We start from the raw sequence: 62,683 nt of genomic DNA, 5'->3' as shown, positions 1-62,683 counted from the left end.
GCGGGTAATGTAAAAACAGCTTTAATGACGGCAAAGTAATTTCATTATCAAACACACAATTAACAACTGACATCGCACGATCACGTGATTAGCATCGCATAAGCAATGGTTTCATTATACGAAATAGTGACAACGAGACGAAGGAGTTCCGAATAGCATCTGTAGAAGCAGACAAGTTTTAAGCCAGAGTCAACAGAGTGAGGGGTTTAATAAATCTAAGGGTTATTTTTAGATGCCAATGCACCAAAAAGGTATATTTACCCTCTTATGTTAACTTGTGTTAAAAAATTGGCCCATTCTGCTGGTAAAATTGAAAAAAGATCAAATAAAAAGGTTTCACTCACAAAATTTGCAGGAAACGTTCAATCTAAATGTATATATCCTGTCCAACAAGCGTAAATAGAGAAATAAGAATTCCTAAAGAATTTCAAAGCTTAAAACGATAAAATTGAAAATGTTGCAGGCTCGGTGTGAATGAAACTGTTCATGGACGGTACTGTAACGTGCAATCTACCGTACACGCCCCCCCCCCAGCACCGGCTTAAGCAGAATTCAACATTTAAACATGAAATGGTAAAATTTTAAATTTAAGAAACATCCACAGATGTGTTCATACAGCAGTTATCATGGAACCTTCAATGTGACATTTCCGTGTCATTCCATGAAAAGCGTCGTATGGTCCCCAAGTAATAGAAAGCGTGTGCCCTAAACGAGAAAACAATGGGTGCAACTAAATAAAATGGAATTTGAAAGGGGATCAGAGGTTATAAAGCCTGCATATCACAGATAAGACGTAACAAGACAAAGATAAAAAGCAGGCAACATGTCCTAAGGATAATTCAACATTATTCAAGAAGGAATATTGATACTACCTAACTAGATAATGTCAAAAAATTAAAACTAAAACTACCACAATCACAACAATAATGTCGTGCTAAACGATCTGTAAGGATCGGAAAAATAACATATCTGATTGAATGAACTGGGCGACATTTAACAGCCTCCACACGGCACAAACAACGCTGATGTGGCGATAAAATAGAGAAAATAAGAATCCCTAAAGAAAGCCCAAAACCACCAAATTGAAGCAATCAGGCCATCATGTAAGATTATTGTCCTGTATGCACTGCCATTACGTTAGGTCATCGAATGTCGCAAACTCCGCGCACTGGTTACGCTACGGCCAGTAACCACTGCCTTCACACATATCACGTGATGACGGTCTTATCACATATGTTGCCTCAATGTTTGCACCACCACGACTGATATTTTGAATTGAATTTTGGCAATTATACGAACCACCTGTAGTTAACCTGCAACAACTGGAACAAGCTCTGCACCAAGAATGCAAAAATTTACCTCAAAATCGCATTAGACGCCTTACTGATATGAGAAGAAGGGTTGAGGCTTTCATCCGGGCACGTGGCCACTAAACAAGTTATTAAAATTTTGGCTAAATAATGTCATTTTAGTTTGCGTAATCGTCTACAGATACCAAAAATATCCACCACTTAATGTTTTGTTCACGCTCCATAACACCTTACTTATAAACTCTTTTTTTTTGGTAAAAAGCAACACATTTGCTTATGCTTCAATACTTTGGTAAAGAATAAACTGAACTCAAAAATTAACTGGTTTATGATTACTAAAGTTGTATCGCTACTTATCAAATTACTATTTCTTAGCTCAGTTAAGAAGTCATGACATTGCTTTTAGTCACAACCAATTTTAAGTTGCTTGTGTATGCTTAACTTATTTCCCAGGTGTATATATGGTATGTGTTTTGTTCAAATAAGATTAGAAAGAGAGAAAATAAAATAAAAGTAAACTTGACATAATGACCGAAAGATATTTTAACTTATTAAGTTGTCCTTACATTCTTTTCTTATTATTCTTGATAAAGATATTGCTCTGAAAATAATATAAATCTAAAAAAACAACAACAACAAAAAACGAATATTTAGTTGGCGTTTTGCCAGTGATACCAACTGCGACTGCTAAGTTCGTTTAACTTTCTGTTAGAATTATACTGAAGTTTTTGTCAGGTTTGTCAATATGGGAAACAATTGTATAAAATGTTGTATAAAGATTATTAAGTTAGTGTTCTTAAAATTTTGGATATTTTCAGTTATTTGCATTTGAATAAAGCTATACATTAAAGTGTATAATAATAATAATAATAATAATAATAATAATAATAATAAAAATGATAGTAATAATAATATTGTTAGTTATCTGTAAATAATAAAAGCATGAAAAAACGTAAATTCTGGGTAATCAGCAGGTTCCGGCTACTTATTAAATGTTTTTTTAAAATACGGTTTCTGTTCAACTCATTTTGTTAATACTCTAAATAATCTTTTTATAAACTATTTGATTTAGGTTACTTTCCGGAACAGTGGACAGAAGGCTTTATAGTACAACTTCATAAAAAAGGTGACATTAATGTCCCAAGTAACTATAAGTTCTTTTGGTATATTATTTACAAAAAATTTAAATGATAGATTAAATACTTGGGTAGAAAAATATCACGTTTACATTGAACCTCAGTTCGGTTTTAGACAACAAATGGGAACCATGGATAACATTTTTGTTTTGCACGGCCTTATTACGTATATGTTGAATAACAATGAGAAACCATATGCTGCGTTTTTTTTTATTTTACTAAGGCTTTTGACTATTTAGTTAGAAGAGATATTATATGGTTAAAATTAATTAAATATGGTGCAAGAGGTAAAATGCTAGACGTTATTAAATCAATGTACGAAAGTGTAAGATCAAGAATAAAATATCAAAATGTTTTGAGTGAAGAATTTTCATGTGTGTTAGCCGCCCCACAAGGAGAGTCTTTATCACCTTTTTTGTTCGCGATTTATCTTAATGACATAGAAGAATATTTTATTATGAATAAATTTGAAGGAGTTAAGTTAGGTTTCTTAAAGTTGTTTTTACTTTTATATGCAGATTACATCGTTATTCTCTCTGAAACAGAAGAAGGCTTACATAAAGGTTTATTGTTATTGGAGAATAATTGTGATAATTGGAGATTAACTGTAAATATTAAGAAAACTAAAATAATGATTTTCAGAAAAGGCAGACTAAGACATAACATTCCATTCGTATATAAAGGAGAAAATTTAGAAATTGCCGAAAATTTACTTATTTATGAGTAGTCTTTACAACTGGTGGATCTTTTAATACTTCTTTTGAAACCTTGACTGGTCAGGTTTTGAAGGCATTATATAAATTACAACTAGATTTGATTAAATTCCCATGTATAACTGTGAAACATAAACTAGGTCTTTTTGATAAATTGATCTCACCAATTTTGAACTATGCTTCAGAGGTAAGCGGTATATATGACTGTTGTAAATTAGAAAAAGTGCATTTGTAAAACAATGTTGGGCGCCAGACTACAAACTCAGAACAATTTCATTTATAGAGAATTAGGTAGAACAAATTTGAAATGCAGAATAATTGTAAGTGTAACAAAATACTGGCTTCTTAAAATTATACAGCTTGAAGATATAAAATATGTTAAAATGTTTTATGATTTATTGTACAGAGAGTTACAGGTAAGACCTAACAAAAAAACATGGGTTAGAAGTGTTAAAAATTTATTACAGTCGCTTGGTTTTAATGATGTATGGTTATCTCACGGTGTAGGCAATGTAGATGTATTTATTAGTTTAGTAAAACAAAGAGTAAATGATGTTTTTATCCAAAATTGGTTTTCAGAAATAAATAACGCAACTGAAGCTCGTACATATGTAATATTTGCAGATTTTAAATTTCAAAAGTATCTAAACTGTATTAATATTGAAAAATTTAGAATTGCTCTGTCCCGGCTAAGAGTTTCTTCACATAGACTCGAGATTGAAACCGGCAGGTGGAATAAACCTAGTGCTATACCTTTTGATGATAGGAAATGTAAAACTTGTTTTATTTTGGAAGATGTATTTCACTTTATTTTAGAATGTTCTCTATTTAATGAATTACGAAACAAATATATAAAAAAACACTTTTGAAAAAGACCAAATATACCTTAATTTGTAACATTGATGAATTCAGAAAATGAAATAGAAATTAGAAACTTATCAATGTATATATTTAAAGCTTTCGATGTTCGAAACACTATTCTTTACAGTTAATCAAAAGTTTGTCCCAAACGCTGTATCACTGTTTCTTACATACACTTATTTTCGTTTTGCTTTGTGATTTACTTCCTTATTAATAGGATGGTATCTGTTCTAGTATTTATTTACCAGTATATGAATTGAGACATGTCGATAGTATATTCTATTTATAGTAAACGTTTTCTGAATGCTACAAATACTGTGTAACTTAATGACATAATTATGTTTTATAAAGTTGTGATATTGACCATTTGATTGTATTGTATGCTTTGTTATATGTACTGTGTATGCATGGGCATATTGCTCAAATGTACTTTGAAATAAACTCTTGAACTCTTGTGTTGTAACATAGAATATAATCATACATGATATCGTTATGTTGTACATACATATATGATTGATATATATTTACAGTACGATCGAGCTCGACGGAAAACCCATGTTGGTGTTGGTTTGACAAAATATATTGGTGTATCATCATCATCACCATACTTGGTAATGTTGGTGGTTTGACGCTTATATCTTATATAGCTGCACTTGTTATTTATTGCAAACAGAATTTATCAAATAAACTACTCAAAGGTAGGTGAATTTTTTCCACTTTTCAACTACACTATATGTAGCAGCGTTAAATGTTGCACCGAAGCTAAATGTCGCACTATACATTTTATGTCGCAAGACTAACGCAAAATGTCCGAAAGAACACTGGATTTTGCAGTCGTCGAGCGGTTAATATATATCGCCCTTTTTACGCAAAATATCGCACGAAAAATCAGGACCGTTATATGTCCATTGTTTTCGCTAAATTTTGCATGTCATGGGAAAGTAAACACTTAACATCTTTATTTTAAAAGATTCAAGTGCATGTTGAAAATGTGTCCCAAGAAAGATTTAAAGGCATCGAATACTTTTTTGAGTGTAATTTTCACACAAATATTGCATTTTGAAGTGCGCGGAAATTATCATATTTTCTAAATATATCAGGGAAACCCTTAATGTTTGTAATCAGTGTCGAAATAAATATCAGACATTGAAAATGCTATTGATTAGTATTTGGAAATGATTAAATCTTTTTGGTACATGATTCTCAATGAGCAGCAAAATTACGCTCAAAGAATAACTTAAAAGTTGCTTGACTTTTTTGTCTATCGACGAAATACATACTTGATAGTATTCTTTTTTCCTATTTCCTTGGCTAAAACATCTGTTGTGAAAAAAAGCTCGATTAATAATATCGTTAGTAAGTTTTATCCTGCTTTTGTTGATGTAGTTTCTTTTAAATAAAGTTAAACTTTGTTTGTTTTTCGTAGATAATATAATAATGTTGTGTCATTTCATGCTTTTGGTAATGAAATATATATATATATATTAAAATTACATCACCGTTAATATATATTAAAATTACATCACCGTTTCAGGAACTCCAAAAGTTGCGTAATTTGTAGAAATTATAGAATTTTTGATTTTCTAGTGATTTTAGTGAGTGTAGAATTTACAGTTATAAAAGAGGTGATTTAAACAAATATTTAGTGGGGACATGGAACAGTTTAATTTTATGTCTGGAGACGATATACAAATGATAATTCATATAGAAACATCAATGGGTTCATAATATATTTTCTTAACAGTTTTTTACTCTTGCTTTAAAGGGACTTCGCTTAGGTTTTTGACATGACGAGACCGGGAAGATCTTTTCGAGATGAATGTTCCATTTGATGACGGTCTTTGCCAATACATTGTGGGCAAAATTTCATATCATTCGCTCATTCCGTTTTTATAGAATAGTTATTCTAGTTGTGAAAATTAAATCAAAATTTAAAACGGTTCCAATACTTTTCTTTCAAATAAGGCTTAAATAACATCAGATATTGTATTCAATAGTATATTTCTTGAATACTTTTTGCATATCTTTCTGTTTCAAAGTGTCCAAGTTGACCTTAGTAAAAACGTTACCGTTAGGGTCATTATGATATTTAGCGTTTATTATACGACACTTCGCGTCAAGTTTGCGACTTTAAACGTCAGTCGGGGATGCGACATTTAACTTTGTACACTGAAAAAATCATTCATTTTTATGCATGAAATAGATTTCCATTCAATATCTTTTATTTACGAACACCTATATTTCTCATTAGATCAATGTTATTTTTTTTACATTTATCAAAATCACATTTTTCGCAACATTTATAAGATTCCTCAATATTATAATTCACCTGATTATTGAAATACAACATCATTAAATAATTGTATTTTAAAAGAAAGTTATACCGCTATCATTTATCATTTTAATATATTGAATTACGTTTAGAAAAATAGTGAGTTCTATAACTATTTAGTACAAAGCTCTATACATTTCTCTCAGTAACAGTTAAACTTTCAGTGTTAGCACAATGTAATCCCCAACATGCATCATCGTTGTATCTCTTCTTATTAATTTAACATCTGGTTTTATTTTTGCCAATCAAAAAGCTCCATATAAGGTCATCTAGCATCGTTCAACTTTCAAATCCAAAATATTGAAATCTAATCTTTATTATAATAACTGTTACAATAATATGAGGAGTTGTATTCCAACTACTTGTTCTCTTTATCAGAGTGTACAGATATCATAGCGAATCTTTACTGTACAATGAACTAATACATTTAAGACAAAATTGTAATGGTGTGAATAAAAGATGCATTCATTGTAAATAATACTAATTCAATTGGACTCGTTATTACCCACAGTATCTAAGTTAGACTCCGCGCTTCATTCAATATAGGCAACACGCTGCTGTGTAATCATCCAATAAAATTCAGTATTGTACTAAACAATGTATAATAACTTTATAACGCAAGCATCATTATAATTTGCACAAATAAGATGACTGAATTTTACATATTTTGTGTTGCAGACTTGAGCTATAAGAACTGGAGATTGTTCATACCATTGTTTGGACTTTACCTTATCATCATGTACTACAGATTAGATAAAGGTTAGTTCATAATAACACTTTTGACTTCCTTTAGATACAAACACTACAAGTCAAATAGTGTTATACATGATTACCCAGGAAATTATCTTATCAATGAAAAAAAATTCTTAAACACAAATTATGATTTTACCTTTAAAAAGGTTGTAAGTTATATACAAAAGTACGGAGCCACTAAGGTGACATATTCGACACTTTTTTCCCGGCATTTAATTCGTTTTCACGAAACAATAATTCGAAATAACGAAATATTATTTCGTTATTACAAAATATTAAGTCGTAATTACGAAATATAAATTCGTTTTTACGAAATATTAGTTCGTTTTTAAGAAATTTGAATTCGTTTTAACGAAATATTAACTCGTAATTACGAAATATTAATTCGATTTGACGAACTATTAACTAGTTTTTACGAAATACTATTTCGTAATTACGAAATATTAATTCGTAAAAACGAAATGTTATTTCGTAATTACGAAATAATTATTCGTTTGTACGAAATATTAATTCGTTTTTACAAAATGATGATTTGTTTTAAAAAATATTAATTCGTAATAACGACATATTAATTCGTTTCTACGAAATCTTATTTATGGTCATTGTAAGTTTGACAAAAAAGCCTACTAATCTCACAAAGGGGTCATTTACAAGCCTGGACCAACCTTACGATAATAAGCCGAATGGTTCTCAAGTTATTATATGTAAGTGATTAGGGTTTTTGTCATTCTCAATCCGAAATATACCTTTTTCCCCAATTGTCAAATAACGGAGACCCGTAGGTGACTTTTTCCCCAATTTTTCCCCGGAACTTAATTCCTTTTTACGAAATAATAATTCGCAATTACGAAATAATAATTCGTAATTACGAAATAATAGTTTGTAATTACGAAATATTAATTCGTTATTACGAAATATTTATTCGTTTTTACGAAATATTCTTTTGTTTTTACGAAATATTATTTCGTTATTACGAAATATAAATTCGTAATTACGAAATATAATTTCGTTTTTTCCAAATGTTATTTATAATAACGAAATATAATTTCTATATATAATATAATTTCGTAATTACTAAATATCAATTCGTGGAAACGAAATGTTATTTCGTAATTACGAAATAATAATTCTTATTATAAATACAAAAAACGAATTTAATTTTTCTAGCGTTTCAAAAAGTTTTGGCAATATTTATAAAAAAAGAGCTCGAAACTAAGTTCCTGACTAAATGTAAGTCATGTAAATGTAATATTAATAGTTTTTTTTTTCTCCGCAAGTTTTTAAACTTAACGCTTGTATGTAATCAAAGCGCAGAAGGCGCTGAATTTGCCTTGGTCTCAGAATGTCAGAAGGGTGAAGGTTGTGAGATTATAAACCAATTCGTTTTTGAATAGTGCCAATGCTTTCCAGCGTTTTAATTGTAGTAAATTGGTTATAAGGCTAATTGCAACACTGATATTCAATTCAATGTTTATTTGACTTAAAAAAATTGAAAAAAATGAGTTGCCTTAACTGGGATTTGAACTCCAGACCTCTAGGTTTCTAAGCGAGCGCGCAAACCCCGGTCACGGTGGAGTTATATATACCACCATATTATTCTAAATTAGGGTTTGAAACGACGCTAACTGTTGTTTAACACAGATGTAAATAATCATGGAGCTTACTATAAGCATGTATATCTATAAAGAATAAAACAATATTAGAAATCTTCTACCGATCGGGAACTACTTTGCTTGAAAATTAATGCGCCTGTCATTTGACCATCTTTACGCAGTGATCTCCCCTGAATGTTTCGGCGTTTGTGTACATATAAAAGGAAGTAACCTCTTCAGAAAAGCGGACTACTTTAGGCATTTTAAATTAACAACTTCAGAGTCTGAAATTTAGCTACCATTATTTGGTTGTTTGGCCTGACGACCCAAACAAATAAAAAAATAAAATAATCGCCTGTCAATAACGTTGCCGCAACAGCCGTGATAGTACACGCACTTGGAAAATTTTGTTTAAATGGGGATCCTGTGCTTAAAATCCAAACACAGACATTTTTTTCTGTTTCGTTTTATCGATATTATTGAGTTTTGAAATAAAATATTATGTTTTGTATGATCAAGATTCAAGATAAAAGGCGTATATTCTCAGCGTTATTATAAGGCTTCACTCAATGTTTCATTATTTCGGATGTTTATATACGAATTCATATTGTCCTGGGATGATAATTTGGTCTTAACGTTACTTAGGAAAGTTTATTAAATGCTAAGTCTGCATGTATGCCAAGATTGGAAGTATTAACAAGTATATATATTTAAATTCTAATAATTTTAAGGTGTATCATTGTTGTTGCTCAGTTGGTAAATCAACGTCACTGTAACTTTTAATGATTTGCACTCGTCGGTTCAAAGTTCTGCCATTTTATTATGATGGTTGATGTTTGTTGTAATTGTTTTTCCCTTTTTATTTTTCTTTTATATGATCATTTGAATTTATGTTGTTCTTCTAAATTCCTATTACTTTTTTTCTTATTTTATTTCATTTTTGTTCTCTGCTTTATAAAGAAAACAACTACATTTCAAGTTATTTATTTTTTATATTTTATATCAAACAGTTTTAAACACAGTATGGTTATGGAATATTAATACTTGGAATATATGGATCAATTGCATTAACATTGCATTACATTATATTTTATACATTTCAAATAAATTGATACAAAACTGGTCAAATAAGACATTTAAGAAAACAAGAAATAAAACACCCAAATCTAATAGTTTCTAACATGATTCGAACATGTTTATCAGAAATACAACACTTACACGGACGCTCTGCCTAAAAAATAAAAAGGCATAAAAAATATTAAGTTTTATGTTGCGATTTAATAATTACTAGGCTTTAGTCTGATTTACCTATTTTTCGCATTGTTATTAATCTTTGTTATGTAAACAAAGGCTGAAGTTATCATCCTTGGACAGTAGATCCCTGACCTGTCTAATTCTAATTATCTGATTGGTGGATATAATAAGAATATCAGTCAACAAAAGATTGCATGTCAATATTTTTTGTTCTATTGTAATTCAAATAAAAGGTCAGAGTAGAGATCTATAAATAATATTTAGATCTCATTAATTTCATTTAAATTTTATTTGCTAATTAAACAGACAGTTGTAATGCAAAAATGAGTTCTATATAGATCCGCGATCTCTGTCACTTATGTACTGGTAATTACTGAAATGTACTGAAATTAAAACACTGGTATTTTATCCTGAAAGACTTTACATTCAGTTATTTGCTTTCAAGAATGTAAATACACTGGACATACATGTATTTATTTGTATGCATTTATATATAACTGACCCATTAATGCATTTCTCCGCAGATGGTAACGCGTTAAAGGACATCATTCTACACTTGTGTTTGTCTAATTGTTTATCAAACAGACAGTTATACGACAATGAGATGAATTTCTCGAGGTCTTTAATTTTGCCGCTTATGTACTTGTATAATTAATACACTGGTATTTTATCCTTGTATATATTACATACATGCATCTGGTCCAATGTACATTCACTGTGGATGATTTCTTCATTACATATTTCGCATACTTGTATATTTCTTTTTCTCTTAAATATCTGTGAACATCACTGTAGCAGTTATAAAATTTATAGCAATCTTGCATATTTGTAAATATTTGTTAAAAACAAATTATCAATCATTCTTACATCTGCTTTCATCTATTACGTAATAGTGAGATGTTTCGTTTTGGGGGAGGCTTTGCCTCCCCAATGTTAAGACCGTTCATCAAATCTTACTGCCGCGGTAATCAGGTAAAAAAGTAGTACCTTGATATTTTAATTATTTTATAGCTGACTCATCACTTATCATCGTTCTTTTCAAGTTAAAACATGTTTTTATTCTTAACCATCATACTTGCTATTTGTAATGTTTATAAATACCAGAGAAACGTTTGGTTTAGACGTTTTCTAAATTTTAAAACCGCTTCTTACGTTTACTGCGGTGGTAAAACGGTCAGGCGTCGGTCATAAATAGTTCTGATATTTTAACCCTAATACTTTTAACAACTATATCGAGTAAATAAAAAACAAAACACATTATTGTAAAGTACTGAATAAAGGTTTAATCTATTTGGCAAAAAACTGTAAGTTATATTATTATTTTTGAAACAAATTACCAATTACTACGCAGCGACCAACTTTTCATGACGGGTCATTAACTAGGACGTCGTCGTTTTGATTATTGTAATATCTCTAATTCATCAATGTGATTTTGTTGTTATAAACCATTAATAGTGCCTAAAACGTCCTTTTTAAAAAGACCAATAATGATAAACTGTCGCTTACATCACAGACATAGATCATGTATATAGACTGACTAATTAGTACATCCTACGGAAAACGCACACAAAGCGGCTTTATAATTTAGCTGTTAGTAAATATTATTAAGAATTAACTGATGGTGATGAAAAGATAGTTTGAAAACATTACATTTTATAGCCATTTTGGCAGAAAAACAGTTCTTAACTTCAAAAACCGGTAAGGACCTTCCTACAAATTTCAGCACAAAAATACATTTACATTAGCAAAAACAAACAAGACTTATAATTTCATCTCACATAGTGTATCAATCAATGTCAACATAAAATGTCTGGCAATTGATAGATCCCTACTCTGACCTTTTGTTTAAATTACAATAAATTTAAACCTGTGCTCTTTTGTTTGGTGAAAATCTTAATGTATCCACTAATCTGATAATTAGACTAAGACAGGTCAGGGAACTATAAAACAACAACATTCATTTAGCAATAAAGCATTACAATGCTTTTAGCCATATTATGCAATTGACCTACAACCAGTTCTTTAGTTAACTATGTTCCTTTTGATCCCAATAGAAATATTTAGATATTTGGAGTAAAAAACAACATGACCAAAGTACCTAGTAGTCGTTAACCCGGTTGTGATCTCATTAAACTAATTATAGTTTCGAATAAATGAATGACCCTGTACTGTGTATTTAGAAAGATAATACAACTCTAGGTCAAAGCATCATAATTTAATAGTTCATGCATAATAAAATTCAAATTTGAGATACAGCTAAATAAAAGAAAAAAATAAAGAATAAGATGCTTTATAAAAAGCAATAAAGTAAAACGCATGTATATACGAATGACTTACAGTTGATCATCGGAAAAAAAACTAACTGTATGAATTCAGCGGGCATGACTTCAATCGCGGCTTTAAAGTCGTGCTTAAATTGAATTATTCATCAACATATTTTATGAAACCCCCAATTTGAAAACGACGTTTGCCGCTGAAGTGATTAATGTTCACAATAATTTGAATAAATAAAATCAAAAACTTATATATTTGTGTTCTAAAAATAATCGTCGGCATAAGAGGAATTTCGTATTCATTTTACAACACTTGAAATATTGTTACAGAAAATGTGTTGTTTTTTTCTCCACATGGCTTATTTTTCTACAAAACCTTCTTATACAATTTATAGAAATGAATGTTCTCATCCATTTGTTGGAAATAGTAAGACGTACATGATCGATAGGGATAACCCAATGTAATTACCCCAAACCCTGTTAACAACGGATTTTCCGCAGTACATATTTCAAGCTAGTGAGGTTTAAATAAACTGGTCGAGTGTTGATCAATTTTCACTTAGATTGATTCAATTTTGAGTACGCTTTGCAGATATGTATTTTTTTTACAAATACATAGCTTTAATAAATATTTGAAGCCGTCAAAGTCAGCGACGAGTAATGAAATGGGAATAATCTTCTTTTAAAATAGATCTATGAATAATAGTTTTATGATTTCATTCAAGGTTTGCTTCGAGAGAAGACAACTCAAATTTCTGTCCGAAGAGCATAAATATAAATACTCGGTCATATAACAGAATCTTTATTGATCTCCATTATGTTATAAGTAAATATGATTTATTTTTATGTTCAATAGAAATGTTGCATAACATGCAGTTGTTATTATCTTACAATGATAAATCACTTGAAGTAGAAGTATTTATGCATGATGAACAGTCTTAAGGAACAGTCAGTTGCAAAATGGTATTGTGATCTTGTAATGAACAGCCGTCATACTTGCTGGCATGTCTTTTAACAGTTTAGGTCTTTAAAATTTGTATGTCCGGAATGTAGTAATGACAAGTTCTGGATTGTTAACAAAATGATAAGTCCACCATATTAACCTTATGATGGATAAACACAACAGTAAGGATAAATGACGCAATGGACAGATCTTCTTATTTTGGTAATATTTGAAATTGCAGCACATTTTAAGCAACAAGGCAAGAAACTGTAAGTCTGACATATGCCGTCATAGCCTCCTAATCAGTACATTAAATGCTTTGACTAGGAACAGAAATCTTTTTGTAGAATAAAGACTTCGCCTTCTTTACTTCTTACTCCTAACAATTTGATTGCTTCTGAATAATCCTGTATATTGCTTGTCTCTCCGTTAATATTTGGAGGCTAACTCCAGTTATTTCAATTCAGTTGTGATGAAAGGTCTGACTTAAATATATTCCGCTAATTCTAGAACATTCTACAAAAAATCTTCTTTTCCCAAAACGTAGCCATTATTTTCAATTGGAATGTCTTCGGCTCTTGTTTGTTATAACCACGGAGAAATGACGGATTAAAAATAGTTCTACCACGGGATTTCGGATGTTAACAGAAACAGAGAATATAATCTTCGATGATGTGAAACGAATGTGTATATTTGGCAACCAAACGAAAATAGGTCTATTTACTCATTATTGTGTTACAAATAAATTTTGTCAAAAAACAAAAAAACAAACGAGAACACAAATAACGCTGACGAGCCCTAATTTCATGCGCATGAAGATATAGAAAGACACATAAAAAATATTCGGTATTCTCTGTTATTGATGTCAAATAATCTTATATATATTTTAGCATAATAATTAAATATTTATATAACCGCTAACATTTCATAGTTTGTCGATTGTACTTGTTTTCCAAAATTATTTTTAGAACATTAATACAATTGTTTCCATCGGTTTTACAATTTTAATAATTTTGATTAAGTATCGGAAAAGGATTCTTATTTAAAAAAAAAATCTAATGAAATTGTAATTGATTCAATTGCTTGAGTATTCCTCTTTAAATCTAAAATGCATTCGACCTAATGCCACATGCATAATCTAAAAATATACACAAGGATAAAACAAATTGAAGCACAAATGTGAGTACGAATAATAGTACATTGAAACATTCTTATAACGAATTTCTCGGGACCTAGCAAATTACTTCGTTATATCCGAAATCCGTTGTATCCATACAACATGTACAACGAAATTTTGTTATAAGTACTTTAATATAACGTATTTTTCGCTATAGAAGAAGATCCAATAATTTAAAAGAAAATTGGCTTTATTGAAATTGTATAAAGTAGATAATAAAAAAATAAAAATAATGATATGATTTTAATCAATGATGGTGATAATCTCAATCAATATATGGTATTACAAAAAAAATTACGTCAATACGAACTGACTAGTATATCAACATATAATTTACGATGTTAAATTTAGGTTAGTTTTTCCTAAAGAAGTCACTAATCTTGGGTTGTTTCGATGGTAAAATTCCAGCAATGGCGATCTCAACATTGTGCAGATTGTGAATTGCGATATCTTTTTTCTTTAAACCTTTTTGAACTTCACTTAAAATTTCAAATTTTGTCTCCAAAGTAATAGCTTTTCGTTTTAAACCTCTATCCATTTTTAATCAAATAATTATGATAAAAAGTGTTATACACATGTACACGTAGGTCTAAAAATAAATCAGCTCAAGTCACATTTCATGGAAATGTTTATACTTTTAACAATTCATTTCATTTTATTGGCAAATCGACAAATAAATATTACCTTTGGCCATTATCATGACAAATATGACTAAAAGTTAAATAGTTACAAACATTATATCATACAATATATAACAAAAAAGAGTACAAGTATAAAACTAAGAAGCAGTTACATCTTCAAGAGACTGTTGCCTCAACTTAAATGCATTATGAACATAGTGAGCACATTTAAGAATAAGCTTTTTGTTATTAGTGGACAATACAGTCGAAATTTTTGTATAGTAGGCCATGAAATATTTCCTAAATATTTGGTTCTTATAACAGTATAAACTGGACAACATAAAAGGAAGTGTTATTCAGATTCAATATAGTTATATATACATAGTTTACAGTTGCGATCATTTCTATCAATGTTCAAAAATCTCCCAGTTTCTATATTTAAGTTATGCGAGCCTAGTCTGAAACAAGCAAACTCTTTGTTAATACATCAAGATATTTTTAATATTAACAAAACAAAGTTTTAAATTTTCTGTAATAATCAAGCTTGGGCATATTATGTATAGAAGTATTCCAGTTCTGTATATATTAGTCACGCAGACGCTGCTTTAACATTGGCATATAATTAGAATTTAAGTTAAAGTTAAGCCAAATATCACTACAACCTAAGCTGTCTAGCAAGCGTTTTATACTGATTGCCCAATTACAATCAACATTTCTATTACACTGGTCTACAAACATGTTGTTCATTGGTGAGTCCTGTTTTGTCATAATTTGTAACCAGAATTTAAGAGTTCTTTCATTAGAAATAACAGAAAGAGGAAATCTTCCTAACTCACCAAACACAGCAACATTCGGTGTTTGCTTACGTACACCAAGTATATACTTGCAATATTTAACATGAATTTTGTCTATTTCTTTGCAATCGTAAATACCCCAAACCTCTGCATTATATAACAAAATTGGTAGCACCATAAAATCAAAAGGTGACATTTTAGTTTTTATATCTAAATGTACTCTACTGAATAACCCTAACAAACAATAATTATTGTATGCTTTCAAAGCTTGTTGAGACAGCGTAATAGCAGCAGTTTTCATATTACCAGTGTATGTAAAATTTACACCGAAATAGCAAAAATGGTCAACAACTTCAAGCAGTTCACCATTTATAAACCATTGAAAATGATGTCTTTGTTTACGTTTTTCAAATATACATATTTTTGATTTAACAATCGAATTATTATAACCACTGTTGTACAGCGTCCACCGGATATAGCCCCTAAAAACACCAAAACGAAAGTAGAAAGCTGCACACCGAGTACAGCCAAGGTGATGTTTTGACTTATTTCTTCATCATAACTTCATAGATTTTTCCAAACTAAAAAATTTTGTGAAGCTAAATGATTCTAGTTTTAGAGCAATATTTGTTTTTGTTTGAAAATTGAATACTTTTTGTTCACTTGGCGATAAAATGTAGCGTATTTGTTGACATGTGAGAACGATGTTGATATTTACCACTAACTCAAGCCAAAAACGCATTTGTTGTGTCAAAATTCGCTGTTTAACACAAACTATAGTCATCCCTCTACTTATATTTGAGTTTTCACCCTTCAATTCGAGCTGCTTTTAACAAAATTTGCAAAAAAACGGCATTGCCTTGTGTACAGAGTCTAGCAAAGAAAACAAATTCAAGTGAACGGGGTGTAGTAGTTTAATGTACAGGGTTTAGTTGATTTGAACGGTGTCTAGCAGTCACATATTTTTTAAAGTATAGTCTTTTATATTATTTTTAATTGGAAATAATCTCATTTCAGACTAAACATGGATAAATTAGAGGACGATACAGAGTTATTTGGTAAATGATTTAATTATTAACTTTTTACTATAATTGAGTCTAAAATATAACTACATTTAATTCTCATTGTCAGATCATCACAACCATAAGATGAATAGTGTCTGTCGGTATTTATAAGACATGTTGAGGAGTCTTCTGAACAACTCGCTGAATGGAAATGGTCCGAATTGGGATTTATATATACATTTTGTACATGTTGTATACATGTATAACTAACATATACATAAGACATGAAGTCGATAATTGATCAGACATTTAAAAGATTATGCACGAGTGTCATTTTCTAAAAAACGGCATTTGCACTGTCTATAAAACAGTTTTAGCCGCCTTGTATAAGCTATAAGTCGACTTAGAACTGAGATACCGTTTCTCTGCTACAATTTGTTGTATAGTACATAGTCTTTAGCTGACCACTGTCTTAAAATGAATAAATCACAGCTGGTAGAATCTGTACTAACTCTGCAAATTAAATGTTTTACCTTCTTGAGATATGTCCAATACATGTCAGCATTTCTGGAAGAGAAGAAAGATCAGATGTACAGAATTCATTTTCATTGAGATTGCCAAATTTTATGATTTTCTTGATTGGACTATCCTTTGGTACATTGTTCCTTATAGAAATGTGAATTTTCTTATTTTTGTCATCAATAGCTTTTTTTCGACATTGTTCTGTACATAACTCTGCGGTCACTTTGTAGTTAATGATTTTACCAAAGCTCATTAACATATTTTTATTTTTCAATGAAGTCTTAAGACCAGTTAACTAATAAACCAATATAACAAGTTAAGATCAAGTTTAGTTCACAATGCACAACTCGACCATGGTTTGATATTGTTAAAGACAAATTATAGAATGTTCTACCAGTATGGATTGAAATTGTGGTCTTTTGAGTTTTACATTATTCCTATTAACTTACAGTCACGCATAAAACGTGGTCTAGCAGGACGGAAACTGTCTACTGCAATTGATATACACGCTGCGTAACATGTTTATAATTTAATTAATTAAAACATTTTTATTATCCTTTATAAAATTAAAATCATTCACTTCATAATCCTTGCTCCCGACATTGATCGTTTTCTTCATCAGCGTACGTGTATATGTTCCGGTACTGAATTCATTTTGCAGAAAATGACATTCGTTTACCTACTACACCCCGTACACTCGCTAACACTTTTCCATCAACACTCCGTACATATCCGTGCTAGACTATGTACACAAGGCAATGCCGTTTTTCGCAAATTTTGTCAAAATCAGCTCGAGTTGAAGGGTGAAAACTCAAATACAAGTAATGGGATAACTACAATTTGTATTAACGGCGGAATTTGATGCAGCAAATGCGATTCGGGCTTGATTTAGTGGTAAATATCAACATCGTTCAAAAATGTCAACAAATTCGCTACAATTTATCACCAATATATCAAAAAGCATTCAATTTGCAGACAAAAGCAAATATTGCTGTAAAACTAGAAACATTTAGCTTCAGAATATTGTTGAGTTTGGAAAAATCGATGAAGTTATGATGAAGAAATAAGTTAAAACATTACCTTGGGTGTACTCGTTGTGCAGCTTTCTACTTTCGTTTTCGGCGTTTTAGGGGCTATATCCGGTGGACGCTGTACAACAGTGATAACGCCTTTTTAATATCTTTTACAACTTGTCACGAGAAAACTTGTGAAAACATATCAAGCCCTCTTTTCAACGCATGATCAATAGAGATGTTATAACCAACACCTGTAGGCAATCACTTGTCCTCTCTTTGTTGTACTGTCAAAAAACGATTTCGCTATAACCGTGCTGAATTACGTTAACATATGTATCACGGGACCTAAGAATCCTTACGTTATAACAGTTGTTTCGCTGTATCCAAAGCATGTTAGGAGGCATATAAATAAAGAAGGGTTAAAGTCGTGGGAATTGATTTCCTTTCGTTATAACCATTTTTCGTTTTATTAATATATAAAATAATGTTTACTAAAACAGATAACAGAAAACATATGCGTTTATGAAAAAAAAAAGATTTGACTCCTGGAATCTTTGGTTACTTAACTCGAAAGATTCAGAACCTTTTGATAGTCCAAGTATTTTAACATCCGATGCTAGATTCTTGGGTACAGTATTTTGTTTTAGGTCGGAATATCTCTTCTATGTCATAGAATGGAGACATTTGCTTCTACATAAAATATCACAATACATTAAATAGTAGCATATAGTTTTCTGGACTCATCCTACTGCGAGTCCTGCATATACAACTTTGAATTAATAAATCGTATATTATTGGCAACATTGTAAAACAATTACTTTGCCAATTCGATATTGCATACTAGAATTAAAACAAAGTGATATATGTATATCTATGTTCATAAGACAGATATTTTAAAACATTTTCTACTAACTAGCAACATGTTTGATATAATATTGATTTCAAACGAATAACGTCACTACCTTTTAACTAAAGTTAACGTCATTTTGGGCCCGTATACAAAAAAAATGCAAAAAACTTTATTGTTGTTGTTATTTATTTATTTATTTCCAATTATAATCTTTTTTATTTCTTCATAAATACTTCATAATAGCAGGTGCCAAGCGGATGGCAGCTGAGTTAAGTTGATCAGTGCTGTTATATATTTCTTATCCTTCTGGATTAATGATTTCACAATGTATATGTTAAAGACTGCTACAGGCGGTGTAAGTGGGCGTTAGGGATGTTGCACACAATCTCTCAAAAAAACAGACTTAGATTTTAACTCAGTCTGAATTTTAATACTTAAGTAATATTGTTGTTTAAAATCTCTTTTCCAGACTTTTAATAGCAAAAATAACATTGTCCGCCATCTTTCTACAGATTTGCATAGAAAACATTCCAAAAACAACCGTTGGTTTTTGCATATCCTTTGGCTGTTTAATTATTTATTTATAACTAAAGATCATCAAAATGTTTTTCAATAAATCTCTGAAGGTGATACAGACCCACCAGACCCACCAAAAGACTTGACAGATGCAGAAAATGGCATCACAGATACTAATATTACAGTTCAATGGACAGAGGGATTTGACGGTGGTTGTAAACAAACATTTTATGTTAACGTCTACGGAAATGAGCAGGAGGTCAATTCTACCTGTAAACGTGGAAACATTTGGTCATATACGTGCAAAGATTTGACACCTGGTAAATGGTATAATATAGAGATAAAAGCAAGGAATAGAAAAGGATGGTCAGCGTCATGCCATGCTAAATATAGAACAACAGGTAAGCATGGCCAGTTAAACTCGTTTTGTTTGTTCGTACTATTGTAACGGAGGCCTTTAAATTAATAATTTTCAAATTTGATCATAATACATAGATATTGTTCATGAATAGTTGGTGTATGTTTTGCTAGTTGCAAGATATATTGTACAACTGAACTTTTTTTTTCAAAGTGTCTACACACATTCGCCTTCAAGAACATAAATGTTTACATATACGAGTGATTATCCGGAAAATAATTTGTATCAAAACGTAAACGAATTGATTGTTTTTATTATAAGTACATTAAATAAAAACTTTGGTTTTGATTTGTTTAATTATTTTCCGAAGTATGCAATACAAGAACAGAACAAAACATAATTCTTTACTCAGTCTTAAATATAGACATCGACGAGTTTACCACAAGTAAAAGTGTTATGATTCTTCTACCGGCAGTGCATTTCCAATAATTAATGTTTCTTTAAACGATTTTGACATATTTATAATTTCAGTTACTGCATTATATGTAAACTGTAGGATTATTATAGTAATATTATTAACCAAAGCACTGAGTGTTGTATGCGGTAAACCCCAGAATTGTAAAGCATAGATAGTCAGACTATTCTCCCACTTACCAGTTCCTTCCTTGACATTGCTATTTTGGGGAAGACCTGTTTGCGGATGTGCAGACTAGTTCTCTCCATTTTTATTGTTTTCCATAAATTAATATTGATTTGAACAATTCAAGAAATAATCATTTGACACAATGGAATAACAAATATCTGACCCATTACATGCACAAAAATTGCTTAACTAGCTAGACTAACCAGAACAAAATCTACATACTAATTACACATAGATGATATTCGTATTTGTTTATTGTCTCTCTTTCTTTCTTCCTTATGATAATTAATAACATTGTATTTGACAATATTGCAACTAGAAATAATTGACATATATTTATTATACCCCCACAAACGAAGTTTAGGGGGGGTATATAGGAGTCAGCTTGTCGGTCGGTCGGTCGGTCGGTCCGTCCGTCCGTCGGTCGGTCCACATCATGGTTTCCGGACGATAACTAGAGTTTGGAATGAGGTATTGTAATCAAACTTGGTATATAGCAACCTTATGTGGAAACTCCGGTTGGTATTGCATTTGGACCCCCTGGGGTCAAGGTCAAGGTCACCGTTATTAAAAATAGAAAAATGGTTTCCGGACAATAACTAGAGTTAGGAATGAGATATTGTTATCAAACTTTGCGTATAGCAAGCTTATATGAAGACCTGGGTTGGTATTGCATTTAGGCCCCCTGGGGTCAAGGTCAAGGTCATGGTTACTAAAAATAGAAAAATGGTTTCCGGACAATAACTTGAGTTAGGAATGAGATATTGTAATCAAACTTGGTGTATAGCAAGCTTATATGAAGACCTGGGTTGTTATTGTATTTGGACCCCCTGGGGTCAAGGTCAAGGTCACTGTTACTAAAAATAGAAAAATGGTTTCCGGACAATAACTAGAGTTAGGAATGAGATATTGTTATCAAACTTGGTGTATAGCAAGCTTATATGAAGACCTGGGTTGGTATTGCATTTGGACCCCCTTGGGTCAAGGTCAAGGTCACCGTTACTAAAAATAGAAAAATGGTTTCCGGACAATAACTAGAGTTAGGAATGAGATATTGTTATCAAACTTGGTGTATTATAAGCAAGCTTATATGAAGACCTGGGTTGGTATTGCATTTGGACCCCCTGGGGTCAAGGTCAAGGTCACCATTCCTTAAAATAGAAAAATGGTTTCCGGACAATAACTAGAGTTAGGAATGAGATATTGTAATCAAACTTTGTGAAAAGCAAGCTTATTTGGAGACCCCAGTTGGGATTACAATTAATTGAAATATTTCTTTGTACACAGTTGATAGTTTGTGTTGAAATTTTTCTTCAGACTACTTATTTTTCAAAAAGTTGCTGGTGGGGGTATTAATCACCTTCAGTGATAGGTCTAGTTTGTATAAGTTAACCCTAAAGCAAAATGAATAAACACTTGTACTTTTTACGACCTAATCTCACGAAATTGCGAAAACACGATTGTTCACAATCTCCATGCAGTGATCTCCCCTTAATTCGTCGGCGTAGACTGTATTGATAAAGGGAAATAACCGCTGCGAGTAGTTTGGATTGTTCACGGAATTCAGCGAAGTAACATCGGGCGTAATTATGCAAGCATATGTTAATATTTTCAAAAACAAATTTTCACACAATCTCATTCGAGTAATCAAAATCACATAAAATAACATTATGATATAATGGCAAAGCACATGAAAAATCTTCGAATCATTGGTAATTTGTTGTTATATTTTGAGAACTTTTTTGTACTGCGCAGCAGAAAATCAGAGTTAGTAATTTGGCTGTTTTCGCTCAAAATTTGACAAGTCTCTCCAGAAGTTGTTATAACTAAATCTGCTTACCGCAATAAATAATATTTTAATACATTGTAGCAAAATTAACAAACGCAAATCAAATTGATTTCATCTTCAGTATAACATGATTGATAACACAAACAGCACTTTTGCTCTCTTCGGGTATTATTTCTAGCGTGTCTACCAGTTTGAATTCTGAGTGAATAACAACTTAATTTAAGCAAAATGAAAAAAAAAACAACAGAAGTTGATTCCTTGTCGAAAGGTCAAATGATTGTTATGTTGTTTTTTTTGAAATTGTTATAAATACTGCCTCATTATGAATAAAAATATATTAGAAGCTATTATCTCATAATATTTGACAGCACTTATTACTATCTGCAACGGCGTCGTTTTAAACTGCTATCAAAATAATATTATTCGTATTAACAATATTTAACAAATCTAATTTATGTTCTAGCATATCTATTAACGTACAATTGATATCCGCCTAATTTGGCATAAACGCTAGCATTACTTAATATAAATTTTAAAATTACAAGTTGAAATCAAATCAGGGAATCTCATTGGAAGTTCTAAAAAGGAAACAAATGTAAAAGAAATTTCTCATCTTTCTAAAAAATAAGGGGGAGTTCTAAATAAAAAAATAAAGGCTAGGTTTTGTTTTAAAACAAAATTTAAACGGAAGTTCTAAAATATTTTGTACAAGATACTTCTTTACTTGTCTTGGTATTTTGCTCAAATATTTAAAGGCCAAATATGCCTCAAGAATGCTTTCATTTATTTTTAAATATCATTTAAAGTTTCCGAATAATATTCAAATAAGCTAACCTATCTTTTGCCTATATTGCTATTGGCATTTAGTCCTAGTGATTAATTATTATTGTGAAACTTAAAAATATTAATTTGATAAGACTTTGCTATTATTATGATAAAACAGTTTTGTATTCATCCCTACTTTCTTTGGGTGTTAACCATATATAAAAGCTAAAAATATATAAAATGCAATTATTTAAACTTTCTAAAACTAATGCTTTGTCCTTTCGAAAAAGAAACATATTATTTCTTAGTCCTAATGTGTTTTTAAGATCTATTTAACCAACTTACTTCCACAAAACATTTTACACTGTATTTAGTTCTCATTACATTTTCTAGTGAACAGCTTATTTTACATAAATACTTACTGAGCTTTACTTTACAAAATATATTTTCTCAAAATTAACTAGACCAACAATAAGATTTTTGATCCTATAAGTTTACTTTGAAAAGACACCAATATCAATATGGTAATAATTTATTTTTTATGATTATAAAACGCTATATGAAATTATCGTGTCATTGTTAAACAAGCATTGCTAACTTTTCGATATGTATCGAAAACTTAGAAATAACATATCCAAGGTAGTCAGTTTTACTTCGGCCGTGTACTTTTTATGACTTTTATGGCGTTTTTCCTCGTTAGACTTTGAATTTCCCTTTTTAGAAACATCATTCAATATACGTTATTCAAAGGAGTCAAACAAATGTTATAATAGTTTTGGTTTCAGATCGAATTCATTACATTTACACAACAATATGTTCATTGCTTTACAAGCTTTACCAATCAAATGTGATTGATTTACAACAAAATCACTAATATAGTTAATGACAGTGCAAAGATACTTAATGTCGTTCACAACTTCAATAACTTGCTCAGAGAAGGTCCAATATTCATTTTGTAATAACCCTTTTTCCTGAATACTACAATTTTTGTTGTCGCTATATTCAAGTATTAATTATTACAATACGGATTTAATTATCAAAATGATTTTATACTTCACTTGGTGTTTTATCTATTATTGTCATATCATAGGCGAACAGTAGAAGAATAAGTAGCGCAAGATAATCAGCATTTCTATCAATTCATTTTTTAAGGCAGACCGGACCCACCAACTAAATTCAGAATGATGCTGAACATTTCGTTTTTAACTGTAAACGTTTTGGTGTTCAAAGACTCCAACTTTTCACTTCCACTCGCCCTTTTCATCCATTAAGTACAAGTACTCTCCTTTATGGAAAAGAAAATTTATCAGTCGATGAAAACTCTTTTTTATTTCATGAAGTTCAAAAATATATAAAAAATTCACATAGATTTAGATAATAAGAAATAAGTACATGTAAAAATAACAATCGTTGTTCCAATATTAATTCTTTTAATTCCCCTTATAAATGACATATTTTGACAGCCATACAAACCATCACATACTGCAAGTGCAGGAAAATTACTTTTATTTTTTTTATTTAAAAATTGATAAGCAAATGTTTTTTTTTGTGTGTTTTTTTTTCTCTTAATTTTGATGTCGAAATCTATTTGCTACTTTGTTTTTGTTTCCGCCTTAATATTTGTAATTGCTCATGTGTATAGTGTTTTAACATGTTTTCGTTTCTATATCTTATAATGCTTAAGGGAAGGACAGTTACTAATGTTGCTAGAACTTGTTGTTCAACCCTTTTGCCCTTTGTTAAAAAAATTTGTTTTGTGGAAATAATATTATAAATTGTATTCAAAGAGCAATAAAATATTATTAAACTTATAAATGCATTTTTTCGGTAACAATTTTGTTTTAAAATATCCCGTGAAAACTTCGACCAAGCACTTATGACTTATGGTAATCGACACAGCGACGAAGAACATTCGCAGTCTTCCATTCCGCAAATGACCTGTGTTATCTTTCGCTGTCTACTAGGCCACTCGCGGATTTTTGTTCAACTAACTAGATATTACTCGAGTAGCTTTTTTGTCGTATAACGTATTCCTGGACAATCCGAATTCTTGATAAATGCTCATGTTTTGTTCCCGTTTTCCGGACGCTTTGATGACAACATCTTAAAATTAATTGTAACTACAAATACATTTACATGCATTCACAAGAATTCCATGTTTTAATGACGGACTTCTTAAACAACTAATTTGAGTACACTTTGCTATTATTATGGCAAAACATTTTTGTATTCACCACTACTTTCTTCGGTTGATTACCATATAAGAAGCTCTTAAGTAATTATTTAAACTTTCTAAAACTTATGCTTATGTCCTTTCAAAAGAAGAAAAATATCATTTCTTAGTCCTAATGTGCTTTTAAATTCTGTTTACCACAAAACATTTTACACTGCATTTAGTTCTCATTACATTTTCTAGTGAACAGTTTATTTTACATAAATACTTACTGATTTTTACTTTACAATACATATTTTCTCCAAAATAACTAGACCAACAATAAGGTTTTTAATCTTATAAGTTTACTTTGAAAAGACATCAATATAAATATGCTTATTTTTCATTTTTTATAATTACGAAATGCTACAAGAAATTACCGTATCATTGATATACAAGCATTGCTAACTTTTCGATATGTATCGAAAACCTAGATATAACATATGCAAGTCAGGCAGTTTTACTTCGGACGGGTATCTTAGATGACTTTTATGACGTTTTTCTTGTTAGCCTTTAAATAACCCTTTTTTAGAAACATAATTCAATATAGGTCATTTAAAGGAGTCAAACAAATGATATAATAGTTTGGGTTTCAGATCGAATTCACTACATTTACACAATAATATGTTCATTGCTTTACAAGCTTTACCAATCAAATGTGACTGGTTTACAACAAAACTACAAGTATAGTTAATGACAGTGCAAAGATAGTTAAAGTCGTTCACAACCTCAATAACTTTGTCAGAGAAGGTCCAATATTCATTTTGTAATAACACACCCTTTTCCCCGAATACTACAATTTTCGTTGTTGTTATATTAACTTAAAGTATTATTTATTACAATACGAATATGAATTATCAAAATGATTTTAAAATTCACTGGGTGTTTTATCTATTATTGCCATATCATAGACGAACAGTAGAAGAATAAGTAGCGCAAGATAATCAGCATTTCTATCAATTCATTTTTGTAGGCAACCCGGACCCACCAAAGAACTTCAGAATTGCAGATGATGGCATCACAGACAAAAGTATTATAGTGGAATGGGAACCAGGATATGACGGCGGTTATAATCAAACATTTTTTGTTTACTACAACGGAGAAGAACATGAAGTCAAGTCATTACCTACAAATGGAAGTCCTTATTCATTTAAGTGCGCAAAATTGAAACCTCGTTCTACTTACGAAATCGAATTATATGCAAAAAACATAAAAGGGAAAGCAGATCCTCGTATTCTAAAAGATTGTGAAACGAAAGGTAAGCATGGCTCATTGTATTTGTTCTTATATTATAAAGTTATTTTATTATAGAGTTTTAGTTATTTTCAGTACTTCATTTTAATATCTTTTTTTGTCTATTGTTCTTAGTAAAACAGCACATTGAAACATTTTTTCGAAGTGAATTTTCGTATTCCGTGAATAATCCATTTGATGAATTATTTCGGTTGTCTCTTAACGTTGATGTGGAAGCATTTTTTCCTTATTTTACATTAATATTGTAACATTTATTTAAATAAAAAATGTGCGCGTTGAAATAATTGTTTACATTACACGAATGCATATAAAAATAGACTTAATGTAGTTGTCTATGAGTTAACCGTAGAAAACTACTTATCTACTTAGAGGCAATTTTTTCTGCAACATGAATTCTGTTCACTTTTATTTATTTTTAAAATTAGTTTTCAATATGATGAAAGCAATATATAGGTCCAAGAAGCCTAAATAAATGCAATTATTCGGTTACAATTTTGTATTAAAATATCCTGTGAAAAATTCGACCAAGCACTAATGTCTTATTGAAATCGACACAGCGACGAAGACCATTTTCAGCCTTCCATTCCTCAAATGACCTGTGTTATCTTTAGCTGTCTAAAAACGAGTAGGCCACTCACAGAGTTTTGTTCAACTAACTAGATACTCGAGTATGGACTTTCCGAAATCTTGATGACAACATTTTCAAATTAGTTGTGACTACAAATACATGTACATGCATTCACAACAATATCGTATTTTAATGACGGACGTTTTTAGAATGACATTTTTCAGAGTTTACATCAATTTGCGGTAAATCATGTTAGGCACTTTGTGTTTCCTGGGCTGAATTGCTGTGGCTTTACCATGGTTATATCAGGTTGACTTAATTGGTACTGAACGACATAAAATAAATAATATTTTACTTTACAACAAATGGAACTCATAACATGGATTTTATATAGGTATAACATTACAGGCCTTTTTTCTTCTATTTAGGGAAAATGCCACATAGCAAATTTGGGAAATTTGTGTCGTAAAATTTACCAATTTTGGAAAAAATTTGTCGTGAAATTTGCCAATTTGGAAAAATATTCTAGTATTCAAGAAAATAAATCTAAATTAATCTTACCTAAACTGTTCAGCTTTTTATGTCATATCAAAAATACAAGGACAGGCAAAAATGTGTACAAATGTAAACTGATATCAATTAAAAATCCTGTTTTTATTCACAAAACATGAAAATGTACCGTGATGCTAATTTCGCGACACCAAAATTGAAAATGCGCTACATTTTCTTTCAAATTGCCGACTTCTAGATTGGGAATATTTTTTTTGGATTGGGAAAAAACATAATTTGGATGGGGAATAGGGCCCATATTCAGACCCTTGGGATAGGGGAAAAAAGGCCTGAATTAATGAAGATAGCATGAAAATGTTCGGACTTATAATTTCCGGGTATTCTCAAGCATTCATTATATATACCATTGCATGATTCCTTAATTGTTTAACTCTATTTGAATTAATTGTGTGAAGCAAATTAAATATTCGTGACATTAAGTTATGCTTAATATGCATTTTGTTTACGTTCAGCGATAGCAAAACTTGCATACGTTTTTAAAGATTTGAGACATATCCTGATACAAAATCATACATTTAATTTACTTTAAAACATAGTAACCACCATTAAAATTTTAGTATTCCAACGCCTTCAATTATGATTCACGCATAGAAATAGCACACAAAAACACGTATCACAGAAACTGAAAATATTGATGTCCTTCGAACAAAGACTTTAATTAATTTAGAGCTTGCGCTGGCAGGGTTGAAATCGTGAATTCGTGAAGTTAAAATTGTAAATTCATGAGGTTTAAATCGTGATCGTGAAATTGTAAAGTTGAAATGTCTCCATCGGTGTTTCGTAGTTGCGCGCTCGGTTCCGTACAACTTTAGGCCGGCGGTTAAAAATCCTGTATGTTGTATTGCGGTTGTATACCACACTAAAGTGAAATTATATATATGTATATATTTATGCTTATAAAACAATTTGTTAATTTATGTACTGCAAATATTTGTACATATCATATGTAATCATTAAAATGTGTGCATTCATTTCTACTTAGACTTTATAGAAAATAATTTTTTATTACCTGCCTTTATTTACATTAAATGTTAAATTCGCTATATCTTTATAAATAATGCTTTTTGTAACTTACAAAATTAATAAATCTTACTTTGAGCATCATATTTATGATATAAAACCATAAAAAAAATTATGTTACAGGATCTTTGCAAAAATATAAAAAATGATAGAAGCTTTAGCAAATCAATGATAGAGTCATGGCAATAGCTGCGAAAGAAATAGATAAGAGATTTTAATTATTTTACACGAAAGTGAGAACCACATCAGAACAGTAGGCCTACATATTCCATGATCATCAGTGTGATGTTAAGACAAAAGCCTGTCAGCTCAAATATTATGACATCCATTTATGCTGGGTCATGTCGGGGTACACACTGTAAGCATGCTACATTGGGAAAGTGGGGAAACTAGTCAACCTCATAATTCCCCCCCACCACCCAGTGGCGGGGTGGAGTGTGGGACAATTAGTGAATTTTGGTCATAGCATTTATACTAAACGAAACAGAGTATCAAAGATTTAAACTCAATATGAATTTAATATGATAAAATGCACTTAACATTTATATATAAATATTGACTGTCTAACATCTTCATTTTAATGTCCATATAGACTCTGTTACATATATTTCTTTATCTTTAACGTTTTTCGTATCTTTTGGTATTTCCATACAAGGCGCCAGAAAGATCAACTAAGTTAACTACCTCTCACACCTGAAAATAATCCAAGACGACACGAGGCCCATTTGGTGCTTAATGTCAACGAGGAGGACTCCATATAGATTCAGCTTTCATTTTTTAAAAATCGCGCAAAACCTGTTTGGTATTACAATATATCCTTAAAGGCTATGTGAAATAAAACTTACCAATAAGATTAAGCATCCATTACATGCAGACAACTAAATGCGAACTTATACGTGCCTCGAAAAATAGAAGTCAAATTTAGTACTGTTACACTGTCAACTATGAAAATAAAGTCGAATTTATAAACACTTACTATTTCAAAATATAAATTAAAGAAATGCTCATTAATATATGCAACACAGCAAATGATAAGCTATAAATGCTCATTAAAATCACAGTGTTCAAATAAAATGCAACCTGATCGTGATTCGAATCATTTACCTCTTCTAAACAGTGATTAGTTCTTTTCGCTATAATGAAACTTATCCACAAATATCTTGTTGGAACACTGAAAAAATGACTTGAACCGTGATAACCCCATATTGGGCGTGAGAAAGATATGCAGCCTGTCTGGAGAATTTTGACTCTCTAAATACCATTCTAGCAACTGAGCCTCTAACAAATAAGATATAATTTACTGCCCTGATTATTAAACAGAGTTTTACTGTGACATACTTAGAATCCTATATTGAAAATTATCCAAACAGTTTGTATTGGCTCAGAGATTACTTCTCATCTATAAACAATCACTCAGTCCCACAATTTGCGCCATATATCACAAGATAAGAATATTGTGCAGTCTGAGCAGAATTCGAACCAGGGACCCTCAAGATACAATATGGGGATTGTACCAGTTGAGTTATCTGGCTGCTTACACATTTTCCAACTACATAAGTGAACAGTTTTATATATTTCATTTGTCAAGAGTGACCTTTCATACCAATAAACCCTTGATTTAAGGATGAGGCTGCATCATATGCTAACCACCAGAGAAACATTTAGTAAATTGCAAAGTGCGTAACATATAAGACCTGTAATTTAGCCTCTAATCTTCTTTGAAATATATCAATTACCGTATAATTATTTATTTAAATAAATACAATGAAACCGAAGTCAGTTCACTAATTTCAAAACAATAAATTTACATATAAATATTATATTTCAGAAATTTAAACATTCATTGATGTTGAAACTAAATAATGTTTACAAACTAAATTTTAGATACAGTTTATCTGAAAAATGGAATGATTTATGAACCTTATGTGTATATATAACCGCAACCTTCCATGGCTAAATAAAACTGAGGTTGCAATATTTTTCAGTTTTATTGTTTAGGGTATTTTTGGAGGTATTAAATGTTTCTTCATTTTAAGAAAAAGTAGCCTGTGTTTCGAAATGGCTTGACTGTTCTTTTCTTCATCTTAGTTTACAGACTTAATTCCAACTGCGTATCCACACTATGGTTATGGTTAACAGGTAATAAAATTATGAACATTCTTATTATCTATTTATTTTATTGATAAATAGAGTAGGAACAATCACACAACACCAAACTGCAAGTTCATCATAAGCATGATAGCCAAAGGCAAATAATGATAAATGTTACAGGTATACTTCTCCAGGTTCATATTGAATCAGAGAAAGAATCAGACCTCCATTACCAAAGTATTATCATTAAATTTACATATTATACATGTATATAAAAGTCAGTTGAAAGATGGCCAAATTTCAAAGGGATTTCTACATATTTAATAGATATTGACATAGATATTGATAATAATTAATATTAAACATATATATATTTGTATACAGATGGGACATTAAAGTATTTAAAAATCAGAGTAACAGTTACTGTGATACAATAGTTACCACTCTTGTTTTATAATAAGATATATGAGACTAATATTTACATCAATAAATGACAATACATGCATTGATTACACTATGCAGGATTTAATATGTTTGTTAATTGTCTCAGACAAATCAAAACACCAGTCCAGTCCTTATATTTTATACTTGAATTCTATTTCTACAATAATTTTAGAATTAGATATGAACATCATCAGTCCTTTAAGAAGCTATTTACCAGTTTAAAAAGATAAGATAAGTTTAATATAAACCAGAGCGTTGATGAATTTATATCTATTTATTGAAATCTAATCTGTCACTTAAGATTCCGATAAGAAGATTTTCAGGGCTCTAAAGATATGATTATTTTGGGTTGTGCTGGCTGAGGGAATGATGTTTATGCTAGATCCAAATCTGCTTACACACCACAAAACAAATAAAAAACTTTGTATCTAGAACAGTCAAATATAGGGAATGAGTGTCATATTTCACCCTGCACAGAAGTCATTTCTGGTCAACTTTCTAAGTAATATTATTGCTTAAAGGTGGCTCCCCGCTTGGAACATTATATCTTGTGCTTTAAGCGCTTTGATTATTTTTGTCTCCAGTATTTCAGCAATAGGTAGATATTAGGATAGATTAGATAAAAAGGCATTTTCAGGTCTATAAAAATTCAGAATAAAAGAGTACCTTTAGTTTGTACACATACAATATAAGTTAACTCCTCTGATTCTAATGAAGACTATACAGTCTTTAAAGTGTCGTAATTTAAACAATTTTAAAGAAGTGTAGATTATAATATATGTTTTAGTCTTACAAAATTCCAACATGTAAAATTCCCTGAGAGATTGTAGTGTTTTTCAAAATACAAACGAAGTAATACACTATCACTATGTCAACCCCGTTAAGCAGACAATCTGTCACGTTACCTCATAAAGATTTTTTGATGGTATAATTCACTGTATGCTGACATTTGCTTGTTCTAATTGCTTAAGCTAAATACAGTTTCTGTTGTTATTTTTGTTGTTGTTGTTGTTGATGATGCTGTGTTAGTGATAGTGTTGTTGTAAATATAATACGAAAACCTTTTATTGAAACAAATCCATTGTCTGTTAATCACGGATACCTATGATTGTAACAAACACATTGTATGTTAAACGTCCGTTAATCACGGATACCTATGATTGTAACAAACACATTGTCTGTTAATGTTTATAACGAAACAACATTAAAATCTCGTCAATTAACTTTGAAGGTCGCCCAGATCCACCCAAAGACTTCCAATTGGCGGTAGATGGAGTCAAAGATGAAACTATGACAGTTGAGTGGAAAGAAGGATTTAACGGCGGTTATGAACAAACATTTTATGTTAAGGTCAACAACGAAAAGGAGAAGCAGGTCGGTTCTGAATGTAAACTTAAAAGTATTTGGTCATATACGTGCAAAGGTTTGAAACCTGGTACAGATTATATAATAGAGATAAAGGCTAAGAATTGCAAAGGCTTTTCAGAACCCCGTCATCTCAAATATAAAACATCAGGTAAGCATTGCTTCATTTTAACACTTTTCTTTTTGTTCAAATAGCAATTGTCCATATAACAGTAATTTACGAAGTGTTTACACAAATTCCCCTCTAGGAAATTTTTGGGGAGTTATGAGGATGATCAAGAGAAACACAATATAAACGGTAGAATCAATAGTATAAGTTTGAAGTCCATATTGCAGACACTATATTGATGCGTGATATATCCTCTTTACAAAAACAAAACAAACAAAAACACACAAAACATATCAATATTTATCACATTATGATCAGCACGTGCATATTTAAGAATCCATAGTAATGCGCATACGTGTAGGTCTGAACGTTGTGACAACGATTTAAGCATTAAAGCAGCATGCCTCCAAAAGGTAACAAAACACTACCATCTTACTTGTCTTCAAATGCATTATATAGTATAAAGTAATCGAAATGACACAGTAAAGGATTGATATTTTAACATGTTTGCTCTGAAAACAGACAGTTCGCTTTTTTCCAACTGGATATACCTGCTTTTATTATACTACAGAATCTTTCATCCGGGTCATTTCTTGTACTACATGATGGTACAGGACAACATCGCGACCAGTGATCCGGGATGCACGAGTCCGTGATCGTGTCAAACAAAAATACAAACGAATATACTGCTTTGGTTTTCACATTTGTAGTAATTTGTGGCACTTAAAATGGTCATTGATTATCTATATCATATATTTTATTACCAGTATATTGATTTAAACTTTAGCTTAAAATATGCTAAGAGCCTACTCATTAACGGACCTTGATATATGGCCCCGGGATTTTTATGAACCACTGTTGTAAAAGATGACGTAGTTGAATTAATTATCTCTCCTATGCATACTGGCTATTGCGTTAGAAACGCCCAAAATTAGAAGAATTTGAATACATTATATTGGCTATGAACCCATAGGTAAAATATCATGTGTTCATATAATCCGCAGTCCTTTTGATTAACAACCGGAATGTTTGGTCGTCAAGCTGCCTGCAAAACGTAAAAACGTTTGTAAATGAACTACATATTTAAGAAGCGTTTCTTTCTTTGTCCTGGTAGACATGTTAGATTTTTCTGAAGGAGACTTTCCTTGTTGTTGAGACATGTTCATGATGACGCATGATGTTTTTTTAACGCTTTGATGAATAAATTAACGTTGCAACTACAAACATTTGTAACTTGATTTCACAAGAATTCAAAGTTCAAATGACGAAACATTTAGTACTTCATGTAGTATGAAATTAAAGCAAATTTAACATCAAGATTGGGTGATTTTTACAAGGAGCATATTTATATAGGGCACTTTTTAGTCTTTGATAAAATTCCAACGTTCGTAAAATTGTATGCACTGCGCCGCTGTTGCATTACCATGATTATAGGACTGTAATGGTTCTTGATGGTATTAAATTCATAATATTTCACCTTTAACCAGATGAAACTTGGAACTTTAAATTCCTAAAAAGGCATTTATTTCATGGTTTCTAATTTATTTTAAGTGAATGCAAGAGATATTTTTCTTGAAGAAAGAATTCAACCAAAATAAATAATAATCTTTAATGTTGTTGTTTTTTTCTGAAAGTAATATTAAATTGTAAGTTTAACTATGTTTTTTGATGATAACTGTTATCGATATCATTTTTATAAATAATACAAAATGCCATGAAACCCATGAGAGAGCGTTTAATCGAGGTTTAAACTGGGCCCTTGATTTTTATGATTTCCGATGACTTGCTCAAGTTTTGCGTAAAAGAGTATTGACCTTTTTGTCATATTTTCGACTCATATTTTCAAGTTATAACATTTTATAACAAGTGTTGTATTACACGAAAATGAACGTTTTATTTTTGTAGATGACATTGAACTAGCAAACTCTTGGGATGAAGGATTGGCCGGCGAGGAACAATAAATCTTACAGATATCGAATTTGGATTGAAACCTTGAATGACACAACACGTTTCACAAAGGAAATAATTATGATGAGTGTTCTTAATCCTTGTATCTATTAAGAATGAGAATACAGAAATTCCGTTCTTGCTGAAGATGTTAAAAGGAAGGCATATCCCTTGCAATTTTTAGTAAATATTTTCTGAAAATGACACTTTCAGTGCACACCTTAGATCAGTGATGTGTGTACACTACATATATATGTTTTGTTTTGCGACTCTCTGCATACAAAACTCAGAAATGTACAAAAGATGCTTTAGCTGGTGAATACGTAGATTCTCCATAAATTTGTATTGACTTGGTAAAGCCAAAAATCTTTCATTGCATATAACCGGGAATGCTAAATTCGTAAAATATCTCTAAAACTTATATCTATGCTAACAAAAATAAGTGTCTTTTGTAATTGATTTTTATTTATTATAGTGGTTTGATATTAGTATTTTAGCTTTTTTAGCAGATTCATTTAGCATATGTCATATGCCACAATACGTTGAATAATGATGTTCAATAAATGCGTTGTCGATTTATACAAAAGTGATGATATATAATTGGTTAGCATGATATTAACATTTTATTTACAATAATATCGTTTTATAAGCACTTTCTGTTGTGTGCATGATCTTGAACAACCGGTGCGAAAATGCAAGATTGCCAAAGAGTCAGTCTATACCGTTCGTTTGCGTTTTCGCAAATTACCACCATAACATTTATCTGCCATTTTTATTCGCGTTTCACTTCTACAGTCATATATCAAGGCCGATTTTTTTGAAATACTTTTCTTTTCTTTGGACAAACTGTGAACATGCTTTAACATTTACATTTATGGCTTTATTTTTCAATGCCTAGTGCAGGGAAAAATTTATTTGGTGTGTAGCATTGAGAAAAAAAAATTGTTTCGTCCGTTCAACTTCAGTGGAGCGATCTTGGGCTATCATTGCACTCTGACTTTTATGCAACAGTTCAGAGAAAAAATACTCGGCTATTCAGTACATATTCGTTTTTGTAATTACTCATTCATGTCATTATAGCAGACTACTTGTGTACATGTATATATATTTATCATGTTTAAGCAGGAGGAAAAAAATGTGGAGTCTCCTAAATATTATGGCATGTGATATTTTTGTTTTATAATATATTAATTTCTTTTTTTAAATATCACATGTTATTTTTGAAGTAAAATATATTTATATATATATTGTGTCGCATTATTCCATTACCTCTTATGCACACCTTTTAACGCCCCCCCCCCCCCTTTGAGCCTCAATTTTTGACGATTTTTGGCTTGAGACAGACTAACAAATACCCCAGGTCGATCTTAAGGTAACGCGTAACCGACGCTGGAAATATTTTGACTCTATATTAATCCATTGAGAAGTTAGTTGCAGCACTTTGGAATCGTTTTAGATGCATAAAAATAGAATTAAGTATGTCCCCTCGTACTAAGCATGCCGTTACAAAGACTATTGTCCAGTCAACACTTGTGTCAAGTTTAATCAGCATTGAAGCACTTTAGTAAAGTTGCATAGCTGTTTAAACTTGAAACAGTCTTTTTAATTTCAGATAATGCTCACGCGTTTATATACATCCGTTACATATGTTGTGCTAAAATCATATTTATAATTATGCGTTAGTGTTAACTTACATATAAATGCAATATTTGATGCAACCTGCAACTTTCAAATTTTTTTATGACGTAATTTAATTTCAATTAAAAAGTATTGTGTACCGTCTCGTTTGCTAAATAATATCAGGCACATTTCAAGAATATCTTGTTTGTTTGTTCGTTTTTTTTTCTTTAGTTTTACGGTGCAACAACACAGTTACTGTCATATGTCACCGAAACAGGAAAGATGATTTTTGCTTACCTCGGTTGTTAAAAACTTAAAGCACGCCAGGGGTCAAAAATGCATTATGGGTCCAAACGCCGTCAGGGGCAAATCGTTGTTTCATTTAGCAAGAAGCTTTACACTCATTACTCAATGGTTGGTTCCAGGGACGGATTCAAAAGTGTATCTATAAGCTTCCTACAAAATCGAACTAAAATAAATTTTGTACAAACCTTAACCACGTAACCTGCTGGAGCTAAGAGATGCATGAGTCCATTTTGTTGTGATTAATGCTTCCGAGGGATCACTTTGTTTCCAGAATTTTGTACTTCACAACAGCAGGTGTCAAGTGCCGTGTGGCAGCCGTAAAAAGTTGCCCCGTACTTCACTTCAGTGTTGTTATATTTTCTGGTCCTTCGGGATCGTTGATGCCAACACTATAGAGTGTTGAGAATTGAGTACCGCTCAAGCCGGTGCTAGGGGGCGTGAGGGATGTTGCACTTATACATTATCCCTCATGTACAGACTCAATCAAACCGAGTCTGCAATTCTTCTGTTATTTTGTTGTGATTAATGCTTCCGAGGGATCACTTTGTTTCCAGAATTTTGTACTTCACAACAGCAGGTGTCAAGTGCCGTGTGGCAGCCGTAAAAAGTTGCCCCGTACTTCACTTCAGTGTTGTTATATTTTCTTGTCCTTCGGGATCATTGATGCCAACACTATAGAGTGTTGAGAATTGAGTACCGCTCAAGCCGGTGCTAGGGGGCGTGAGGGATGTTGCACTTATACATTATCCCTCATGTACAGACTCAATCAAACCGAGTCTGCAATTCTTCTGTTATTTTGTTGTGATTAATGCTTCCGAGGGATCACTTTGTTTCCAGAATTTTGTACTTCACAACAGCAGGTGTCAAGTGCCGTGTGGCAGCCGTAAAAAGTTGCCCCGTACTTCACTTCAGTGTTGTTATATTTTCTGGTCCTTCGGGATCATTGATGCCAACACTATAAAGTGTTGAGAATTGAGTACCGCTCAAGCCGGTGCTAGGGGGCGTGAGGGATTTTGCACTTATACATTATCCCTCATGTACAGACTCAATCAAACCGAGTCTGCAATTCTTCTGTTATTTTGTTGTGATTAATGCTTCCGAGGGATCACTTTGTTTCCAGAATTTTGTACTTCACAACAGCAGGTGTCAAGTGCCGTGTGGCAGCCGTAAAAAGTTGCCCCGTACTTCACTTCAGTGTTGTTATATTTTCTTGTCCTTCGGGATCATTGATGCCAACACTATAGAGTGTTGAGAATTGAGTACCGCTCAAGCCGGTGCTAGGGGGCGTGAGGGATGTTGCACTTATACATTATCCCTCATGTACAGACTCAATCAAACCGAGTCTGCAATTCTTCTGTTATTTTGTTGCTTCCGAGGGATCACTTTGTTTCCAGAATTTTTTCCAGTTATTCGAACACTTTTGGTCGGCTCTTTCGGTTAACTGTGACTGCAATTCTTTTGCATCAACACTAAAAGACAATCCCTCAGCCACAAGGAGCTTGAACATTACTGAACACGAATAAGGAAGAAATATATTGATGGACAAGCTAACTGAGAAAAGTAATACATTTGTACTGAACTTCAAAACAGTAAAATAATTTGTTTTTTCTTCAGCTTCATTTTTGCCTTTCGATCTTAATTTATATAACCATTTTTAGAATTGCACATACAAAAAACATTTCGATTTTTGAAAAGAAACCAAATGTTCTATCTTTAGAAGCATTTTCAAAAATGACCAATAACAAATAATTTTAAGAAAGTGCCTTGTTTTTCTCACCGAATTTTATAGCGTTTTCTTTGTATATGATAAACTTTGACCAAAAAATAATTTAATGACATTAATTTATTTTTATTTAAGAAAAAAAATATCTCAAAAACGTATGAAGTAATTTTTCATTTGATTAAAAATGAAATAGTTAAGAAACAAAGACAGTTGAAAAAGAAGAGATGTACATATCAAAATAAAATGATATGACACTTCTACCAGTCGCCATTTGACAGGCTTTTATTAAGATGATAAAGACAGACATACGGTTTGTCATTATATTTCAAACTAAACGTATCCACGGGTTGCCAGGATTCGTTACCAAACGTATTCTTGATACACTGTATTTGGATAAAACAAACGTTTAATGTTGGTGAAAATTAGCAGATACAGTAACTATACATTTTTCTTGACGTACATCTAGCATGACATAAACAGAACGGACAGGTGTTGACTGTAGGATTGAGACGAAATTAAGGCATGAGACTAGATAATGTAGTCCTTTTTGCCATACAATGCATCATATTTATATTGGTTTGAGATTAAATGAAACTAAAAGTCGGAGGGTGATTTGGTCAACATTGTCGCCATTCACAAATCAAGATATAAGATGTTGCAATATGCAGTATATCTTAATTCAGTTTAACTGTTACAGTAACGAATGAATTTTAGCCTGATGGCCCGCAGTAAAATTCATTATGTCAAAATAAACAGATGAGAAAAGGGTTACATAGTTGCTATTCCATCAAAACTTTGAAATAAAAGATGGTGATTTTTAAAATGCCTATAAAATTTAAAATGATAATATTTAGTTTGTAACTCAGACACTTAAGAACTTACTTACCTAGCTGTATTTATGCAGTGAATATTTATGATAAGTATGTAATAGGGGGCCAAGTTTTTGATATTAACTAACATCACTAAGAATCAAATCTTGTATCTTAGTAATCAATATACATTTCTGGTTTCATTGAAATTTTAATCTCAAAATATGAAACCCTACAACAAAAAAAACTAATGAACGAGCATCTGAATATGATATTTCTATCGCCATCCCTTTCTCTATTGTCAAACTAAATCACCTAAATAAAATATGAGTTATTCAATGGGCATGCTCTGGGTTGCGAGTAACAAATTCATTCAAATCTGCATGTATATGTATACGATTTAACTCTTAAATATTTTCAACATAAAGGTCCCCAAACTAAGATACAAACTGCATTGTGTAACCATTATTGCTTCTTTTCGGATTAAAGTATTTCAGGACAAAGACAGAAGTATGTCAGGATTATGACCTGATAAACCTCTACAATATTGATGTTTTAAAGGTGCAATTAGATGTTTCGACACAAATACGATCAGTTATACAGAGACGTTTAATTACACAAGCTACGACATAATTATTTTCTATAATATATGACCTATGTAGGGAAATACAGATTGAATATAATCGTTACATACATTTAACATATTTTACCAGAATTCATATTTTACGAAAAAACATTCATTGAACATATTTATTTTGTTGTAATTTCAAAATGTTACATGTCCTTATTTCTTTATGACTTTTTGTTTCAAATAATTAGTAGTTCATTTAGCAACAGACCCAAATAGGCGTTCATATATAATTAAATCTACAGTTAAATCACGTTGTGACTAATTCATTTAATATATTTCGAGCGCTGTTTTAAATTATAAACGGAGAAAAAGTCTTAAACTATCAAGATGTTGAACCATGCATTATGCTAGCTTATGACCAATATTACACATCTTAGAAGAAATAAAATGCAATATTTTATGTTATAATATGATTTAAAAATAGATGCAAACTAATTGGTCCAAACTGTAGTCAACAGAACTTTTTTATAAAATCATATTTACTGGGTGTAGTATCATATTTACTGGCTGAATTGGATTTTACAATTCTAAAAATAGATTAAGACTCATATTCAATGACCATACACTGTAGACTGTTAATTACGTGTGTTAATTAAAAAAAATTGTTGCGTTTTATTCTTTATGGCATATTTCTCGATTGAAATAGCATTACTTGACTGTTATACTTAAAGGCTAAACCGCATCGATTAGTTTAAACTTGAATTACTTTTGTATGCGCAGAGTTCGCGTCTAACACGTGTGTCTTTTTTCCCGCGCTTCAACGAGGCAAAAGTTGTACATGTATATAAGATTGTACTTTTTCGTGTGTTTTTTAATTCTTAGCCTATTCATATAATAAAATAATTATTGACTAGTGAGCCATTGAATATGATGTGATATTCACCGCCGAAAGTCATATTGACCTCGGCTATCGCCTCGGTCAATATGTCATCTGCCGGTGAATATCACATCATATCCAATGGCTCACTAGTCAATAATTGTATACTGTTCTATAATTAAAAAAGGGTGATGAAATATGTTGTTCAACTAATTATCTGACTTAGCTGATTTATTTGTATAAAGATGATTTATCAGATAAATTGGATACAATCGGTAGGATAATTATGCCTAAATTTATTCTATTCATTTATCGCAAAAATATTTGTTATTATTATTTTTATTATTTCTAAATACGTATTACCATGTAATCGTATAAATATATGTTCCTAGTTGTTGTGCAGTGCGTATGTTGTTGTTATTTTGTCTGAAGGATAACAAGTATAATCTTTGCTCTATAATTTAAACTGTACTTATTTCCCTTTGAACGCTATAGACTCAATAAACCATCTCATACTCATAAAATATCTCATTGTTAAGGCTAAAAATATAACAGAAGACATAAATTCATCAAATCGATTAAGCATTTATTAAATTCCTTACACAATATTTTAACGAAAGCATATCTAGGATTAAATGTTATATATTTGAACTAGAAATGTGTAGTGTTTGATTCCACAAAATACTCGAACCCGGGATCCTCGGAATACCGTTCTGCGGCTCTACCGACTGAGCTATCCGACCGCTTACACATCTTCCCCAATGCTGAACCTTGCCATTTATATATCATAATACTAAAATGTAGAAAATTTTATGAAAGAAATATGTTATAATCTTTACAGGATTCATGTGTACTATACTCATTTTTGCGACGGACACGCCCTCAGGCGCGTTCATAGCTATGTCTTTTACACATGGAATTTCGACGTCTACAATCAAAAAAAGTGTCCCAAACATCTAACAAATAGTGCATGATTTAATCATATAAAGCACACCCATTATGTCGAAATATGCAGAAAGCGTTTATGTTCCAGTTTGTTTGCAAAGATCGTTAGTTATCTGACTTATATGATAAACAAATGAATATCATATAAACGAGAAAATATCGTAATTTGTCCAATCCGATTTACAGCCAAACACGGTTTTATGAATGAAAGTCGTAAGCAGAAAAAGTAGAACGACAAGTTATATAGAAAATAGTAATAGTACATTTTAATATAGAGCAAAAATGTTAGTAAAAACATTAGGAAGTATAATAAATATCTTTTTGTGGTGACTGAAATAATTTTCTAAATTATAACGATTCCTCCGCTTAGAATCACTTTTTTTATCAATGAGATTGTACAGACACGTCACTCCTCAGACATTTTAACTTTGGCCATTTTACAGATACTTAATCCTCACTTCACTAAACTTCACTCATCTTTTTAAGAAGTTTGATTGAGACACATTTTCAATTTTTTTTCTGTTGAACGATAATTAATGTTAGAAACGATAAAAATATTTCAATATTGAAGTATCTTAACATGCTTGAAGGGTGGGTGTGGCTTGAATAGTCCGGGGCATTAAGTGTCCTTTTCCCATTAATCTGGCCTAGTTTATCGACGATCAGATCAAGCATCAAACTGCAGTATTTTCATGTAAAAAGTGTTAAGATATTAATTTCCTTCATTTGCAAAAAAAAAATTACGTACTACGGAAAATGTTACGACCGAGTTATATCCCTTTACTTCCGGAAAACCTAGCTAAACACCGGATTTCGGCACGTTACGGATTTAGCTGCGAGGAATTTACACTAATCGATGAACATAACACAATAACATGATATTTCTATTTTTCTATCATTACTTTGCCGTTTAAGGTGAAAATAATTGATGTGTTTGAAAATTATCAATATTTCTTATATATCTATTGCAAATTTTTCAAAAAACATATTGTTTATAATGAAAATCAATAAAGTTAAAACAATCGTAGTAGTGGCACCTTCCATTATAAATAGAGTTATTTCTAGGTTTTCGAATAAGTGAATATATTAATGTTAACAGTAGAGATTGGCGCAAAAATATAAATTTTGAACAAAAACATGAAAGAGAACAAGAGGCAGTAAGACAAAACAGTCGTTGTACATTTTTCTGAGATTTGGTTTCAAAGACAGTTCTTTTTCCACGGGTGGCACACTTCTTTATAACATGCATAAACCATTTATTCAGCGAACTATTATTTATGAACTATAGAAATACGACCCATACAAATTATTAAAGCATTGAAATCGCATATTGTTTATTCTTTTATTATTTTAAACAGTAAACTGACATAAAAAACTTTATTAGCGAAAGAAAAGAATCGAAACAAGTATGTTTTCTCCAGCATCATGAAGTAAGTCATACTGGACCTCGATCTATATTGTAGACAAATACGATACGTACAAGTTTGTTGCAAATATATTAAGGTACGGTTCAGCTATAAGACTAGGATATGTCTCAAATTGAACATTTTTATGGAAAATTAAAATTGAATTGACCATTTATTTATGATATTTTTCCATATTAAATAGACTTATGTGATAATATCAGGCACGGATACACGGCAGGGAGCTGAAGGTTGAAGCCCCCTTCCCAGACACCCTGGCCTGAATTGTTTACCTATTAAAAAGACAAAGCGCATTGAGAGTAAAATATGATATAAATCTAAGTCCTTTTTTATTTGAACCTGGACCCCAGCTGACTTTCCTCTCCATTTTACAATTAGTCGAGACTAAATACTATGGCTTAGATTAACTACATACATGCAGACACTAGTTAGTTCTCTTGGTCAGTGTAGATGCAGTTTAAGCGCCTTGATAATACTGAATAAAAGAGAAACTTATTCGTAGTAGTAAATACATTAACTTTTGAACTATAAATAGCCCCCTATTGAATATGGAATGCGATGATGATTTTTTCGTATATATTCAGCAATGTTTTTCAATACTGAAGCGCAAGTGATGTAAATTTAAATTACTTTGATCATAAAGCACGCTTTTTATGGTTAATGTAAAGCATATCTTACCCTCTGGAAAATTCATTAAAAATCATAGCTTTCCCATACATGTAGATTAAGTTTTTTTCTTCCAGTTTTGCAGAAAATTCATTTTTGTGAAAAATATGTAGACATTTTCAAAATGTGCAAATAAAATGCACCAAAAGCCATAAGGTAACATATGAATTTCATTTTTTTCCTGGGAGAACCGCCAGACCCTCCCTCATCAAAAGGGGGAGTTTGGTCATTTCAAACATACCCCCCCCCCCCTACGAATTCTTATGGCCCGGCCCTGTAATAACAGAGTAAGTCTATTGAATGATATTCTCTCCCTTCACAAATCTTGACCTATTTCATACTCTGCATAATATGTGTGCACTGTTATAAATGCCCTGACTGTTGAGGAAAATATTACTTCCTTATTAATTTTCTGTGTTACCAAACATGGAACAAATAAAGTTTAAAATATTGCAAGGTCTCATGTCACTTGTATATGAAAAAAAGACTTGAGCCTGATGGAAGCATTAGCTCAACTGTCCTTCTAACTTTCTCATCTTGGTGTCATAAGTGTCCGCGTTGGCATACCACTTTGGTTACAGGTTTTGGGGCAACGTTCAGCTTATAAAGCATAGAACTTCATAAACAATTGAACTACGAGGCCTGTTCAATAAATACGCGGAAAAGTGTCGCTAATTCCTTATTTGCCAAGTTAGCTGAATACAACTTATACAGTAATAGAGACAAACATATTTTGAAAATATACAGCAAATATTGCCATTCTGGCATGAATAATATGTTAACAAACGGTCGTTATGGTAACCACATGTAGCGATTACCGGCCCACTTTTGTGGTCACTGGTTGATAATGACGTCGCATTTTAACGTTTACCGTGCGATTTTCACCAAACTTTGCATAATTTACGCGCAATATGTTGGCGTTACGCACATGACGTCATATTGGTGTGTGACGTCATTTAGGCGTAAAGCAGCCATATTGTTTAGTGCGTATGCGTTAAAATGGCATCGGAACAACGATCTTCAATAAAATTTTGTGTTTTGAACGGGTTTTCCAAGAAAGAAACAATGTTAAGATTACAAAAAGCATATGGTGATCAGGCGATGAAGAAAACAGCAATGTACAAGTGGTATGCCCGATTTCCAAGCGGCCAACAAAGCATTCATGACGACAAACGCAGTGGACGTCCCAACGTAACGTCAAATCGCGTCGCTGTGATAATGATCGTCGGATAACAATTCGTGAAATACACGAAAGATCGGATTGTTGCATTGGCACAGTGCATCGCATTATTCATGATGAACTCAATATGAGACGACTGTGTGCCAGGTGGATTCCTAAAATGTTGACGGACGAACAAAAAGTGGAAAGGGTGCGGTGATGCAATCAATTTCTCAGACGCTTTCATAGGGAAGGTGTACGTTTCTTGCGACGGATAGTGACTGTTGATGAGACATGGATTAGTCTATACGAACCTGAAACGAAATCACAGTCTTCTTTGTGGAAAACTCCATGATCGCCTTCACCTAAGAAGTTTAAAGTCGGCCCATCTGCAAGGAAAGATGTTCATCGTCTTCTTTGACGTCGACGGTGTGATATTGAGCCACGCGGTACCCCTGGGTCAGACTGTGACGGCGAAGTATTATTCTAAGGTGAATAAATCTATTTAATCTATAATACGATATTTCATATTATGTCAATACATTACCTAATAATTATTTATATTTGTGTAAGTAATTATGAAAATAAATTATAACGACAATTTACTTATGATTGTATTTCTTTATGCTTTTAGATTCTGAGACGTGATTTTATGAGGGCGATGAGAAAGAAGCGGGCCACGAAAATCGCCGACACGATATTTCATCACGACAACGCACCGTCTCGAGCACCCGGCCTTCAGCTCTGACCTCGCACCATGCAATTTCTTTCTGTTCCCGACACTGAAGAACGTCCTGCGGGGGAACACTTTGATGATGTGAAAGAGATGTCCTACGCGGTGCAAGGTGCAATTTCAGAGATAAATAATGGCTCCTACTTTAATAGTTTCATGTCATGGATCAACCCTTTGTAAAAAGTGTGTTTCCTTTCACGGAGAGTATTTCGAGAGGGACTAGGTGCGTGTTTTGGGTGACTCTCTTACATGCGTTGAGCGTTAGGTCGTTACGACGTTGTGCCGGTTTCACTGCGATTACCTTAGTAATACTTGAAATTGAACTATTAATTTTTATCTGATTTTATTGAAATTCTGTGTACATGTTTATTATATGTTTATTTACAAAATTTAAGGAGAACGTCAATTTCCTATGAATATTAAAGATATGGCAGCACTTTTCCGCGTATTTATTGAACAGCCCTCGTATTTACTTGTTACTTCACAAATATTTTTGAGATCGTTCGTAATAAAATTTGCAACGCCAATAACTCTAGCATAGTTTTTTGACAGAGCAAATTGACAATTTTGAAACAAATTAGTCTTGCTTATTTCTTTCTATTTTATTGTATATGTTTTCAGGATTATAAATGGAGGTTACTCTCTGAACCCCATAAATCTAACAATCATTTTAACAGAGTAATAGTTATTTTTAGGGTAGAAAATCTTAATTTAAAACTTTGCAAGAAAATCAATCTTTAGGACAACAAATATATACTTGTGGTATTCATTTAAACATATAACATCAGTTTTCAAAAGAAAACAGAAGATATTCATATGAAACCTTTACATGTCTTTAGTTTCTATCCAAGCTCCATCAAACTCAGGCATAGAATTTTGCTGCCCTTTGTAAATAATAAAAACAAACCTGGTCCTTTTTGACAGCATTCATGTCCGTCGCACCCAGTGCTTTCAGCACTTTGATTTGTTAAGTAAAACTCATTTCTTACAAATCCAGATTATTGTTTGTTTCGAATTTAATATTTCATTAAAAAAAATCCAACACGTTGACATATGATTTCCTTTTAATCTTGAATCTGCAATTAAACTTTACTTTTCATAAAAAAACAACACTAATCTCTATCAATATCCCCTGATAATCTATGTAATAGTGAACCCGTTTGCCAATATTGATATTGAAAAATTGATTTCAGTATAAAATCATATAAGGGATACAAACATAATGATTTGATATACAAACATATGATTCAATAATTTCTATAATAATTTTATAATTCGCAAACTGTGTGTTACTTTATTTGTTTCAATGTGAGTTTCACAGTACTGCACAATGTTAGGCTAAATAAATGGGTTCTTTAACCGTGAAAGTAATGTATATTTATTACGCATTCACATAAACTTTAAACATAATAATTATATTATTCTTAGCAAACTGTTTATGCCGATATTTTCTGTTTTACATAATTAATTATTTTGAAACATTTCATCAATCAATTAAATTGATTGTTCATATTCTTATATTAACGTAGTCGGAAGTGTCAGTAATAGGCAGTTTTGTATTTTGCAACTCCATGTATGTATTTGGGTCCCGGCTTGAAGTGTTCAAATGTTCATATTGTAAATTGAACTCATCATAATTATTAATTTCTCTCCTGCTTGCATCCAAGTCCGTGTAAGTGGATAAGTCATGGCTTCCGGCAGTAACATCTAAATCAACATATTAAAGTAATCGCACATCAGATATGTTAGAGTATGTAAGCAAATTAAATTTATACACTAAATAAAAAGCCTCATTTCTTTTAACATTGTGAATAATTGAAAGTAAACGTATGGCGATAATTATACACACAATATATAAGTATGTTAATATGAACAATTTATGTTAACAAGTTATATAGCTTAGTTGATCCATTTATATATAACTTATACATATTATAGCAGAAGACCATGGTTTTGCATACAGGTCGAAAACAAAACATTCACTATAGTTGTTTAATGATTGTTACCTGGTTTTGGACCTTCATCACGTAAAGATCGTACATTCCTGAAAATAAAGTTTGTGTCAAGTGCCGTTAATCCAAATAACAATAATAATTAAAAGGCAATTTAACCATATATACATCACAGTGCATATTAATATAAGATATTTTATATTATATTTAAATGAAACCTGATATAAGTTTTTTAAATTGTTGAACAAATAAATCAGTGCATCTCTGTTCGAGTAATTGACAGGTTTTCATTATTTTTACACCGATAATGGTTTGAAAACTAAAGTGATTAATATAAGTTTTACTAACTTGTTTCGCACTTGAGCTTAAATAAATGTGTTTAAATTATAAAAAACTAGAACAATAATTTATATCTGCAAAGTAAAATATTATCTGAACGGTCGATTACCATTTACTTACTATGACAGAATCATTTTATATTGAGTACGGTATATTTAGTAGATAAAGAAAAATCGATAATATTTTGGAGTTCTTCCGATGTGTCTTTATTATTTATGCTTGAACATATATGAATGCAAGCAGTCCCTCATTTGAGAAGTGTAATTGTTTTTCTCGTATGAACAAACATGGATTTAAAACAAAGCGTTGAAATATTTGGGGTTTATCAAATTTATAAAGCACAAATAAGACGTTGATATGATAGTATTCTTAGTATGTATTAAATGTTATAGGTTTATTATTATCTCCATGTAAATGAACATTATTCATATGATTATAACATAAATAATGCGAGATTTTATGTTTTGAAAATGAGGATATTTGACATGCCTTTACAAATTGGATGGCCGTTTTAACATCTCAGTATGACGACTCACATTCATCAATAAGGGGAAATTATACATAAACCAAAATGTACTGATTACTACCGAAAGGTTCAACAACGTGGCTTGAACGGTTATGCTCATCTAATCAAATCGATACACTCTTATTGTATGTATATTTGGTACCTTCAAGTGAATCATTTTACAACGAATAAGTCATTATGACTGAATTCAGCCCTGATAAAAATCTAAGGCCTCCAGTTGTAGCTAATAAAAGATTTGATAAAGTGATCATAAAATATTGTTATATTGATATATTTATCAAATTGGAATTTAAACATGTCATGGCTCTTTTATCAGAAAAACGTGACCTCACTTACTTAAGTCGTTTAGATCCAAACAAGGACCCAGCAACAAGTGCGAGTGTAACAACAGATGCACCGACACCAGCACCAACAAATGCCCCAGTGTTTGAAGATCCCATAGTTTGCGTTTCTTTTGACTTCTTTATGCCTGGTGAAATTAAAATTATGTGTATACAATTTTTTCTTTCTATATTAAAGAAAATATTTCTATACAAACTAAATGATTTACGCTTTTTAGAGTCATTTTTCAAGTCAAGTAAACTATTATATTGGCAAAAACAAATACATACAGATACATTACAAAACGACTTTATATACATCCAGTAGTTAAAACTAGTGTAATAGTAACATGATTCAATAAAGGAAAATGGACATTTAACGGTCTTGTCAGGTATTTGGGTTTCAGTCCCGAAACATCTTTATTACAAAAATTATGCATCCTTACAATAAAAATTTACGACCACTCGATGCAATTGGGAAATCCAAGCAGTAGGGAAAGAAAATGCTTTTGTTTTATTTAGAGACGTTTCTGGTCTCAATAATTATGCGATTAAATTAAATGTTTCAAATGCAAAAACACCCATTATGGAGAAGGATAGTGCAGTGTTTAAATGCGCAGCGATTATTTTTAAAACTCTAACCGATATTGTTTAATATTTTACCATAATACACTATACGCATGTATATGTAGTGTACACGTACAAGTTACATAAAATATAACGCAATACTGGCACTTCAGCGTACACACGTATTTACTATTACATAAATGTGACTACGGGAACTAGTTCATTACTTAAATTATTGTAATTACGGCGGACGTCAAAACGTCATCGACAAAACGTGATCTCCTTTTCGATGTACAATTGATAATCTGTACGCCCTTAACATTTTATTCTGTAATCATTGCCGGGTATACGTGGAAATAACACGCACAGTTTATTTATCTTCATTGCATAGAAGTCGTAAAGGAATATAATAATTAATGTTTTTTCCCTAAATAACTCAACAAAAATTACAAAATGATATTAAAGCAACAGGGGAAAAACGAAGTTCAACAAGTAATTTCGGTAGACATAATTCACAACGGCAATGTAGCGTCAAGTAAATGGTTTACTGGAAAGAAACATACGAGCGGAATTGTTCTCCTCATCAGACAAATTAGATACATGTATATTAAAAATTACGAATTAATCACATAAATATTGACAAAATTTCATTAAACATAAGCGTTTCTGCCACGATTTGTATCCCAGCTGTCAAGGACATATTATATAAAATAATAACATCCATGTCGAGCGATAATTTCATGGTAATAGGTAGACGTCAAAATGTCGACATGACTTGCGCCACCAACTCTGTACCACATAGTTTCAAATGACTTGTACATTATTTGTAAATCGTCCATCTTTATTCATAACAGAGATCAAAATATCATTTGCATGGGTTTACTCTATTATGAAAATGTTTAAGGTAATAGCTTGACCAAACCGCAATATACCTTTTGATTTTACTTGTGACTTGACAAGATTATTTTACTTTCACCAATTTCAAAGTATGTCAAATAGAAACATAATATGCTTGATTACCTTTAGTTTTGAAATAAAGACGCTCTGTGTGAATTGAATTTCCTTCTATGTTCTTAGCAAACATCTCTATTTCATACTCTTGAATGCTGCGAAGGTCATTTAAAGTATAATTCATATTCATATCACCTTTATCTTGTATTGATTTGTTCAACCATAAACTGTCGTGTTTTATTTTATAGATTATTACAAATGTTTGTGGAAATCCTCCATTAAAACCAGGACTCCATGCCAGTGGAACTGATGTGTCTGTAATTGTGTTGTTTATTACACGAAAGTCCCTTGGTCTCTCTGGTTTATCTGTAAATTCACGGCTAAATAAACTCATTAGCTCGTATATTTTCAAGCTTATCTTAAAACAAAATTTTAAAGTGCAGACTTTCAACAACAATAATAACAATATAACTTGCACTCAAGTGTAAAAAAGGTCATTTAATACAACCAGTGTAATATATTCAAGGTACTTATCATCGGATTTTAAGTATATTAATATTTCGACAGGATTTATTCAAAAACTAATACTAAACCAAAGCATCATGTTAAGATAAAATGTACTTACCTGTGGCTTTCAATTCATAATAGTGAGTATACAGTCCAACTGAATTTTCAACATTTACTTTATAAAGTCCATAATCTTGTTGAGTTGTGTTCATTATAGTAATATTTGTTTGAAAATCATTCGAATGTATTATGTATTTATTGTCATTGTTAGGAATGGCAACATTTTCCTTAAACCAACTGAACATTGTTTTGTTTGGTTCATCAAGATAATTCCAAGCTGTAAATAGCAGTGTTACATCAACGTTCAGAACTGTTGCCACTTTTATAACGTTTGTTTCGCCAGAGGATGGTCTTGGTCGGCCTGCAGATAGAAATAGTTTTTTTTCCATTTAACGTTTATGTTTATAATATTAATGTAATTTAATAAACAATGCAATGCAATCAGCACTTTAAAGATAAATTTTACATACAGTTTAATTATATAATAAATGATATCACATTGAATGTAGGAGTTTTAAAATTACATTTCAGCGTAGATCCTTGCTAGGCTTTTAAAGTTATATTGAATACAAATCGTTTAAATTCTTACTTTTAACGATAAGAATCAGTTTTGACTGTAATGGTGAGCCCCTTGTGTAGTTGTTTCTCCCGGTACAAATATATTCTCCGGCATCTTTAAATGATGCATTGTGCAATGTGTGGTGGGCAATATTTGAGTTTGATACTTCGACAATATAGTCACCCCATGGAGACATTATTTTTAAATCTGACGTAGGATTGGCTTCAACAATGCATTCAAATGATGGATTTTGAGTTCTGTTTACTTCAAAGGTCCGACCAGAGCTTACCGTAGATATTGTAAATGTGTTAATTTCCGATGGAACTGAAAATAATAAAAATATTCTTAAAACATGACTGAAAAATAACAAGTCTATATCTATTTATCTGTTTTAGAAAAATCAAAGTTAGCAATGAAGGATATATTGATTGTTAACTTCTAAAGAATATCACAATATCAAACGCATGTATCAATTGTCATATTATCGGGAAAGCTAGTAAATATCTTACAGAAAACATTTAGATGAAAAGATTGTCTTCTTTCAATTTTTGAAAATCTACCGATAGTAGGATGCATCTCTGTAATTACACTACAGGTGTAGTTTGCATCATCTGCTCTTGAAACGTTCTTTATAAACAATAGTCTATTGTTCCATCGATTTTCGTCACTTTGTCTGGACCATGTAACTGTGGAGTATGAAGGATTACCATCTACTACCGGGCATAATGTTTCCAATTGTGATCCCTCAACAATTCTTACATCATGTATATTATTCACAATAGCTGGATCTTTAAACAACAATTGATAGTTTTTAAACAAACAATCTATATAATTATACAAAGGTTTTATTTTTTAAAATACAGAAGCAAGTGCTATTAAAACAAAGAAAGTCATGGCGAACACGCTTTTAGTGCGTAAACACTTTAATCATAAATATGTATGCGGTCACCGTTGCTTGGTGAGTAGGACAGCTCTCAGTTTACTCCGTATAGTTGAGCTTTAAATCAGACTACCAACTATCCATTTATCAAGTTTCATAACATTATTTTCAGTAACTCATTGCGTTATCACGAGATATAATTATTGTGGACGGACAGACGGACTGAGAGTTAATCTAAACGACCCCCGGTTAAACTGGTTTGCGACTAGTAAGCAAAATATTTTAGTGGGGAAAGATATTGTATGCAAAAAAAAATGTTGCATCCAAGAATGTTCTCTAAAAGAAATAAATGAAAAATGCAGTAAAGCCAGAATAAAATAGAAAATCACTTGTAGGCGATTATATATGTATATAGTTCAGAATCTATAGACTTATTAGTAATTTCAATTTAGAACGTCTTTCAGATTATATCTCCAGACGTTCCGGTATCCTCTTATTAATTAATAAGAGTGTAAAATTTCTTACTTACATAATATGTTCAGAATTATTTGTGAGTTACTTTTTCCTACTTCAGTTTTGCCAATTGATCTCTTCATAGCATTTTCAACGTTGCAAGCATGTGTTCCACTTTCGTGCCGACTGATGTTGACAAATTTCAAGACGTTTGTCGTCTGTGTTTTCATATATTGCTCATGTATCCATTTATATGTCGGCATTGGTTTACTTGTCGAAAAACATGTCACATTGATTGTTTCTGATTCAATAACACTGACGTTTCTTTTTTGAACTTGAACGTTGTCGCCATTATAATTTGAAACGTGTATTGTAGGAAGCCGTGGAGGATCTTGAATACAAATTATAAAATGTAACGTAATGAGATAAATCTATTTCTGACATAAGATGCTTTGAATGATGCTTTGAACGAATTTGTTGCGAGTTTTGAGTGTAAGTGACGCTTCACCTTTGAATGAAATAAATATTAAGTAAAAATGGCAAATATATTTTGTCTCAAGACAAACAAAATAAAATCCTGAATACTTAAATGTGCAAAACACTATATTTTTCTTTCAAATATAATTATCAATTGTGTGTTTACTTTAGCAAAGACATCGTAAATATAAACTTACAAAAGACAATAATTGAAAACAATTCTTCCGATTTTGAGTTCATTTCTTTTTGACTTGCAGTTTCTTTCATCAAGTTTGTTGCTCTGCATGTACTATTTATGTCCAAAAGGATGTTAGATATACTCAATCTGGGATTGCTTTTGTTATCATCCCATTTGATGTTAGGTACAGGATTTCCTTTTACATCACAATAAATTGAAAACGTATCATTTCTCACTACGTAAAATATGTTTGATTGAATGAGCTGTCCGCTGGAGTTTTCAAATTTAAATTTTGGATCGCTTGGGGGGTCTGAAAATATCAAAAGTTTGTACATCTTTTGTTGAAAGAGACATATATTATGTCAACTGAAATATATCAAAAATAAAAATAGTGTAATAGATAACAAAATATTAGATACTTTGATTTTAATGCAATTATAGTTATCAGAGCATTTTACTTCTCTTAAGACACATATTAATCTAATTGTTAAAATGTTCTCTGTCTGTGATCAAAGCAATCTGCTTGGGTTTAATTCCTTGAAATAGTTTGTACTTACATAATACTGTTAGAATGAATGATGATGAATTACTCCCGTCCTCATGGGAAGAATTCGTTCTTGTCATCCTGTTTGACGCCACACATTTATAATCCCCCTGATTGCTTATTTTAACGCTTGTTATTTCCAACGTATCACCTTTGCCAGAAAAACCTGGACCAGTCCATATGTAGCTAGATAAAGGATTACTTTCGCTATTGCAGACAACTCGCAATGTGTTGTTTTGAATAACACGAACATTGCCAAAAACATATGTTTGTCCGATTTTAAAATGTGGTGTGGTTGGAGGGTCTTCAAAAGAAAACAACAACTAAATTCTGACAAAAATACATATGAATTGATGATTTACATTAACTTTTATCCAACTAAAATTATTAGCAATGTAACCACTATTTCTAAATTATCTTAACAAAAATCTGGAAAGTATCAAACAATAAATGTTCAATGCACAGAACAAATTCTAATAAAAATATCGTAAATATCGGCAATTTAGTTTCAGGAACAATAAAAAACCTTTTTAAATATGTATATCAGACTAGTCTGACTTTGTAAATTTTAAAGTTAAATGCGTTGCTTTCAATAGATAAGAAATAAAGATGTTAAGCCTTTTTTGAATAATCGTTAGACATGTTCAAGGATATAAGAAACTCAAACTCACATTGTACATTAACTGTTATGTTCGTAGTTTTTTTCCAATTACTTATTTTGTGATTCGATGTACAGGAGCATGTGCTATAATTGCGCAATGCCGTCCATTTAACTGTGCTTGTTACAGTGCTATCTTGGGTTCGCGATATTGAGTCATGACTGTCGAAACAGTTCCAGCTTAACAATGCCAATGGGTTTCCTCCGGTAATCGAACATACAAATGACCCTTTATCAGACTCAATGACCCGTATAGCATCGTTAGACCCAACTCCTTGTATCAAAGGTGAATTATCTGGGGGATCTGAAATAAACAGTCAAGCTTGGGTTAGTTAATTTGGGTTCCATGTAAAAAAAATCTCAGTGTACCAGTTATCAAACTATTTAATACAATTTTGAAGGTTGTAAAAATGAACTTGTTTTTTTTTTTTAATTTTTAGTTTTTTTATAATTTATTTTTATTTATGGTTTCTTAAACAAAAAAAAAGCTAATGGTAAGACAAAATACTTTAGATGTTTCATGACAATTCAATGCAACATATCTTACATCGATGCGTTTTGTTTGATGCAAAACAGTTCATCTTTAGATGGAGACAACTTGCTTATGCATGATTTTATCCTCGGCTGGTTCCTAAATGTTACGTTTTATATATATTTATTTTATAATATTTATGAATATATAAATATGTGTACATCCATTAGAAATTTGACCAAATGGTCAACATGAAAATATCAAAATAGGGGTTACATAATAATTATATAATACCTATTTCTGAGTTATGTTAGCTATGTCAGTAAACATTTGTGTGCAGAATTCTAGGTAACTGTTTTTTTTGAAAACATACGTCATGATAATAAATATAGAATAAAAATATTTAGGCCTTACAGGTAACATTAACAATTGTTTTTCTGCTTGTTTTGTCAGCTTTATCAGATTGAGTCCACACTTCACAGTACAGACGTAAGTAATTCATCGTTCTATTTGGACTTAATGTCAGTACACTCACAACGGCTTTGAGACCATATTCGCCATTAACGTCTTTGTTGGTTGACAAATGTGTTAGATTATATACAACCTGGTCGTAACTACTAAGATACCATTGTACTCTTGGGTCTGGTCGACACGCTGATGTGCTGCAAGAGATTTTCTTTTCCTGAAATTCTTTCATGTAGTCCCCATTATGTTGGCTCAATTCCGCGCTTGTAGCCGGAACTGTTAAAAGTGTTGCAGCATAAAATTATGGAGATTTTCAAAAATATGTACACACATTTGTTGAAGTCAAAGATGGAAAAAAATATCCACATTTTTTTTTCTAAACTAATCATAAAATGTTTTCGATATCATTGTACTAAATAGTAGAGGTTAATTTCCTTCCATTTTAGTCATTAGTTATTCAATAAAAACATAAATTGTTAGAATTAAAACGTTGAAAATAATAGGCAAGTGTGTGATAAACTTATATGATCAAAAACATTAAAATAACATTTACACGACAATTTAATGAACTATGAATCATTATAATTGTTTAGTATTATAGAGACTATGATATGAGAACTCCATGAAACTGTATTTGCATAGCCTTTTGTCAGTGAGAGCATATGCATAAATTTTGAATGATTTTGAAATTATACGGAAGCAAAAAAAGTGTTAGAGACAATAAACGCAAAAACAAATAGTAACAATTATACAATATATAAAAATTTTAGAAACTGGGTCAGTAATTTTTTTTAATGCATACTTATTTATAGCAATTGATAATTAATTGTTACCTAACACTTTTATAGCGACTGTATTTGATGAGGAAAGCGTTCCTGAACAAGTCCATTTAGCTCCATGTTGTGATCGTTCAATTTTCTTTAGAATTACAGAGTACGTTCCATCACTATTGCACACACCGCTAAAATAAGCACTATTATTTAGAAACCGCGATGTAATACATTGTCCTTTGGAGTAATATAAATTTGCGCCACCAGCTATCTGAGAGTTAAACCAAATTGATTCTGGCAGAATTCCATTTGTCATTGAACATGTGAGTGTAGCACTGGAATTTTCTGTGGCTGTTATTTGCAATGGTGTAAGCTGAATGGAGTTTGTCAATACACCTATGTAAGAGAGACATCTAATTAATTACGCATGTCTTCAAATGCTTGTGATAAGCACAAATAAACCTTATTTAATACCGGGTATATTTAAAATAGAGAAATACAGAATCCCTAAAGAAAGCCCAACACGACAAAATTAAAAATGTTGCAGGCTGGGTTTGACTGAGCCGGTTCATGAACGGTACTGGTAAGTGCAAGTTACCGTCCACGCCCCCTAGCACCAGTTTAGGCATAATTCAACAATGGTGAAATTTTGAATTTAGAGACATCCGCAGATGTGTTCATACGGTAGTGCCATTCCACGAAAAGCGGCGTATGGTCCCAAAGTAAAAGAAAGCGTGTGCCCTAAACGAGAAAACAATGAGCGGAACTAAATGAAATAGAATTTTGAAAGGGGATCTCATGTTTTGAAGCCTGATTTTCACAGACAAGACGTCAAAAGACAAATTTAAAAAGCAGGCAACATATCCTAAGGGTGATTACATAGTATTCAAATAGGAATACTGGAACCACCCAAGTTGGAAAAAGGCCCAATAGAAGAAACTAAAACTACCGCATAACATGTTTACACAACAATAATGTTGTGCTAAACGATCTTTAAGGATCGGAAATATAACATACGGGGAGATTTTTAACAGCCGCCACACGGCACAAATAACACGGATGTGACAATAAAATAGAGAAAGACAGAATCCCTAGAGAAAGCCCAACATGACAAAATTAAAAATGTTTCAGGCTCGGCTTGGGTTTTTTTATTGTGTCGGGGGCCGCATCCTTTGAACGTTGCCTTTGCCTTGTTGGTCTTTATTCTTTTCTTTTAGTTGAGCCTGTTCTTGGACAGTACTGGGAAGTGCAAGTTACCGGCCACGCCCTCTAGCACCGGCTTAAGCAAAATACAACATTTGAACGCGACAAATGGTGCAATTTTGAATTTAGAGACATCCACAGATGTGTTACAACAGATATAGAAAACATGTTAGAGACTATGACAGAATATGAAATGACAATAAAGGTTGTGTTTGTCTGTCTTTTGAGACAAAATAAATACAAAACTAAACCGATGTTGATGCCATTCATTGAATAGTTAATAAAATAGTATGTTGTAAATAGAAAAAGTAAAGTGATGATTCGTTAATCAGAAGTGACATTTTACTTAACCAATACATAGGAGTTACATTGTCTTTATCGTATAAATCATGTAAATTGAGACCCCTTGCATTAATTTGTCTAATGAAGTTGAATACAGAAAGTAGAACAAAAGAGCAGTAGAACTCAAACTTATTCTCGCAATATTTGAAGATTTGTTCATGTACAAATATTTCTGTACGTTGATAACGTATAGAAAGATTTTGATACTTAAAGATCTACTATGCTGACATTTGATACAAGAAGATGATCATTGCTACACAGCACCATCTTTGTCAATACAAATAAACACTTTCAGACTTCACAAGAAGTAGATTTAAATTAAACACCCTATTCTAAGAATAGACAAACGTAATATGGCAGACAGCTTCCCATTTTACTCATTCTTTCATTCAAATAAGAAATATTCAGTTAGAATATCATATATTTCAATAAATTACTGAGAATAAAATATTTCACTTAAAGCTGAGCATAATATATGTAATAGATATACCATTGCTGCGTTGACGATTTCTGGGTTTGCGTAAATTATACCATAATCACGTGACTTTTCTTATGCCTTAACCTCACGAGACGAAGTCGAGTGAGGTTGCATAAGAAAGGTCACGTGATTATGGTATAATTTACGCAAACCCAGAAATCGCCAACGCACCAATGGTGTATCTGTTTTAACCTATAGCTCCGCCCAGAAACACTTACTCCTTCGATCTTCAAAACTGAAAATTATACCATAGTCTGGGTATGGTATAATTTACGGTTATTGGAAATTATACTTGGAAGAATTTTACATAAGAAGCGCTGAAGAGCTATAGGTTAAATTTAATTAAAAAGGCGATCGCCCTTTTAACGATATGACAAAAAGACTTACCTATATCAGAAACTAATAATATGTAAAGAAAACTACATCTTTCGGTATGCATTTTGTTCAACATAGCTTCATTCCTGAAAATATTTGAAATTATTTCCAATTTGAAATGAACGTTGTGGCACACGTGGACAATTTAAAACAAATTAATTTACCTGTCAGTTTTTAAAGTTCAGTTGAAATAACTTGAACAGCATTTAAATTGAAAATATGAGAGCGACAAGAAATGAATCACATGTGTCGCTTGATGATAACCAATTGCATTGCATAGCCGTGTTATATGTACTTTAGTGCCGAACGCCTGTGTTATGGACAGTAACGAGTCATTTGATTTAATTGAAAAGTTTTGGAACTTCCTGGCGGATATTTTTTTAAGGAAAATAAGTAAATGAATTTTGCATTCAAACTACAAAATGTACAGTGGCACAGATATGACATTTGCGCGTTTTTATTTATCTCGTGCGCAAGAGATGCTATGTCTTGACGAGATAATAATTTATAGCGGTGTGCACGAGATAGTATGTCGTGGCCACGAGTTCAGTAGTCGTGCGTAAGTGAGTAACTGGGTCGTGGGAACGAGATAATTACCTTAGTGGTGCGCACAAGATACTATATCGTAGCCACGTGTTCCTAAGTCGCGGGAACGAGATAATGTCGTAATTCAATGAAAAACGAAGTAGTCTCGTTGATTGTCAAACTAAAAAATGACTGTTGTAAAAGGGACTGTACAATTTGCGTATCAAATAATTCGTAATTTGATTTGACTTCAATCTTCGTTTATTTGATAAATGGTTTCTTGCAAATTCATGTACATTGATATTATTTATTTTCATAAAGTGCATGTTTACAACTGCTTCATTTTTGTGCGGCGGTTTATGCCGTTCCTAAATATTATACATTTACAGGTACAGACCACACTTCTAACACTCCTTAATAAAATGCAATTGAACTTAGTTAGACTGGTTAGACGGACCTTATTAGGTAACTTTGATTTAGTAAGAACATACATAAAAATATTAAAAAAGACTTTGCCGAAATTTGAAAATACTGCAATGTGAGTGGACAAAAAAAAATAACGTTGACCATTTAATCCTCAAAGGATCATAAATTTGACGAAAATTATTGAACCAAGGAATGGCGATGAAAAATAAAACTAGGAATTCTGTTTTTTTTTTTAATTTGATATTGATCCGGATAAAATTGCACCAGTTATTTCTTATGTGTATTCAAGACAAGTTTTGTGACAGCAGACAGACGGGCGGACAGACGGAGAAGCGATTCCTTTGTCATCGAGAATTAACAAGTTAAAATGGCGGGGGCGCGGGGCGAAAAGTCGCTGATAAGCAGGGGCGCGGGGCGGAGTTTAATAGATAGAACTTCGTCTCGCGGGGGGGGGGGCGGAGCGAAAATTAACATGTTTAAACGGCGGGCGCGCGGAGCAAAAACAACACCTTTTAGCGCCGCACCCCCGATATTTTAACTTGTTAATTCTCGACCTTTCGCTTGACGGGTGAGGGGGTGAAATCACGCTAATTAGCGGGCTGCGGGAAGAAGATTTATTTCAAACTTCGTCATGCGCCCCCGCTTATTAGCGTGTATTTGCTCCGCGTCCCACCGTTTAATTTCTTAAATCTTGCTCCGCGCCCCCTCGGGGCAAAGTTTTATTTATTAAACTTCGCCCCGCGCCCTTGCAAATGAGCATGTTTTCTGTTGGGACCCCCGCCATTTTATCTTTTATATTCTCGACTTTTCGCTTGGCGTTGTCGCAGGGCAAAAACACGAATGACACAAATCAGCCACCATACTTAGCTGACTTGGTTATGTTTCTGTAAGGTTGGTTGATTTTAGATAAGCACTCAAAGTATAAGTAACGCAACATTTTGGAATGGTTGATTTTACGTCAGTGAAAATTACTCACTAAATCCACAAGAAATCACCAATGTGCACAACTACACATGCTGCCCAACATTTTTCTTTAGTTTCATGACTTAATGTCAAATATTGTTTAGGTGAACACAACACAAATTCAAAACTTGCAGACATTTACTGAGTCAAAAGCAATACATAACTCTACAAATAATGGATAAATCCGCAATAAAACGCCAAACTCACACCTACACATGCTGACTAATATTCCTGTAAACATTCATGACTCTAGGTTACATATCTCCAGGTATTCATTCCTCTGACAAAACAGAATAAGTTCACAAGCAAAACATAAGGTGCCCAATTACACACTGATCAACATTCCTATAAAGTTTCTTGGTTCTATGTCAAATACTGTTAAAGCTACTCGCGACCCAAGTTGAAAAAATTAATGCAAATTTTTACTAATTCAAGGGCTCTTCCTGACCACCTTTCCCGTAGAGTTTCATGACTCCAAGCTAAATACTATTTAAGCTACGTACGACAAAGATTGTAAATCGCAAGTTTGACTAAGTCAAAGGCAATACCTCTGACAAATTAATCCACAAGCGATACCCTAGGTGCCTAACTTCACATGCTGATCCGCATTTCGGGAAATTTTGTTGATTTTAGCACAAACACTTTTAAAAGTACATGCGACTCAATATGACAACAAACGGACGGACGGACAAAGGTAAATATAAGCACCATACACACAAAAATAGATAAGGTAAGCGAACGCGTAAAAGAACAGTTGCTATATTTTGAATATACATGTATATAATCGGCAATAGATTGAAAGCATGTCAATCAATCAAAATTTTCTAAATGTTTGTATAATGCTGTATCAAAAATACACCGAAAGTCAGTAGCTAGAAAGATTTTAAAAATCATCCACGCCTTATTTTTAAAATTCATTTCGAATAACTGTTCGATTCAGTTGCTATCTGTTGATAAAAAAAAACAAATATATTTCTATGTATTTGTTTAATTTTGATTTCATTTCAAGTGTGGGCTTTGATGTGTTTGTGTTCTGAAAATAAACTAAAAACAAAATGTTTAAGAAATTAGAAGTTATATAATTAAAAACTCTTATGGAACTTGGAAACACTTCCAGATAAGTATTTAAAAAGTAACGTGTTGCATATCATCATTTCATTGTGTGTCATATTCAACAATAACAAGGTGGTGCAAGCGCTTTAAAAAGTGGGAATGGCTTGAAAGATGATGCAAAATACGAGTGTCTTAAAAACGGAAAGTTCTTTTGGGGCAACTTGTACGCATCTAAGAGATAAGGCGGTAAGCATTTTTAAAAGATCCACTTTTAAAGGATCCAGTCAAAGCAGTGCTTCTAAACCGCACAAAAATTGATGACATTGTACCCTAAATTTAACCTTTTTAGCTCACCAGAGCCGAAGGCTCAGGGTGAGCTATTAGTATCAAAGGGGGATGCTCCGGCGTCCGTTGTCCTTCGGCCGTCGTCATGCGTCAACAATCGTCTTCTTCTCTGAAACTACTTGACAGATTTACTTCAAATTTGGTCTGTAGCATCCTTGTTACAGTTACACTTGAATTTGCTCATGTCATTTCAATTGGCCCTTTTTAGGGGTCAGCAGAGCTAAAAAAGAAAAACCTTTAAACATCTTCTTCTACAGAACTAATAGATGGATGATCACCAAACTTTGTCTGTAGCATTCTTGGGAAGTCTTTTATCAAGTTTGCTCATATTAATTTGATTGGCTCCTTTTAGGGGTCTCTAGGGCTAAAAATGGAAACACATTTAAACATCTTCTTCTACAGAACTAATGGATGGATGATCACCAAACTTTGTCTGTAGCATTCGTGGGTAGTCTTTTATCAAGTGTGCTCATATAAATTTGATTGGCTCCTTTTAGGGGTCTCTAGGGCTAAAAATAGAATAACCTTTAAACATCTTATCCTACAGAACTAATTGATGGATGATCACCAAACTTTGTCTGTAGCATTTTCGGGAAGTGTTTTATCAATTTTGCTCATATTAATTTGATTGGCCCCTTTCAGGGGCCGCAAAGGCTAAAAA

At 31.8% G+C, this 62,683-nt stretch overlaps 2 protein-coding genes across 2 annotated transcripts; one reads left to right on the top strand and one right to left on the bottom strand.

The window, feature by feature from the left end:
• Positions 1-2,382: 2,382 nt before the first annotated feature.
• On the top strand, positions 2,383-33,669 carry LOC132736983 (protein sidekick-1-like; the record flags this gene model as incomplete). The annotated part of the gene is made up of 7 exons (XM_060724212.1): positions 2,383-2,454; positions 2,965-3,053; positions 3,566-3,575; positions 7,031-7,111; positions 19,777-20,067; positions 26,407-26,691; positions 32,612-33,669. Coding segments are annotated over 7 exons (1,157 nt in total), but the record flags the coding sequence as incomplete, so codon positions are not given.
• A 14,718-nt stretch (positions 33,670-48,387) lies between these two features.
• On the bottom strand, positions 48,388-58,797 carry LOC132736976 (nephrin-like). The gene is made up of 12 exons (XM_060724198.1): positions 58,723-58,797; positions 56,376-56,708; positions 55,492-55,818; positions 54,619-54,909; positions 53,961-54,251; positions 53,423-53,713; positions 52,825-53,139; positions 51,925-52,203; positions 51,446-51,739; positions 50,915-51,217; positions 50,359-50,655; positions 48,388-48,920 (listed from the first exon to the last, which is right to left on the bottom strand). The coding sequence occupies exons 1-12, from the start codon at positions 58,784-58,786 to the stop codon at positions 48,784-48,786; spliced, it is 3,222 nt and encodes a 1,073-aa protein (XP_060580181.1). The 5' UTR covers positions 58,787-58,797; the 3' UTR covers positions 48,388-48,783.
• Between the last annotated feature and the right edge of the window lie 3,886 nt (positions 58,798-62,683).

Source organism: Ruditapes philippinarum, unplaced genomic scaffold, assembly GCF_026571515.1.
Source record: "Ruditapes philippinarum isolate M1 unplaced genomic scaffold, ASM2657151v2 ctg7035_1_1_1_1, whole genome shotgun sequence".
NCBI lineage: Eukaryota > Metazoa > Mollusca > Bivalvia > Venerida > Veneridae > Ruditapes > Ruditapes philippinarum.
This window is presented reverse-complemented; position numbering and strand designations above follow the sequence as displayed.

Excerpts from the sequence above, each read along its gene's own strand:
- LOC132736976 (XM_060724198.1), bottom strand. The coding sequence starts at position 58,786 with ATGTTGAACAAAATGCATACCGAAAGATGTAGTTTTCTTTACATATTA. Across the intron at positions 55,819-56,375 it reads AGTCGCTATAAAAGTGTTAG|TTCCGGCTACAAGCGCGGAA; the intron begins GTAACAATTAAT and ends CACTTTTAACAG. Across the intron at positions 51,218-51,445 it reads ACTGATTCTTATCGTTAAAA|GCCGACCAAGACCATCCTCT; the intron begins GTAAGAATTTAA and ends TTCTATCTGCAG.